General features: G+C 40.3%; 2 protein-coding genes across 6 annotated transcripts; both read right to left on the reverse strand.

The window, feature by feature from the left end:
* Positions 1-427: 427 nt before the first annotated feature.
* LOC102225538 (uncharacterized protein DDB_G0271670-like) lies at positions 428-32,601 on the reverse strand. Of its 5 annotated transcripts, XM_023349316.1 has the most exons (14): positions 32,425-32,523; positions 14,671-14,728; positions 13,873-13,938; positions 12,147-12,200; positions 11,951-12,031; positions 11,739-11,844; positions 10,211-10,234; positions 10,011-10,052; positions 6,954-7,305; positions 6,163-6,572; positions 3,987-4,010; positions 3,440-3,472; positions 3,239-3,351; positions 428-1,310 (listed from the first exon to the last, which is right to left on the reverse strand). In XM_023349316.1, exons 2-14 carry the CDS (start codon positions 14,719-14,721, stop codon positions 1,218-1,220), a joined length of 1,449 nt encoding a protein of 482 aa, XP_023205084.1. In that variant the 5' UTR covers positions 14,722-14,728; positions 32,425-32,523; the 3' UTR covers positions 428-1,217. The 5 variants fall into 5 exon arrangements, with proteins under 5 accessions (XP_023205084.1, XP_023205083.1, XP_023205085.1 ...); XM_023349315.1 differs by lacking the exon at positions 32,425-32,523 and adding an exon at positions 32,530-32,601 and having other exon boundaries at positions 6,163-7,305; XM_023349317.1 differs by lacking the exon at positions 6,163-6,572 and having other exon boundaries at positions 7,063-7,305.
* Positions 32,602-70,330: 37,729 nt separating this feature from the next.
* On the reverse strand, positions 70,331-71,315 carry LOC111611665 (SUN domain-containing protein 3-like). The gene is made up of 5 exons (XM_023349251.1): positions 71,234-71,315; positions 71,035-71,150; positions 70,726-70,899; positions 70,545-70,634; positions 70,331-70,348 (listed from the first exon to the last, which is right to left on the reverse strand). The coding sequence occupies exons 1-5, from the start codon at positions 71,289-71,291 to the stop codon at positions 70,331-70,333; spliced, it is 456 nt and encodes a 151-aa protein (XP_023205019.1). The 5' UTR covers positions 71,292-71,315.
* Between the last annotated feature and the right edge of the window lie 774 nt (positions 71,316-72,089).

Below are 72,089 nucleotides of genomic sequence, written 5' to 3' on the forward strand. Positions count from 1 at the left end.
CACACACTACACAATGATCGGTTACAAAATCATGCTGTAGCATGACAATCTTACAGTCTAACAATCTTAGAAAGACCAACGTTTTAAGATTGTTGTAAGGGGAAAATCTGGGCAAAAAATCATGTAGTGTGAATTATTGCATCAGGTAGTCGATGTTCCCATCTTCTCTATTTAAATTTAATTATTACTGAAGGGCAACATAGTATACAGACTTAATAATCTGCACTCTTTTGGTTGAATGCAGTATTTATTTCCACTTTGGCTTTATGTTGTTTAGTCTTATTCTAGTACATGTTTTGTTAATGGAGACTGAGAATCCATTTTATTTTTGTTTTTGGTTGTTTTGTTTATTTTGTTTATCAGCTCCAGTGTTAAATATTCTTTTGAAAATAAAGTGTATCTATCTTTGGCAGGAAATCACATGCATTATTACATCATTTCCATTAAATCAGTGTAAAAAGGTCTTCAAACAATATTATCGTTTATCGCAATAATTTTTGAAACAATGAATCGCTCAGCAACATTTGTTATCGTGACAGGCCTAGAGGCTGGAGCTCATTACATGCAATCAGTCCTGACAACTTTTGGGAGGTTGTAAAAGACTTGAGACGACAACGAAGGTTTACTTTCCAGTCGAGAATATTTCTCAGCACTGATCAGTCTTAACGGCTTTCCGTGTAAAACAAGTGAATTCTTCTCTGTGCTGGTGTGAAAGATAAATTCCCGTTAGATAAAATAGTTCACGGTTTGTGGCAGTCACACAACAACAACGCCGGGAAAACGTTCCAACAGGTCTGAATACTTTCACCATTCACTGCACGGTGAATGCAACGCTGTGCAATGCACCTGAGGTTTCCACTCAAACATTACTTTCAGTTATTGGTTCTTCTCCCTGTAACCATTTCAGGTCACATAACAGAGAATCATGGGTGGAACACAAACACACACATGCCTCAGGCCGGCTCCAGAGGAGCAGCATTCAGTCGAATGGAGTGATGTGACCTGTGCTGCGGGAGGTCAGCCTCCGACTGATGACTCCGTGACCAACGCAGCTTCCTGCAACGTCTTCTCTCATGTCTTGGATTTTCTTTTTGCTTGTTTGTTTTTGGTGGACAAAATGATTTAGAAGCTCATATATTCATTCTGTTAGAAACAGTTCATGCAGGGAAAGAGTTGCCCGTGAAGAGTTTGACGAAACGAGGTCTTGAGTTTGGTCCTCAATTCACAGTTTCGTTCGAGTAACTTAAGCTTTTCTCTGGGCTGTTTTCGGCTGCCGCTGCGTCTGGGTTCAGGGAGATGTATTCGGCGGGCTGCACGAGAAGAGAAGAGGAAAGACAGGAAGTGTCAGTGTGTTAAAAAGCGACAGGCTTATGCACTTTTTCTATAGTCTGACATGTAAAAACTTCAATAAGATGCAGCGAGGTTTGTTGATGAAACGCGTAAAAGTTCCAATGAGATAAGCCACTGCAGATATGTAACACCAAACAGTCCAAAGGAGAAAAAGTCTTTGTAAAACTATGTTTTGAGTCATTTTAATTGAAATTTGTTTTAATAACATTGTTTTTGTATATTAAACATAATCACAGATACGACAACGCGCTAAACTCCAACCTTGTTTAGACATGCCTGTTTGTTAGTTTAAGGTTTTGGAAATGTATTCCTCTCATTTATATAATTTCGCACGCCAAAAAAATGTGCAGTTTGAAAGAAAAACAAATAACCGGTAGGAGCCGCAGCAGCCAGCCTCATGAAGTCTCAGCTCTCCATCCTATACAATCTTTTATTGGATTATTTTGGTTTCAAATATGGCCTTAGATGGTTCCCTCCTTGAAAGAAACTCCTTGTGGCTCTGCAAGCTCAGCATGTTAATGTGGCTCTGCACATAAACAAGCTCAGTCTGCTACATAAAGCAGCAGTGTTAGAGGTTGGAATAGGAATCAGTTTCCTTAGCTCTAGTATGTATTGCCTTACATGCCAAATGACTGGCCAAGCAGGTAGCTCCGCCAGCTGAGTGAAGCTGACACCTCACACATGTCAAAAAATCCAGCAGGCAGTCTGAGCGATTAGTGCTCCGTTTGTGCCGTTAAATTTTCATTTGTGCAGATTTGGTTTCTGAGATATTAAAAAATATTTTTTAGGTCATCCAGAGTTCCCCCGCCCATCTTGCTCCAAAACAAACCAAAGTGGGCTACTTCGTCAGTGCAGGTTTGTGGCGTTAAAACTACCGCAGCGAAGTTGTTTTCAAGTTGGATATTCCAATATCCAACTTGAGCGGCGCCGAGCTCGAGGTTGATCCGATTTATGAACGCTCATTTCGGCCCGCCGTTCTCTACCGCTCCCTCCTCAAGCGCTCGGAGGTTCACTTAGGGACTGTCAACAAATTTCCGAACCAAGCACTCCTAAGAAACGAATGTAAAAATAGATTTCTTGGCTTGTGACCAACTGAAACAAAATTCATGCTGTTACACGAGACGCACTGTTCTCTAGTGAATTTTGAAGTCATACTCAATATTTTTAATAGTTGTAATATTAAAAAGTATATATATATTTTTCAATAGCTTCCAAGCCATGTGCCCTATTGACTCAAAATCGAGTCTTCTTCTAGACTCGAGGGATGAGGTACACTCATTTTTATTGCATTTGAACCTTTTTGATATTATTTTGGCATTTTGTTTGCCGACTCTGTGGGCCTGCAAGCAGGTTTTAACCGAGCCGAGCGATTCCTTCTTCTTGTCCTGAAGGATCGAAATGGGGCTTCAGTTGGAGTTTGTGGAGAAAACCTTTATCAATAGGGTAAAAACAGCAGAACGAATAAAACAAATTAAATAGGGTAATCATAAAAAAACAAAACCAACCATGCTGTATAAATGCAGAGGCTCCCAAAGTTAGGGCGGGACTCCCACACAAAGGGGCGGGGCTTTATGACATGACCCCTGAGGTGTATGCAGAGCTAAAACCAAATAAACTATGAAATAAATAAATGTACAATTAAATGTCTCTTTAAATTCTGTACAGTAATATGTCTTTTAACCCTTAAAAAAAAGAAATATCTAATCATTTGACTATAAATTGATATTTAAATGAAAATACGGAAATAATTCTAAGTATTTTTAGGGATTGCTAGGCTGCCAGCAGGGGGCGACCTGTCTCACTGTTCATTTTTGGGTCTCAGGCTGAAGCGTTTGGGAACTCCTGCATGAATGTGTGATTTTTGTTAGTGATCAGCGCTCAGGCTCACCATCTGCTTCTGCTTCTTCTTGAGTCTCCGCTTCTGCAGGAAAGAGTTGAGCCACTGCATGATGTTAGCGGTGATGGACAGAATCAACAACACCAGGATGGAGGTGCTATGCCCTGGTTTCATGAAAAGATCGGAGAGGGGTTGTCACGCAAATCGACTCCGTTCTGTACGTGCAGACGCAACAGCGACTAAAACACTTACCTCTGAGTGGTGCTGGTGTTTCTGTTGACGAGTCTGTGGAGACAGATTTTGCATGATGAGCACATCCAGGCTACGAAAGAGTTCATAGAATATTTGACTTTCCCTGGAAACAAATCATGCAACATGTTTCGAAATAAAATTCAGCAAATTGTAAGAAAAAAAAAGGCTCCCTCGCAGTTTTATTGACGTTGCTTAATTTAGTGTTTTTCTTGTTTTTATTTTCTTCCCAAAAATACTTTTTTCACAAGCTATTAGAAAGGAAGAATTAGCAGTGAGAAAATATTCTGTTCTATTAGACTTTTGAACTAAAACTGGCTTAATTTTCACAACAATTGTGCAAGGCGTAACCACTAACTACATATAAATTCACAGAACATAAACAGCTATTCGACTTTCCCCGGACAGAAAACATACAATATGTTGTTTGTTTTGTTTTTTTAAATGAAAGTTACTAGAAAGGAAAGAAAAAAAATCCACAGCAGTTCTACTGATGTTTAAATTCGTGCTTTTATTTTTTATTTTCTTTGCAAAAACATTGAGAGCTGACCTTTTCTCGGACCCACGTCAGACGCTGGAAATGACAAAAACAGAAAACAATAATGTTAGAATTTTAAGCAAGCTTATTAGTGACATTATTAAACTATTTATGCATAACATGTAATAAAGTGGAAAAATAAGAAATGAAAAAGTGCATAATCATCTCTCCTATTTGGCATTTTCAGTAAAATTAGGGTACGGTTCAGAACAAATGTGCAAGGTGGAACTCATGCGGCGTGAATATGGACATAGATTTTCCACTATTGGAAAACCATATATTCATCTGCTGTGTGCACACAGAGAGGGTTGGCAAGTGTCGACTTAAAAAGCAATTATGGTAATTATGGTAACAAAGTAATATACAAAACTGAACACATTTTAAGAACTTCAGCTTTAAGTGAGAACTATTAATTTAATGATGTTTGTATGGCAGAAGTGTATGGCAATTTCTTATTTAATGGAAGAACCTCAGCTGAATAATATGGCAAAGTATTTTTGCACAATTGTTATAAAATTGCACAAACGACAAAATGACAATGACAAAAATACATTTGCTGATTGGGGACACGACAATTTTTTCAATAAAACGTTTTTTTTTTTTGCGCTAGGAATACATCTATCGAAATCACTGTAAAATTGCACTTTTTTATTTCTTTTTTTTTTGCATCGCTCTAGTCAAGTGATCAACAACAATTTTTTTTTCTTTAATGACCTCAGTAGAATATCAATTCATTTTTGTGTAGATATGTTAAGTGGGGTTAAGTGCCACACAAATACCACATTATGATTGCACATATATATATATATATATATATATATGGCTCTAGTGGCCTCCACCTAAAAGTGCCGGGACAGGAAAGTAGGCAACGAGAGAAAAGGAAGGCAAAGGTCATGTCGGCCAAGCTGAGGACCAAGGCCTCCCCATGTGGGTTGTGCTCAACCCCTGCGCCACCACAGAGTCCCAATGTGGGATATTTTGTGAGTGTTTTGCAAATGTATTAAAAAATAGAAACTGCTAATGTGATTTCTTGCTTAAGCCTCTACTAGCTAAAATTGAGCTGTTTCCACCTTGAGTTGTTTCTAAACTGAAATGGAGTCCAACTGTGGTAACTGCAATTGACTGGACTTAACCTGAAAAGGCAGACACTCGTCTGTATGTCAGAACAATCAAAAACTTTCCTCTGGAATAACATTTCCACATAACAACATGTGGAAAAAGTGGAGTTCTCTGAATACTTTCTGGATGCACAGTGTACTTTGTTGTCATTTACAATTTACATTAAGTTATCGTTCTGTAAAGTCAAAGTCTTGTAAATATGGGCAAAATCACATCATACTTTGATGCATGACAGAAGATAAAGTGTTTAATAACACCTTAAATAAATAAATGAAAATATTAGTTTGATGTTGAGAGTCTAAATTTAATATTTTCAGTTTAGGTGTTCTGGGGAAGTTAATCCATGGAGTAATATTGTACTCCTTAGTTGTAATAATACTTGTCAAATGTACTAGAAACATAAAAGAGACAAACATTTACATAAAAAAGAAGAAACCTGTTGTTGTTCTTGTAGCTGTACGAGTATAGTTTTTTTTTGTGACAAATCTGATGATTGTTTTGAGTAGATTTACAGATAACTATCAGAAAATAAAATTTGATGAAATGGGTGATTAGGCATAACATTATGACCACTTGTAAATAAGGCGAATAACACTCATCAGGTCTCGGTACTTCACATTGGGTGGGACACATTCTTTTAGGCAAAGGGTGAACATTTTTTTTCCTCAAAGTTGACGTGCTAGCAGCAGGGAAAGCGTGAGCAAGGTGACAGGGGGTGGGAACATCTCCAAAACCTCCGCTCTCCTGAGGGGATCCTGCCATGAAGAGGTCACTATCTATCGAAACTGTTCCAAGGAAAGAACAGTGGTGAGTTGGTGACAGGCTGGGGTCACATTGACACATACGTTTTGCTGCCATAATTGCTGAAGGAGTTAATTCTGGTCCAGATAGAAAGGTGTCAGAATATGCAGTGTCTGTAGTGTACGTGGCTGCATAGCCATAAACCAGTTGGACTGCCGGTGCTGGTCACAAGGTAAAGGCAGAGTTTGCATGCAGAGCTGCAGTTATTAAAAATCATCAAAGAATCTTTTCCAGCAATGAAATGACTAAATAAAGTGGATAATCTTACCACTTCTGGAATGGCATGCCAAACCAGGCTTAACGTCCATTGGTGACTGCAGTGTTGCTGTATTTGACAATTGTGTTTGTCCTTTAACTGTTGACTGTGTTGTTAAAGATGATCTTGACGTAGTTGTCGGAGATCTTGTTGACGTAGATGTCCTACGTGACTTTAACGTAGTTCTTGTCGACATAGTTGTCCTATGTGACACTGACGAAGTTGGGCTGGATGTAGTTGTCCTAGGTGGCGTTAACGTGGTTGTTGAAGATGTTGTCAATGAAGATGTGTTACGTGATGTTGATATAGTCGGGGTAGAAATTGTCGATGTAGTGGTCGGAGTTAATGCGGACATGGTTGGTGAAGATGTTAACGTAGTTGTCCTAACTGACGTTGACGTAGTTGTTGGAGATGCTGTCGATGTAATTGTCTTAGGTGATGTTGACGTGGTTGTTGAATTTGTTGTCAATGAAGCTTTGTTAGGTGACATTGATATAGTCGGGGTAGATATTGCTGATGTAGTGGTCGGAGTTAATGCGTGCAAGGTTGTTGAAGATGTTGTCAACGTAGTAGTCCTACCTGACGTTGACGTAGTTGTTGGAGATGCTGTCGATGTAATTGTCTTAGGTGACGTTGACGTGGTTGTTGAATTTGTTATCAATGAAGTTGTGTTAGGTGACATTGATATAGTCGGGGTAGATATTGCTGATGTAGTGGTCGGAGTTAATGCGGACATGGTTGATGAAGATGTTAACGTAGTTGTCCTAGCTGACGTTGACGTAGTTGTTGGAGATGCTGTCGATGTAGTTGTGCCAAGTGACATTGACATAGTCGGGGTAGATATTGCTGATGTAGTGATCGGAGTTAATGCGTGCATGGTTGTTGAAGATGTTGTCAACGTAGTAGTCCTACCTGACGTTGACGTAGTTGGAGATGCTGTCGATGTAGTTGTGCCAAGTGACATGGACATAGTTGTGGGAGATGCTGTCGATGTAATTGTCTTAGGTGACGTTGACGTCGTTGTTGAATTTGTTGTCAATGAAGCTTTGTTAGGTGACGTTGATATGTTCGGGGTAGATATTGTCGATGTAGTGATCGGAGTTAATGTGGACATGGTTGGTGGAGATGTTGATGTGGCTCCTGCAGATGTTCCATCTAAAATTACAAACATTTCAGTAAGTTCTAAGATATGAGCGGAGAGTAAATGATAAAGATTCAAATACAAAATTTGTCTAAAAAGTAAAGGTACACTGAACCACATAAAAGTCAGGATTAGCTTTAACAAACATCATAGCTGTAACAAACTTTTAACAGTAGGTTTTCACACACTGACAGCCTGGTACTACACTGTTTTTACTGATGATGATGATAATGATTATGATGATGATGAAACTAACCCAGACAACCTCACATCATGACCCTGTCAATCCCAAACATCACAGTTTGGTGTTTGGGTTCGAAAGCTTCTTCCTTTGTCCTCCAAATGTAAAGGTGGCTGGCAAAAGAGTGACCTCCTGGGATTCTCTGTGGGTTCAGTGACCACAGTCCACAGGACGTCTCTGGAGTTCAGTGAACAGGACTCCAGAGATCCTCTGTGGCTTTCTAAATCCTTTTTCTCCAGTTAATCTACAGACAAGACTCTCTGTGAGTTATCCCAGCCTCCTGGTTGTTCTCCAGATGAGGCTTTCCGTTAGCTCCTGCAGTCTTGTGCCAGCCTCCAGCGCTCCTACACTGCCACTGGTCTTCTGGACCTCTCCACCACTAGTGTACTGGTCGCCTCCCACACTTCATCCACTGAAAATCCTTGGAATTTCAGCATCGGAGTCTTAGTCTCCTTTGCTCTATCCAGCTTGATCTGAGGCATGGTTCTAGGAATGACCTCTGAGTTTCCTGCCTAAACTCAGTTTTTTTCTGGGGTATTTTTGGTTTCAGGCCCTCCTGCCAAGACCCTTCCCGCCTTTCCATATTAGTTATTCTCTGATATGATTGTTAGTCTTCAGCTCCCTCTGTGTTCTGTGTGTAATTAGTGTCCTTCCCCCAGTCTGCCAACTTGCACTTCTCCACAGCTGTTCAACATTCGATTGTCACCTGATTCCTTGGTGACTAAACTCTCTGGTTTCTGTAGTTCATTGCTGATTCCTTCTCTTACATCGAGTCTGATCCTGCTCTCCTTGTGTCCTCCTGTCAGTTTGTTTAGGTCCGTCTGCACTTTGGTTCTGCTTCAGCCACACAATGCATCACAACCAGTTGACCTTTCAGAAGCTAACAAGGTTTTGAAATCATCACCTGGACTTGGGCAAATAGCTTAAAGGCATCATAATTTCACAGTGCATTCACATCAGCCATGTTTAGTTTCATGGAACTATTTGATTCCCTTTAAAGTCTGGGACGAAAGGGACAAAAACCTAAATCAGATAACAAGCCAGGTGTTACGTCAAAGGATATAAAATAGTGACCAGAAATTGGAGACCCAGAGTCAGAGCTCATTTCAACAGACAGTTAGCAGTGGTGCCTGCCATGTCCCTTTTACTGTCTTCCATCTGGCAACCATATCCAGTTAACGGATTGCTGCAGAGCTGGTTACCATTACGTAAGTGAGCATGTGGTTTTTGGATACCTCTCTGGGAAAGACCCTCCTCCTACGATCATTCAGATCCAGGAAATTTCCTGGTGGTTCCAAATTGCCTCCATTTACCAAAGAAGGAAAGCAGCAGAAATCAATATCTTGTGTCTGAGTTATGCCTTGACTCAACGCTGCCTCTGCAGTCCTTTGGCTTAGCAGTTTGTCCCAGCCGTGGGTTTTTTCAAGCTGGACTCCGAATAAGCAGTGGAAAAATCTCAACTCAGTGGAAACAGGGAACAACTGAGTTTTTGAGCCTCAAGGAAAGAATGCCAATACTCGACTTCCTACTTTATTTTTATTTCTATAAACATTTGCTGAAAAAGAAAAAGAAGCTATTGTTTATGTTGTTATTGTGGGATCTAGCTAGGAGAGTTTTCAGAGACTCAAAACAAAAGCTGGATTTTCACAATGTTCACATTTCCTTTGGTGAACAAGTTCAAAATTATTTTTAAAAACCTTTTAGGGGCTCTGATAGAGTTATCAAACTGACTTTTATGTCAATTTTTAAATAGAGATTTCCCTGGCATAGCATTTTGTCAGGAGAGACGCAGAGTAATTCCTAATTACCAACAATGATGATACTGTTATGCCTGATCGGTGTTTCAGTGACTATTGAAGGCCTGTGAACAAATTTAATGCTTAAAAAAAAACCAGGAAAAAATATCAACAAATGAGGAAAAATGAAGCAGTCAGTGGAGAAATAGTGAACAAATTAGTTAATGGAATAAAAAATGAGTAAAATGGGGTTTTTTCCGAAGAGTTTTTGCGGCACTAGTGGCTCTTTTTTTTTTTTTGCGACAGTATTTAGACAGGAAAGAGGGTGGAAGGACATGCGGCAAAGGTCGCCAGGACCGGGAGTCGAACCCGCAATGTCCGTATCAAGGACTGAGGCATCCAAACGTGGGGCATGCTAACCCCCTGCGCCACCACAGCACGCCCCGTAGTTTTGTTTTTTTTGCATGAAATGAGCCACGATTAAATAAATTCAATTTTTAAAATCAGCGAGATAGAGTTTGTAAAGTAGTCATGAATAAAAAAGCGTCATTGCTGACTTTCTAAAATTGCAATTACAATTTAGATTTTGTTGTGCTTGAATGAATGAATGAATTTATTTACTGCACCAGGTTAGAGCCTAAAAGCTCATTCCCACTTGTAGTTCCCAAAACATGCAGTAATATTAAAATCCAAACATAGAAGGTAAAACACTGAACTAAATCAAGATGCTAAAACTTAATACCTGAAATTCTCCACAGCCATTCCATAGTTTCGACCACAGAACCTGAAACATACAGCATGGTTAGTTTATTTAGAAAAGCTGCACAATAAAAATATATGTGCAATTGTCAAAGAACAGAAGACACTACATTCCACATTAGGAAAAACAATAAAAGCTTAAGTGTGCACTGTGGTGCACTAATGCCAAAATGAAATACTCACTGAAGTTCTGACAATCTCCAAAGGCTGAAAATGAGAAATATGAATATTAATGATTGATATTACAATTAAAAATCATTTATTTACAATGAAAGCAATGATTGTCTTTAAATAATTGCTGTAATGCACTATGACCAACAGACTACACTCTGCATGTACCTCACTTGCATACAAAGTCAAATTTAACACATTGTTGTGTTAAAAAAAAAAGTAAAGGCCGACTGTCAGCAGTTTTCTCATGACAGTGAAATAGTAAAAGACAAAGGCTCCCAAACTGCCACAAGACCAAACCTTCCCATATTGTGTTACAACCACAAACATCAGTGTGTTTTATTGGAGTTTTATGTGTCAAACTGGCACAAGGTTCTTCCTATGAAATAAATTAATAAAAACCACAAAGGAAATGCTATAATGCGGTTCTAAACGTAGGACCCAAACGCAGAGACGGAGGAGGAAACTGAATATTGATTGAATCGTGATTCAAAGAAAAATAAAGGTGAGGTAGAGAAACTTACAAGAAAAATACAAACAAAAAACACAGGAGCAAAAGAAAAAAGCAAATAATGAATCCAAAGAACATTAAGGCAAGAGAACACACGAAGAACATGAGGTGGAACCAGGAAGTGATGGAAGTAGACAAAAGGAGCAGGCGAGAAGCGACTGAGAATGAAGTGCTTGAATGCTGAACAAAAGATCTAGGATGATTAGCTACATGATTACAGGTGTGAGTGGAGAGCAGAAGGCTGACTGAGAGGCACTGAGAGGATGGCACAGGGGGCGAGGGAGAGTACACAGAGGAACAGGAAATAGATCTAACACTGAAGAAACATCATAAAACTAGAGTAGCAAAGAATAACTATAATGAGAAATAAACATAACTAGAAAGAACTGAACTAAAGGGAAACAGGAACAAGGCAGATCTAACCAAGATAAAAACACAAAATAATAATGAAGCTAGAATCAAATCAAACTACGAAAACAACTCAACAACCTGGGATCCTGACACTTTCAAAGGTTTTCTTTCAGAATTTCTCTGTATTTACTTCCATCCATCTTCAGTTCTTTATCTAAAATCCGTTCTGATCCAGCCTGATCGGTGCACCTTTTCCCACTTAACTACTATTTCCCCTATATAACACAATAACTGGTTTTCCTATCAGAGCTGCTGATCTCTGCATCTCCACAAACAGTCCAATAAAAGCATCCAATCAAATCATTTGTTCTCAATAAATAATAATATTTATTGGAAGGTCTACTTCTTCTCTCCCCCATTCACAGATTCTCTTGGAGATCTGCAAGGAAACTTTGGCTTCACTATTCTAAACCATGAATTTCACTTCTATTCTGGAGAAATAGATGTAAACTGAAAAGAACAGAGGTATGAATAATTCTGGGCTTAATGGTTGTGGACTGGATCGGTTCACATGAACACATTTGCTGTGTTAACGCCACAACCTGAGCTCTCTCTGAGTTGATCTCACTGTGTGGCTCAAATGATAAGGCAGAATTGTTAGGCGTCATTGTTTCTTACTTGTGTGTCCAGTGCAATTTACGTTTTCTAGTTTGGCAAACAAACACCTGAAGTGGAACATATACATTGTGTGGTATGTTGCCTTATTGCACGTTTCCTCCAGGTCCTATAAACAAAGAAAAACATGATCAAAAACATCAACAGGTGGAAAAAACAAGACAAGAAAAAGACACTGCCATTGAAATTCTGAGATGTCTAAGAAATGCACTCACTTCTTTCTCATAGCATTCATCTCTTATCTTCTGAAATAATTTTCGCTCTTTGTTTTTCCATAATGTGCATTTTAGGGTTCCCTGCAAAAATGAACAGATAAATGCACACTCTTTCAAATGTAGGTAAATGTGCAACTCATTGAAACGTACAGAATGACTCAGATTCTCAAAGGTAATTATTGCATCATTACGTTACCTGGAGGCTGGTGGTATTTATTACGGGGATCAGATCAGTCACGTCTGCGCCGTTCTAAAATAAGCACAAAACAAGATAGAGAGACAATATTTACAATTAATCCTTTCAATTGCATCATATGCAGATCATTATAACCAAAGCTGTGAGCAATGGACTATTATATTTTAAAAAATCTTTGTTTTTATCAGTATTACTATTTTTCCACTAAGAGGTTAGAAGAAACAGGGCCGTGCAGAGACCTTTGGAGGGGAGGGGGCTCAAAGTTAAAAAAGGGCACATTGAACAAGATGTTAAAACTCCATACAACAACATAACAACAACCCATATTAGTCAAGAATTTAATTGGATCCTACTATATCACTGCCATCATGCGGGGAAATGCAAAGCAAATCTAGTCTATATTTTCCCCATCAGGTATAAAGTTTCTGTTTCTGCTGCTGACAGTCCTGGAGATCTGAGCTGATCTGAGACTGTAGCTGTTAAACAGACCAGAGGAGAGAAGGTCAAAGGTTATAAAGTTATGAAATAAGCAAATTTGCTGCCATTTTACTAATTAAGCCCTAATAAAAAAATCTGTCTAAGGCCCCATATTACCTTGGGCCGGCCCTGCATGAACAGCCGCTGCGATGCTCATCTCTGGAATCTACCTGGAATCTACCTGGAATCTACCTGGAATCCCCTGGTGGCCCCTATCAGTCCCCCTGATGCTTTGGGGACATTTTGATTCATTTCATTGTGGCATGTTTGGCTTTTTGCTGCGGTTCTAATTACTGCTACAATATTTTCTCTGATGTTTATGTGATATTTTGTGGATATCACATTATTTTGTGATATTTTATGAACTCCAGATGCTATGAGCTGAATCTTTCTTCAACAGTTGAGGTTCTGCAGCAACTTCTATCCACAGCCGTGAACCTCCAGCCCAGATCCCGCCAGTGGTGCAAACCGCCTGGTACTAACGTTAAGGAGAAGCAGAGCGCCAACTGTGAGCATGTGGCACCGTTTCTTTATATCAGGATATCTGGTTCTGACCCACGGCAGTGGAACCGACTCAGGCTGCATTTACTCCAGCACTGGAACAGCCTGATAAAGTTAAAGTCTGATGTTTTCTCTGCAGCCGAAGCATTTCTGTGTTTAGGGCCGAGGAGGGTTTTCCTGTTATTACAAGGACAATTACAAAAAATAGAGACAGTTTTCTTCAACATCAGATCTATGTTTTTAGCCAGACTCATTTATTTTTGCTAAATTATTAGATTTGGCTAAATATTATTGTTGAGGGGCACAAGCAGGCCTCCTGACACACAGCTTAAAATAAAATAATAATAATAATTCATAAAGGGCACTCGGGACATCAGGAATAAAAGGGGCGGGGCTCCTGCACATGTCTGACAAGAAAGTTAAACGTTGATGAAATTTAATAAGATGCAAACACTTGATTGATACATTTGACTGACTAAACATTCAACTTTAACTTATGGAGAATTAATTTTTTGTATTTGATGAACTGGAAGCCAAAACAACTGAGATAAACAATTAAAACAAAACCTAAAATTGACCAAAATGCTTGTGATCACTCAGTGCTATTGATCCATTCTGAGTACAAATGAACATTCGTCTGTTGTGAGTTTCACATACATATTACAGATAGAAAGGATTTTCAGTACATTATACAAATGACAGCATTTGCCTAAAAAATAAATAAATAAATAAACGGAGATTGACATACCCATTTATCTCTGGAGAAATAATCATAACACCCCTCCTCTGACAGGCTGATGAGTTTTAAAAAGACCTACAAAAATGTAAAGCAAAGTTATTATTTTGACTATAAAATTTTTGTTTCTTGCATTCTATAACAATGGTGAAAAAATGAGTAGCTGTTTTTATGTGCATGTGTATTAAACTGAAGCACAAAATGTGACATGTTGATACATTGAGGTCCTTTTCAAACCCGCCCAACTTGACAATCAAAGATGGCTTCCATTTTTCAAGATGGCCATCAAAATGACCTCAAAGTTGAATTTTTCTATTCGTATTAAGAATTCTGGTCTAGTTTATCGCTTAGTTACGTTTTGTTCTTCAGTTATTTTTGCGTTTTATGTTCACTCTTCTTAGCATACATTCCCCCGTCCACTTTATTAGGTACAGCTGTCCAATAATTTGCCAACACAAATTGTGAATAAGCCAACGGCCAACTGGGTTGACTTAGTCGACAGCATCACATTCTACCAAACTGGCTCTAGCTTGTTTTACTACGTATCAGTAAAAATGATGGCGATAGAATAAAACATACATATTTGTTGCAGGCTGTCATCATTTCTGGACGATTACCAGCTTGGAGCAGTCTTGGTTTCAGAACTTTATTTAACTTCTCAACTCAAAATACCAACATGCATCCGATGAAGTTAAAGGAAAAGGAGGAAAGTAAAACAATCTGACATCATCAGAGATGACGTGGCACATCTACATCACAGGTCATCTTTGAAGACAGCCAGGGTCGTGCGACTAAACAAGTAATACTTACAAAGAACAAGAGAAGGCAGCAGGACGCCATTCTGTTACCGTGACAATCCATGTTTACTCTGTGATGAGAGAAGACACAAATGAAGAAAACTTTAGTAACCAATCCCAAGGTGGAACCATGTAATGCGGTTGTATTAGGGTGAAATGAGAAGTTCTTTTCTGGTATTTAATGTCACAAACAACATCTGTGCTCAACAGTCCTTCCTCACATCTTTAATAAAACCCACAAATATTTGTACACGTTTGATGCTAAAATAGAGACGGCCAGTTTGTCACTGAGCTTCGCCAAAGGTTGATGAAAAACAAAAGCGGCGATAACAAAGCTTCATCCAGACGCCGGACACACACTTGACAGAAAGGTTTTCAGAACGATCACACAGGAATGTCGTGATCGTTCACTGAAGTGCACGCTTCAGTGAACGTACATTTAATGTACGATGCATTTAAATGCATCATACAGTAGCCAGATCTTACAGTGCCGCTGTATGATCTTGCTACCTACCCTGTGTGTGTCTGAGGGTAATTGTGTGTGCTATACTGTGACTGTTAGTGATTGTGTGTGTTTTTAACCATCAAAGAGAAGAGCACTTAAATCCAAGAGGATTATAAACCATAAGCAAATGTGACGTTTGCGATAATGGTTAGACCAGATCCTTTTCATGGTTCCACCAAAAATACGTTTGATTCGGTTTCAGTTCAGATTTCACTGGAGTCAATCCCTTAAAGTTGCTATTTTGTACAGGCTGCATGATATGAAGACTTTGCAGGCCTCACAGAGCACCAGTAGAAAGATTACAAGTGTCATAGAGGGTCGTAAAATAGAAAACCGTTTATTTTGCTGACAGTTTAATTTCCAGTCAACCGTAAATGTCAGGGTCTTGGATCGTTTTTGCCTTTGATGGGTTTTTGTTCTAGCATTCTGTCATGCTGAAGCTTCATCTCCATGACAGCTGTGCACAAAGTTTAGTCAGCATTCCCTTACAAAAAAAAACAAAGGCAAAAACACAATTTCAAAATTGCCCGTTTGTTTTAAATGACAATTAAAATCACACGCCTTAATCCTCCAACTACTTCCTGGTTTGTTCGTAGTTTGTTGATCACATGACTCCTGTGATGTGGAGAAAGGGTTTCCACTGCAGTTTTGCAAAATAAATCAATTTCATTACGGCAAAAAAAAAACACAAACAAAAAAAAAAACACCTCATACCAGCGACAAACTTTTGATTAAAAAAAATAGGTTTATTCAAAATTGCTGTGTTTCCATTAAGCAGATTTATTTCCGAAGGGTCAAATTGAGCAACTCTATCTGTGGAAAAGCAGCTGCTATTTATACATCTCTTCTCCTCTGCTGTCTTTGCAGACGACTCCTGTGTCTTTGTTCACTCGGTCTACTTAACAACCTGTACCTGCAGCATGTGGCTCCACTCATCACTCCATCAATAACCCGTCTCCCGCTGAATACCTCATGGTTCATGTCTTGCTGAGATTAAAGGAGCTTCTCTTTTGGACAAAAAAAATAAAAAAAATGTCAACGGTGAAACATAGCAGAGGACTGTTTCACAAAACCCAGAGTGAGAGATAAAGCCAGGCTTGGCATGGCGCCATCGGTTCATCCTGGCTTTCTGCGTTTCACAAAGACCAAACCAGAGTCAGGAGGTGTGACTGAAGGAATTCCACCGTTTTCCTCAAGAGACCTTCAGCTCGATCACAGATTCCTCGGCAGATAAATTGCGTACTCCACACCTCGCACCAAACAAACATCTTTTGACGGAGGATAATAACTCCACAGAACCAAGAATTAAAGCTCCCAAACAACCCTTGGAATGTTTTCTTGCCTATTGAATTGGGAATAAAGCTCGAGGGCATCTGCTGTTGAGCCGCATAATGTTTCAGGTATTTTGCAGTTGTTGCGATTCCCACGTTATCCGACAGCACCTCAACAATTCAACTGTCAGACTTGAGGACGTTATTATGTAACTATCGCAGCTCGCCCGTGAACCAGACCCAAAGTTGATCGGAGGACATCCCGTCTCCGCCTGCGGCTGGAGCGCCTCGATGGCTTTCTGTAATCTAAGCAAGACGATTCCCATGAAGACGCATCAGAACGAGTGTTTAAGCAAGACAGCCCGTGGTGAGTCCAGGTGAAAGTTGAACATGCTTTACACCGTTCAAGATTTGCAGAGCGTACGGGAAGCATTCAGACCCCTTTACATTTTTCCTCTGCAGCCATTTGCGAAAATCAAAAGAGTTTATATTATTTCACAGAAAATGGACACTCAGCATCCCATCTGGATAGAGAAACAGAAATGTAGAAATTTTTGCACACTTACTAAAAAAGAAAAACTGAAACATCACACGGTCATAAGGAGTCCGACCCTTTGCTGAGTGTTGAGTAGAAGCACCTTTAGAGCTGGTACCTGTTGGGAATGATGCAACAAGTTTTCCACACCTGGATTTGGGAATCCTCTGCCTCTTCCTTCAGATCCTCTCCAGTTCCATCAGGTTGGATGGTAAACATTGGCCAGTCAAGGATGGTCTCAGAGTTCTTCTGAAGCCACTCCTTTGTTATTGTAGTTGTGTGTTTCGGGTCACCATCTTATTGGAAGGAGAACTTTCGGTCCAATCTGACATCCTGGGCACTTTGGAAGAGCTTTTCTTCCAGGATCTTTCTGTACTTGCAACCAGTCATTCTGTCCCTGCAGAAAAACAGTGCCTGGTTCTCTCCACACATGCCGCATAGAATAATTGCCAAAAAGTTCTGTCATGTTTGGTTCCAGTTTACGAACCCACATGCACGAACACAATCAGGAGACGTGTGTGCAAAACAATAATGAAGTTTATTGACAAGAGGGTAGAGGGTTGGGGAGAAAACACGGAGCAGGAGTCTGGAAGGGGCAACAATTCAGCCACTGTCAACGACGAGAAGCTGTTAGAATATACGAATCCAGGAAGGTGGATGAATATATATGTTGACGAAGGGAAAGGCTTACTAGGAGCGGATGGATGTCTCCTTTGGAGCAACAACGGACCCAGGGGCGGCGTGGAGAGGCAACGAACTGTTGGAGGGCGGACAGGTAAGTCAGGCTGAGTGGAGGAGCGAACTGACGGCTGGTCGTAGTCCGGGACAAACGACCCACAGAACTCTCCTCTCGGAAAACTCCGGAGGAATCCAGGTAAACCAAGGTAAACAAACACTCAGGCAAGGAAGTGTCAGTTCGCCGCTTCTTAAATACTCCCAGCCTCAGTCAGACAATGCGCCGCAGGTGTGTCCCCGGGTTCGACCCCACGCCTCTCCAGGGGCTCTGCTCCTAGGCGGCATCTGGTGGAGGAAGTGGGAAGCAGCAGGCTTCCACAAAAAACAAACAAAAAAAAAAAACACCGATCCTGACAAGTTCAATCTTGGTTTCATCAGACCAGATAATTTTATCTCTCAGTCTGGGAGTTTTTCATGTGTTATTTATCCAACTATGCAGGTTTTCATCCGTCTGGCACTGAGGAGACGCTTCCATCAGGCCTCTCTGCCATAAAGCCCCGTCTGGTGGCGGCTGCAGTGATAGTTGAGGAACTTTCTCCCTGTTGTGACTTTTTTTACACTTATGTTGTTCGGTATATTTGCATGATAAGTGACTGATTTACAATTATATGTTAAGCATAATTTACATGATGATTATTATTAATTGTATTGAACATGATTGTATATAATTACAAAGGTGAAGTGAAGTGAAATATATTTATTGCAAGACATGATTTATTTGAATAGAGGAAGTCTTTTATTTTGAAGAATGCTTAAGGATCTGTTACTGTTTGTCACTATCTTGCTTTGTTGACTTTGATTGCCTTGGTAACGAAAAGCTGTTGCTCGTTATCAGCCGACGCCGTTCTTTTTCTCTTCAATAAATACTGAACAGAAAGGTTCAGTAAAAGAAATACGAGCCTCCGTCTTGTTTGAGAAGAAGCTTTACTCCGTAACACTCCCATCTCTCTGCTGCGTCTCTGGAGCTCAGCCACAGTGACCTTTGGCTTCTTCTCCCACGATTGCTCAGTTAAGTGGAAGACCGGGTCTAGAAAGAGTTCTGCTCGTAACAAACTGCTTCCATGTAAGGACCATGGAGGTCACTGTGTTCCTAGGAACCTGGAGTTCTGCAGAAATTCTTTTGGAGCCTTGTCCAGATCTTTTGTAATCCTTGCCACAGTTCTGTCTCTGAGTCCTTGGGCAGTTCCTTCCACCAATGATTCTCATTTGCTCTCATTTGTGAGCTGTGAGGTCTTGTATAGACATGTGTGTGTTTCATAATCAAGTCCAATCAGATGAATTAAAGTAGAACCATCTCAGTGAGGATCAAAAGAAATGGGAAGCAATATGAGCGTCACAGCAAAGAGTGTCAATACTTGTGACCGTGTGACATTTCAGTTTTTCCTTTTTTTTAGTAAATGTGCAAAGATTTCTACATTTCTGTTCTTTCGGGATGCTGAGGGTACATCCATGAGAAATGATATGAACTTTTTTTGACTTTAGCAAATGGCTGAAATGAAATGAAGAGTGAAAAGTGTAAAGAGGGTCTGAATACCTTCTGTATTGTAACCATCCTGCTAGCGCTTTCCAGACGACATTCTCCTGGACTCAAACATGATCTGCTCTAATTACAATGTGTGACCTGGATTCAGGGTCAAAGGAGGAAAACAAACCAGAATGACAGAGTGTCCACACTCTCCTCCCAGGGCTAAAGTAAACTAAACTAAACCAAAGTAAACAACTCCAGAGGATGTCCAGAGCTAGGGCTCCGATCGCTTGCGGTGATAACACAGTTGGAACCAGATATTATTTACAGTGAATACAATAAAAAAAAAAAATAAAAAAAAATTGGACATTTTTCTTCTCACTGTTCAAAGTTAAATGAGACCAAAACTTTCTTGTTTTAAGTTAAGTAGAATTAACCAAATCATTTGTTCAGTTCCTGGAAAGCTATTTATTTAACATATTAAATGTGTTTTCGCTGTCAGGGATGCCTCACTTTTAAAATGTTTGATTGGCGTTTATATTTTTAATTTTGAAAATTTTTCAATTACTTACTTTCAGATATTATCTCACTACTAAATTGTTTTTAAGGCCACAGATAAGAAGTCAGCAGCTTCACCACAACAAGTCCTTCCACAAATGCTAGCACTAGTTAGCGTAGCCACCGACGACGGCAGATAAACAGATTTCCTGTAACGATTAGGCCGTTTTCCCGCACATCTAGAAGCATTGATTGTCGTCGCTCAGACCCGCCTCCTGGCTCTGATTGGCTGCTTTTGACTGAGCAGCGGAGTGACAAGTTTATAACAAATTTTGAAATAAATAAATAAAAATACATACTTTTGTAAAAGTTGCCTACCGAAGCTTTGACTGACATGTAACTGGCTTCAACTGTACTAGGAAAACTGTGCGAGTCCACAGTATTAATAAATGATCTTTTGAAAGTCTCCCTTCTTTTTGTTGGCCCACTGAGTGAAAGAGAAAATATGACAAATGCTCATTGACCATAAAAGCACCATATGTGAGGTCAGACCTGTCCAGCTTGAAAGGGACCAGCAGCTATGTGTAATAAGCAGCACCTTTATTCCTCATTATCCCCAGTAATGGTTATGTAAGTGGAAAACTGAGGAGATGACATATTCATCTTTTTATTTTTCCATCAATGTTCAATGACGCCCTGCATGGAGCTGCTGAGGCCCCTTGTTAGTTCGGTTCTGCGTAATGATTTCAATTTGACGTTCTACTGTCCTCCAGTAGCTAAAAGCTCACAGAGGTCAGACAAGGAGACCAACAAAACTCCAATCCGGTAAATTACCTTCAGGAACTCCAGTAAAATCATAACACAGCTCGCACTATAAATCGGGCTCACAAAATAATATGCAGAGCCCAGTGATGTCAGTAAAGAAAAAAATAATTCCAGTAAAAAGTGTTCATAAGACTATTTTCAGGAGTTTGCCTCAAACTCAGAGGTCACGTTAATGGAATATTTTCTGTATTTGACCTTTTTATTTATTTATTTTTTTTAAATGACGGAAAAATTTGAAGCTTGCCCGTCATTTTGACAAGTTATAATTCACACCCTAGACTGGTGCACATGGGCAGACATTATAGACTTTACAGAAAGAATTCATCACAGAGGCAACTAAAACCAATCAATAAAAAATCCTTTCTGAATATCATCTCATGGAAACTGAACTAAATGCGTCTTGCTGACCGGGAGCTGAAGAGTTATGGACAGGACGCTTTGGAGCGTCTGGTTCAGAAATGTAACATTAATTAGACTGTAACATGTGCAGTGAGTCAGTTCATTTATGCAGTTCATAAATGAACTGACTTCTGAACTGCATAAGTCAGTTCATTTTGACTGACTTATGCGGTCGGTCAAAATGAAGTACAACAAAAAAGGTCTAGTGCGACCTCTGCTCAAACTGCTAATAATGTTCAATCAGGTTTGATAGTAGAGCTCATTTCAGCAACATTGGAATTCAAAGTGCTTTACAATGTGAAAACATAAAAAAACATAAACAATTCATACGGTCAACAGCTGTGAAAACCAATAACAGACACGGTGTCATTGTTAAAGTCATCAGTACACGTCATCTGTGTTTGACAATCTTCCAATTATTACTTCAGTTTTCTAAATCGTTGCATTGCTAAGATGGAACAAAAAACATTGCTAACAAGTAGCTAAGTGAATTCCTCACACTGCCGACGAGCGGGTCAAAGGTTGAAAAATTACAACAAAACCCCTCAGAAGTCTTTACTATCATGAGGGATCGATCCATCAAAATCTGGAGAAACGTCCCCAAACGTTCAACAAGCTTCGGTAGTTCATGTGATTTTAGTTTCTCTAGAAAAAGAGGCGCCGATGTTGTGGCCGCTGTGTGCGAACCTCCATGCAAAATACGCAACGTTTAGCAGAGTTAATTCAGGTTCAATCCAACAAAGACCGGGTGGCTGGAACACGGTTTCCCTGATAACGTGGGAAGGTTTCGTTACATAACGTCGAACATCACAAAGTTGCCGTGGCAGAATCATTATGGCATCGCATGAGCGGTGCAGTACACCTCCTGCATCTGCTGCACTTTATGGAGAGTCAATAAGTTCAGTCCCGAATGTTGATGTTCATTAGTTTGTAATTGTTTGCTCTCAGCAAATTTCAAACAGCTTGAAATGCAACAAAGGCATAGTCCAATTTCCAAAAGTATTCATGGCCCTAAAACGTTTTGGTATTTAGTCAGATTGCAGTTATATTTTCACTTTTTGATGAAAAAATCAGTGGAGCAAAGTGTCGGACAAAAAACCCAACTAAAATTAAAAATACAAGACTTTTTTCAAATCAATATCATGAAAAAGCTGAGTGGAATTAGTCAATTTTACTCCAATAATCCAAAAGGTAATCAACTCTGAGATTTACTGAGATTAAACTACTGTGTCGCAAGTCTGACTTACTAACAGGAGCTTTCGCTTACAGCAAATAACATGACCTCTGACCCTGTTAATCGTCCCTGTGGTGTGCCTCAGGGACACCACAGGGACACCTGTGTTTAAACTTCACTGTGTAAACTTCATCTGATCTTTTTTATCAGGTGTGTTTATCTCTGCAGCTGAGAAATGTTGAATTTCTTAAGAATCCTCTGACTGTTTTTTTAAAAACTGGTCTAAAATCATTTCTGATTCACTTTCTTAGATATTTGTTTTATTTTCTGGTTTTTATTCCTTTTTTTTTAAAACAATTTTTTTATCCACTGTAATTGTTTGTCTTGTTGTTATCTCTCCTCTCTGAACTCCTGACTTCTATTCATTCCAGACAACCCGAGTTCAGGAAGCCAAACTTTTCTTTTAAGGGTTTCAACTGCAACATTTGTTTTCGTTTCCAGCTGGTGCTAAACAAAACCAAAACCGTTTCCCTCCTCGCCTGTGGTGGCGCTGCACTGAGAAACACAGGAGGAAACGGCACGAAAACCTCTGAAGAGGACACCGAGCACAACTGCCTTCTTCACAAAATGGAGAGAAAAATGGAGAGACATCAGATCGTGGAGGTTGTTAAGACTTCCCTTTTGTCTCCGGCTGGAGACCACGACTCATTTCTCGAATATCAATTATAACGTTCCAAGCTCATCTTCTCAAAAACAAATGAAGTCCGTTAAATAAACAGCTCAAAAACTAGATTTGTGTCCGTCAGTAAAAGCTTCCACAGACTCAATTAAAAGCTTGAAAAAAAAGAAGTAACTCAAGTAGGGTAATTAAACATTTACTGTTCTGTTTTTCCCCCCAAAAATATTTTTACCAAACACATGTTTGTTCCCTTATAAGAGAAAGCAAAAAAAAAAAAGAAAAAAAAATCCACCAAAAACTCTGTTACTTATTAATAGAGCAGTCCTGTGACCTCATGGTTCTATTCAAGTCTGTCTGCAGAAATGTTTCTCGAAAATAGTAAGTAAATGAAAAAAGGAAAAGTTGAAAAAAAAAAATTCCTTTAACACGGTGCCAGAAACACACTGCAGTTTGTTCACATCATCATGTTTTCCATTCGGGCCACATGGTGGGATGAATGGAATATCTGCTTAATGAGCTAAACCAAATCAGATCAGGCTTTGATCCCCATGCCTCCTATAGGGCTCCACACATTAATGCTGTCGGGTGCAGATTAAGTTAGCTAAATGATGACTAGCTATAATGCATCATGTTACGCTTGCCAGCAAGTACAGGCTACCAGTATTGTTGTTATTCATGTTCAAACCGGTTACATTCACTTGAGTAACTTTTTTGGGAAAAGGTATTTATACGAGTCATTTTACTGCAAAGGACATTTTTCTTTTACTTCAGTAATATTATTATCGCTTCTCTTACTTGAGTGAATTGATTTTGCATTTAAAGAAACAGACTCCAGAGATCGGAAACACCAGATTCTCAGATTCCTGCAGCATTGAGCGAGTACTCATTGCAAATTTGAGCACAATTACTCAACATTTCATACGTGTCACCATTTACATCCTTGTAGTTTACTTTGTATTAATAAACATGGTTATTTTATCCAAAATAACATTTCTACATAAAGGTTTGTTTATGAATTTTTGTTAACGTAAAAGCTCGTCCAGTCGGCTCCTCTCCCGTTAATCTCCTCTGGAATCCTCATTTTGCCGCTCTCACAGTAGAGTTTCGGGCTTTTGCTTCAAAAACGCTTTTCATCCGTTAAAAGTGCTTCTGTTTTTTGTTTTGTTTTGGTCTGATACTAATGTTTGTTTGCTGATCTGAAACGATTAAGCGCGGCAAACAGAGTGAAATCCAAAAACTACAAGAGTCAGCATTTCAGCAAATTTGCCTGATTTGATTTCGGCTTTGTGGGCTCGGGGGGCCGCACACGTCGACGTTCCAACGCGTCGACATACCGGCGCAGAAGGTGCAGCTGCGGGGGGAACTGCCTCCTATCTGTAGATCGAGATCGGAACATGAGAACGCTGAGGTGGATGTGTTTGGCAGTAGAGTGTAGAGATCAAAGTACCACAGTCACAGTGAACATGCTGGTAATATTGAAGATTGATTTCGCCAGATAACATATTGTTTATGTCTGTTAGACTGAAAAAAAGAAGAAGAAGAAGAAAAAAAAAACTACCACTGCTCCCAACATGATTAATAAGGGTTGATTTCCATTAAGCAGTCATTTCCTCTGTTTTCACTCATTTCTGAATAACATTTCTCCTGTAGTTGGACTTCAGTTTTTCTGCACTGAGCTGATGTACTTCACTGTAAACGTCTTTTTAATGTTCACACGCATATAATAAACATTGTTTTTTTTAAATTACATTATAATCTTGTACAGTATATTACTATTATCATTATAGTTTGTCTACTGCGACAGACTGGCGACCTGTTCAAGGTGACCCCGCCTCTCGCCCGGTACGTTAGCTGGAGACAGACACCAGCACCTCCTGATCCCTCTAAGGGACAAAGGTGTTAGAAAATGGATGGATGAATGGTTTGTCCAGTTTTAAAAAAAAATACATTTTCAACACTTTTGGAACTTTTTTGCGAACCTCCATATCCTGATGCTTGCTGCTGCTCTGACACAACAAAGCCTGCTTCTATTGTACTCTTAAATGCAGTTTGTTTCTTTAAATCAGTTTGAAATGTAAGTTTCAAACAGAAAGAAAAAACACAAAACAACGTTAGTCTCAATCGGTTATTTTCCGTGATTTAAGTCGTTTATGTTTTTAGGAAGACACTGAACAGGAAACACGTTATCTCTGAACGGAAAGCCAAAGTACTTCAAGGTACTTTTTTTTACATATTTGTTTAAATTACTACTACTAGCACTGCCCCTTACAGCTGGTTCCTAACAACATAGCCTGCCAGGAATGCTAAGGCTAGTTAGCATGTACGTCGATGACGGCAGATAAGCTTTTTTTTCTGGAGCGTTAAGCTTTTTCTCTGCCATTAACACATTTAGCAGCACGTACACCAAGTGATTGACAGCGCCAAGACCCTCCTCCCAGCTAGATTTTCTTTCACAGATAATCTGTCTCATGTTATATTGTCACAGCAGGTTTTCCATGGTATTAACAAATATGGGGGAAAAAAGCCAACAGTGTTTTTGTAAAAGTTACATTCTGCAGCTTTTAAAGACCGCGGGGGACGGAAATGGCTTTTGTGACCTCCGCCCGCATGACTTGGAAAGTTCTGATTTCTCGTCATGTGATCTAACAAAGGAATGTTCTGGACAAAGATCTACTCTAGGGGAAAAAAAAAACCAGATCAGTTTCTCACACAACCCGTGCTTTCTAGAAACAAAACAGCAGAGAAAGCATCTGCGTCTGAGCCGCGCAGCAGAAAGACGAGACTTGCTGATCGTGGGAATGTACGCGTGGTGTCTCACCGACCTGCGTGTGTCAGCATCACAAGAAAAGGTTTGTAATAAAGCTTATTGGTCCGTCTATGATCTTATTGGTCAGCACCGAAGTTTGGCTTCATGAATGCACAGTTAGCCGACTTGCCTGACACATTCGTCTCCAAGCGACAAAGACCGCTGCTCACTTGTGCGCAGCACGAATCTATACCCAGATTTATCTGTGATTTCTACAGTGAAGCCACAACAATTCCAGCTCTCAGCTGGAAACAGATGGTGTTGTTGACAGAAACGCTGAGGCAATGCTCATATAAATGCTAAACCCGCTTCACTGCCAACGGTTTCTGAGTAGGTTACTTGTTATGGCTACCATTAAGCGGTGCACAAAGACAGTACTGATTGCAGAGAAAAGAAGAAGGAAAAGAGCTACGATGGAAGAAATGGATGCCTGATGCCGCTGTACTGCTGAGTGAGTTAAGAATAAACGTTCTTTGTCTTCTCGTGCTTCTACCTCATGATGGCTTCCAAACATAACATTGTTTTTATGGCTTCCAGAAAATGCTGAACGTTTCCTGGAAACATGACCTGTAAAACCAGCACTCATGCAAAATGCCGAGATGTTCATAGAGAGTTATGTTCGGTCGGAACACATTACTGAAAATTATGTGCTGCCTGGATTTCTGTATTCACCATTAACGCCATCGTTTTGCACCCAAACGTCCTCACCACCACAGAACTCCACTTCACGACCGAAGGGATTCGCCTGCAGAAATTGAAATGGCGTCGCGCCGTACGTTCAACGTTCGAGACAAGGATCATTTTCAGAAGGAGGAAAGGCAGATGGAAGGACCAAGTTACCACACCAATGGAACACACACACACACACACACACACATATTTTGACTCAAGTAAAAGAAAAAGTATTCGGTAAAACGGCGACCCTTTACTGAGTAAACGTCAAAACAAAAACCATCTCGTATTTAAAAACTGCATCATCGAACTCACCAAAATATAAAGTTATGTGGAAATTTGGAAATTTTAAGAAAAATATAGAAAATAATTCATAATCACAAAATAGCAGAATCAAGCATATCTGGCTGAAGCTATGTTAACCTTTGACCTGCCTCAGTGGTTTGGACTAAAATCCCACTCTGAGCTACAGAGCTATAATTATACTTTTCAGACAGCACAACCTCACACTCAGTCACAGCTTCCCATCACATCACCACTACTTTGTTGCCGTCAGTCTCTATAAACCATTTAACTTCTATTTGCTCTGTATGTTTGACATATGGATAAACATCCTGCACAAGTGGCTACAAGTGCCATAAACATGCTTTATTTTTACATATTTTTCCCTTGTCCTGATGAGAAATGATGCAGACTTCTAACAAACCTTTATTCCAGCCAATCCCTTTTGCTCCTTGTGGCACCAACAGCCTCTAAGCTAGGAGTAGCTTGTTGCAAAATAGCAACGGTTTTGAAACCGCAGCTAAAGTCTGGCTGTGTTTTCATCTTAGAAAGCAGTGCAGGCCTAGATTAATGTGAGTTTAATTGCACTTTATATTTAAAATGTTGTTCATAAAAGAACTTTTAACAGCTTTTGTTTATACAGGCACTGCTAGCTAGCGCGTATCATTTAGCGTAGCTGGTGGGTTGAGGGGACACTTTAGTGACCAGACTCCAGAGCTGTCCGTTATAAAATGAAGAGGATGTTTATGTTGAACTACATGGAGCCTTACTAAAAAAAAAAACTAAACTGAGCTGGATTATTACCATCGCTGTATCTGATCTAGATTTTTTTTTTCTACATATTGTGGCTGAGTTTTGACTGTTTTGAGAAACAAGCGAAGCTGGAAGAGGAGAACCTCTTGCAGCACAAGGTCGTTTTATGGAGCAACAACTGAATCCAAAAAGTCCAGTGGTGCCCAAAGTGGGCCCTGGAGGGCCGGCATCCTGCATGCTTTAGTTCTCTCCCTGGTTTAACGCATCTGGATCAAATGATGGCTCGTTAGAAGGCCTAAGAAAAACACTGACATGCTGAAAAGGTTGTTACTACAACCAGGAAGAGAACTGAAACGTGCAGGATGCCGGCCCTCCAGGACCCACTTTGGGCACCCCAGAAATAGTCCATGGCCCAAAGTTTCACATTTTACTTTGTGCTGGTTTATGACTGCAGATGTTGAAACTGCGTTACCCTCATTCAATCTTATCCATTTCATTTTTTTATTTTATTTTCAGACAACATACCTATACCAACATACCTATAAAAACACAGCAGAGCAAAGAACAAGTGAACCACATCCAAAACGTTTAACGCACTGTTCAGACAACAACTCAAACATTGTGGCACCAAAAGACTTAGACTCGTCACCGAAAGAAGCTGAGATCGGCACAAATTGGGGCAGAAAACACACTTTCGAATTCTAGGCCAGAATTATTATGTGGCAAATGTCTCCCATAAGCTGACAGTATGGCTATATTATATACTTTCTGAATCCTTAGAGCTCGTTGAGTATTGCAGTTGTTAACCGTTGTGTCCATGATGTCCCTTGATACAACAAAGCTAAAAGAAAGGAAAAACAGTAAAAAAAAAAAACATGTATGATTTTTTTGCCTTGAAGAGCTCCAATGACTTCCGTGTTGGTCAGAGAAACTCAAAACATGGCTTAAGTGAAAACCAAGAGTGTCCCCATTAAGATGGTACCAAACGTTGTGTTAGTTAGGCCATGTGACAAATGCCTGTAGCATGAGATGAGCCTAACCCAGACAAACCCCAGTCTCAAAAAACAATCTATCCAAAGAGGTTGTTCACTTCATGAGCTGATAACTATGACTCAGCTGCCATTTTGGAAGGGCTATCATACAAAAATATTAACTAGAGACATGCAGCCAAAAAAACAAAAAAAAATGGTCTGGCCCACAGACTAAAATGCATCATGTTTTCATATTTTTATTTAGAAAAGAATCTAATCGCCATGAAGTTCTTTCCTTCTCTCCCTCAACAATTGTTTGACTGTAAAACTTAAAATACATCGAAGCATTTTGACAAAAAATGTTCAAAGTTCAAAGAGGTGTGAAAGCATTTGCAAGGCATGGCGCACGAAATTTATTTTCTTACATAAGACTGTGACTGTGTGTGGGCATGGGGGTGTGTCAGCTACCAAAGAGGAAATTCCTACCATAGACCTCAATTACCCGTGGTATTGAAGTCTGTGTACAGACCTGAATACAGTGCAGGTACTATTCCTAATATGGGAATTACATAAATATGACTCCAGTTACCCGATTTACAGTACACGTTTGCCGATTTGAAGCTGTAACTCACAGCCAATCAGGGCAGTTGAGTTTTTGCCATTTGCAATTAAATGTGGTGTAGGGTGGTGAGGATGACGAGTTGGACCCGGGTTGTTTGAGCAAACGATGATGGTTTTAGTGGAGAATTTACAAAATACAAAGTTTATGCAGCACAGGTGAGCAATAAGGCAAAGAGCTCAGACACTGGCAGACAAACTAGACTGAACCAGGGCAGGGTGGATGACGTACGACTTTAGAGCAGGACGACAGGGAGACACAGACACACGTGGGATTAAATACACAGGGAGCTAATCAGAGGAAACAAAGGACAGCTGTAAACTATCAAGGGGGTAGAAGAGAACACAGGGACTAATTAACACGGAGAAAACCAAATCCTCACACTATCTGAGTTTGCACAAAATTAATCTGTGATGAGTTCTTCTGTCAGTCCCAGTGACCTATTTAGTTCAGCATTCAGTAAAGTGCATAGTCCACTTTATTATCTTGCTCCAGCTCCCCTCATTTTTTTTAGGAGTTTCTATATCAACATATCTGCAGGCCATTTCCCTTGGACTTCCCATAAAGCAAAAGCTCAGCAAGTCCCGTTGCCGTGAGCCTACAGCTGGCAGCTGGATTAAAGCAGAAGAACCCAGAACAATGGAAAACTGGGCTCTGTGTTTCTGAATCCTGGCCTGAACATGAGAGCTGGTCCTGAAGTCCAGCTTGTCTCATATCAGGAGTAACGTCACACTTTGTCTCCGACTGCTTTCGCCTCATGCTTCCTGAGCCTGGCTCAGTCGACACCCTGTTCCACTCCCTTCATGTTCCCCTCCCTTCATGTTCCCCTCCCTTCATGTTCCCCTCCATTCATGTTCCCCTCCCTTCATGCGAGGGTTTCAAAGTGGAGATTAGATGTAAGCTGTTGCCGTTTAAACCAGAAATTTGGGGCTTGGGGGTTTTCATCTTCCATTTTATTAATCCCTTAACTGCCACCCTGGAAATGCTTATGTGTTATCCAATGAACACCGGTGACCTCATGACAGCTAAGGGGGCCAAACTGATTTTTATTATCATTTGACTGAACTCAACTGAATTAAATAAATTTGCTAAATGGAAACACGGCAATTTACAAAGAAGAAGAAGAAAAAAAGTAGGATGATGTGGTTTTTCAAATATGTGGGAATAGATGTATTTTTGCACTAATCAATCCAATGGGAACTGAACCAGGACTCAAAGATCACATGAGGCGAAGGGTTGGCAATGAACTAAGAGAAGTAAACTCAAACATAAGAAACAGAACATACAGGGGAAATTCAGGAGCTAAACACTAAGGAGCGAAGTCACAAGGTGAGCTGTGACGGAGTATTGGGGCCGTTGTAGATAGAAAAAAAAAGAGGAGCAAAAAAAACTCTGAAATGTTGAGATTTGATCTCAAAACGTTTCTAGAAAACAATACTTGGAAATTCCAGAGTTTTAAAGCAAAGTACAAATTTCTGAAATTAATCTTGAAATTTCTGAGTTTTTTTCAAGCAAGTTTTCAACTTTTCCAACTCCTAAATTTCAACGTTTTTTTTTTCCCCATTCAAATTTCTGTTTTTTTTTGGCTTAAACTGACTCCTCCACTTTGTTTTCTGTCTACAACGGCACCAAACACGGCGAGGGCGACATCCTTGTCACCCTCGGTAACAACAGTGAGAACAAAGGAGGCGGTTACGTCAGGAACAAACAAAATGAATGAGCTTTGGTTTTCTTTCAAAACACAAAAGAAAACCAAAACTCACAGATTGGGTCAAAAACGGCCTCTTTCTGTTTCCCTCCACCAGCAAGGAGGTCATAGTGGACTATAGTGGATTCCAGTTCATTTGCCCAGGAATTTGATGACATCAGACTGACCTGACTGCTGAACACCTCGTTTCTGAGGAAGACCTCAGGAAAGTATGAAAGCAATCTGTCCAGCCTCCATCCTCTCTGGCCCCCTGCAGACACACCACACCCTTATGCTGCACCCTAAGATGGTAAACGGTAAATGGACTGAACTTATATAGCGCTTTTCCAGTCATTTTGACCACTCAAAGCGCTTTACACTAGAGTCGCACTCACAAACACACACACATTTATACACCGATATGCACATCAGTAGACAATTTGGGGTTAAGTGCCTTGCCTTGTGCCCAGAGGCACATCGACATGTGGCAGGAGGAAGCTGGAATTGAACCTGCAACCTTCCGATCGCAAGACGACTACTCTACCAAAGACCCACAGTCTCAATCAGTGGACTGATTGAGACTTCATTTATTTGTTTATTTATCGCTGAGGGTGCCGCTCCAACTTCATCATATTGTGGAAACGTAATGACAAAATAAAGATCATACGTCTCATGTCTCTGGAATCAGCTTTGAAATCTCATCACCAGCCTGGAGTCATGCACAGGTTGCATATTTAATGCTGATGATTCGGTCAGTCTAAGTGCTCAAACACATCGACCTGTTTGATGGTCAAACAGATTTTTTTTTTCTGCCTGATTTTATCTTAAAATGATTTATTTGTAAGGATTTATTTTTTCACGTTTTCTCCTTTAAAGCACCAGAATTTGAGAATGAAATGACATTTTTCTGTTACTTTCGGAGTACTTGAGTCGCCTTTTCATCAGATACTTTTACTTGATTACATCTTTTGTACTTTTCCTTTGAACTTCTGGTGTACTCTACCCACCTTCTCCCCATGCCCTAATGTTAACGAAGCATGCCTCCACACCCATGTCTGTGTGGACATAGGTGTGTCCACACAGACATGGGTCTGTCTGTGTGGACAGACCCATGTCTGTCCACACAGACAGTGTGGACAGACATGTCCACACAGACAGTGTCTGTCCACACAGACAGTGTGGACAGACACTTCTGCTCTCTATCTGCCGATAGAGAGCAGAAGCATTCTATCGGCTCATTTTGATATTATAAAAAATATATTAAGAAACCAGGATTTAAAGCTGAGACCAGCAGCACAGACAAGCGCTGGTTAAATGTATTTAATTACATTTTAGATTTTTTTTTAATATCAGAGTTTTTTTTTTCTGTTCCATTAACTAAAAAACAGCATCAAAGTCAAGAAAGAAATTACACTAAGTAGTTCTAAAGAGAGAGAGAGAGAGAGAGAGAGAGAAATAGCTGAATCAATGGTTTCCATTTTCAGCCACCAAAAGACGTCATGATCCCGTTTTATGCAACAGGAGAAAATGAAACATGGAAACAATCAACATGCTGAACAGAAGTGTGCAAACGCACATGTCATGATCATGCACCCCCCCGCTGCTCTCTGCAGAGCAGCAAAACGTCCCAAGTTTGGACGTCCAGAGCAGAAGGAGCAGGAATTCTGCTTACAGAGCAGAAGCACGTTTCTGAAGATTCATCCAAAAATATAAATAATAATAAAAAAAGTTCAATTTAACTCGCATCTACTATGCAGGCATCTCCTTGTTTTTCCAAACTACAATTATTATTATTATTATTATTATTATTATTATGGTTATGCAGTCAATCCTACGAACACGCGCATGCAGAAAGTATCCAGAATCTGTCCAGAACATGACCATCACTTACCACTAACAAAGAGGCGGATCGGTCTCGTAAAGTTTCTCTGCTTCCAGACTCTCTGACCAAACAGTCATGATTCATAGGAAACATTGAGAACCCAGTGGAGCCTACCTGCTGCAGCCCGCAGTCTGCGCCTCTGCTCCGCCTCACTGACACGCGAACGCCTTCTGCTTTTGTAAATCACATCTTTACTTTCACTTTCGATGTGAAACGTATCCTCCTCCAAGCATGATATCATCCTGGACTTTCCGGAACGGGGACTCCCGGACCCGGCGATATTTTTGCCTCATGTCTTCCCCCGTTTCCTTCCCCCGGTTCTGTCGGCCTGCTTTCATATTATTTCATATTATTATATCATAAGAGACACTAGAGCCCACAAAAGACAACCTGGAGGATAACTTCGGCGAGCCGCTACGTGACAACACGATAACGGTTGCTAACGTCTCTAAGCTAACCGAAATGAACAGCTGACATAAAAGACACTAGAAACTAGAAAAAGGAAGTTCCTGCGCTCGTCAAAGAAAATGTGGAGATGAAGGAAAGATTGTTGGAGCTAGAAAGCTACAAACGCCGTCGGAATTTAAAAATTCAGGGCTTGAAAGAAAAAATAAATAAATAACGAAGATACCCGCACAGAAGTACGGAAGAGGATTAGGGCCACCGGAAAAAAAAAAAAAGATTTGTGACTTTAAACTCAGAATTCTGGCTGATGGGGTTAGGGTTAGGGTAAATTTAAGCCAGCAAGCAACCAGCTTCAGAAGCACAGACAGCTGTTGTTCTGTCCGCCACAACTGGCATTTATCACACATCAGGAAGATGTCTGATAAATCAAGACATCAGAAAGATGTGTGATTTAAGTGACTTTTTTCGTGCCAGAGGAGTCCCCGAAGTTTCCATCACACTAATGGATGAACAAAAGGTGAGTAAATCAAATGAAATAGTTTCGTGTCTAAAGCCGAACGGTGATGGCTAATTGTTAGCATGTTTGTTAGCTTATGCAGTTATAGGAATGAGCTGATTCACAATGTTAAATCGCTCAGATGGATAAAGGATGTAACCGCTGTTGGTTGCTGGAATTGTCTCATAAGGATTTTTTTTATGCGTTTATTTTATTGTTCTTCTGTTTGAGTGTTTTACAATGAGGTAAGTTGTATATGTGAGCCACATTCTAAACAAGATGTCTGCTGTCAGCGGAGGACAGAAACGTTTATATATGTACAGGAAAATGTGTGACCTGCGTACACAGAAACCGATTCTGATCGTAGAATATCCCTTCATCATATTTACCAACACCAACTAATGTTATCTATGCTATGCTATGTTATCTATGTGTATCATAGTTTGTGTTATGGCGTTGGCAAAAGTTACATCATGAAAATGACGAAATCATTTTTTCTCAGGATTTCAGAGGATTGTACACTTACTCCTTTGCTCCCTCCTGCTATTACTTTAATTCTCCCCAAAACAGCAGATCCTTTAAGCAGTGACCTAAGGGTACAATGTAAAAGGTCACTTTAAAGTTGATTTGCAGTGTAAATAATTGTCCTTTCTCATCTGTTTGTGTGCAGATTGACTGTGATGTCGCAGCAACGCTGGAAAATTATCGAGACGGAATTGCTGTTTTCAACTTCTGCTAAAGCAAAAAAAAAAAACTGTCCAAATAAAGAAAACAGGCCTTCTGCTAAAGACTGATTCTTTTTCTACAGCCATGATTGTCAAGAACTTCAAGGTCAACAACAGAAAAATCCTTAACTGCCTCCCTCAAAACTTCACATTCTTGGCTGCTCACAAACTGTAGAAAATGTGCTTTAAGATCGCTGTAAACATTATTGAAAAGCACTTGTTCAAGAAACAGGATTGCAATTTTATTTGGAAAATACTGACAGTCTTGGTAACCTTTCAAAAGGATTCGTCCAACTGCCTCCCATTTCTCAGCTGGAAAGTCATGGCGGCTGAATGGCACTTTCACTGTTGTACCAAGGACACCATCGCTCATAGAGTTCATTCCAGAAGCAAGTGAGTACATCTCTCAGTATTCCTGAGCCAGTGCCTGCTTCTCCTGTGTTGTCTGGAAGTATGCGCTTTACATTCAGCGTTTTTCTCATAATCTCTTCATCAGAGAAAGCAGTAATAAGGTCATGTAAAGTGTCAGCATAGCGTACAGTGATCATTATTGCATCTTCTGGATTTGCTGCACTGGGGGATCAACAAAACCCTCATAGATTAATGTGTTGTCTGTGTCTTCCTTGGTATCAAGAATGGGGCCAAAGGTAATTTCTGAATCATCAAAAAGTTCTGAACTATGTTGGACTTCAACAGAATTACTCCTCACTTCCACCACCTGCAATGGATTATTTTCACTGCTACTGCTTTCCAAGACAAATGCGTCTTCAGATGTGTCACTGTTATCTTCTTCTGGATCTTTTGGTTTTGTTGCAGTGTAGAAGCTTAACATTGACCGTCTCGCTGCTTCATACATTTTGCCAATAGTCAGGCTGGTGTCTTCAGTAAGGAGGTTCTGTCTAAAGTCCCAAACCTCAAACTCAAAGTCTGTTTCAGGTCCCTTAGGAGATGTTCCATCCTTCTTGAAGAATGTCTTTTGATTCAGCATCAGAGGCCATTTGAATTTTTCTAGTGCCGCCTCCCTGTTTTGCTCTCACCTGTTTGGTAGTTTTTCCATCATTATGTATCCATCCAATCTCAACATTTCGTGTTCCTTTTGGCTTCTTTGTCTGTCTTGTACTGTCATGTGTCGTGGTCTCCTGTGGACTTTCCTTTCTGTTCTTCATTTTTTCACGAAGCTTTTGTAGGAAGTCCTTGTTTTCTTTTGGACAATGGCTGTTTGCTTTTGCAATAGTTGAAAACGGCAATTCTGTCTCCATATGATGGTAAGTAGTTTTCAAGTGCTGCATCGTCCATGTGACCTATGACATCACAGTCAATCTGCACACAAACAGATGAGAAAGGACAATTATTTACAACTTTAAAGTGAGTGAGTGTTTTGAAGTGTTTGCAGAAACTCTGGAAGCGGCCTGCTGAGGAGTGAAAAAGGAGGATACTATGAACGAGACATTCTGGCGTTGATTGCCCAGAGGAATTGCAAAACCTGTAGTCTTGTCTTATGAAATATGCTTTTGAAGATTGTATGAATGAGTTGTGTTCATGTGAGTGTGCAGCTGTTTTCTGTTCCCCCTCTCTTCAGGGCTGCATGCTGTCACGTAACTAGGGAGTTCCTAATTCTAATAAAAGCAGGGCAAGACTCAGTTGAAGCTTCAGAGCAGAGGCAGGAATCTGTAACTGGGTTTCAACTTACCCCAGAGGTAAAACTGAATTCTGACTCTTGTCTCTTCTTTGTGTCTGTGTTTAGGTCTTTTAGACCCAACACTGAAGATCCAGTGGTAGTGTCTAGTAATCACACACTATTGCACGAGAACACGAGGTGGTAGTTTATGATTCAAGAAAAGTTGTATTCTTTTATTTCTAAAATTCCTTTTGATTAAATAGACCAAATCAATAAAAAGGCTATTTAAAAAGGCATAGTTAATTATTCACAGGTTTGATCAATCTTTTTGATAAATACATTCTAATCTTGTTATTTGGTTAGAGGTCAGTCACTCTGTTCTGAATTCAGTTTAAGTTAGTTCGTGTTTCATTCTGACCTTTTCCTGAACTCTACAAGTTCAGCTTCCTTCTGGTTATTGTTTCTGCTGCTTCCCTTTTATGTCCGTGTCTATTTCTAACTTTAACTGCGTGTCTTTAAATGCTAGGGGTTTGAGAGATGGTATTAAAAGAAAATCAATATTTCTTTTTTGTAAAAATGCAAAAGCATATTTTTATATTTTTACAAGAAACACTCTATTGAGGCAGATGAGAGCTTCTGGTCTAATCAATGGGGGGGGGAATCATTTTGTCTCATGGTACTAACAAATCTGCTGGTGTTGCTTTACTATTTAAAAATTTTCTGAATAAACTAGAAACTCAGGAAAGACAAGCAGGGCCACTGGATTATTTGTGTGCTCAAAATGGAAACTAATTTTTCTGATTGTCTGTAACGCCGATGGTTACAACAGTGCTGCTCAGAATAAATGCTTATTGTCTGAATTAACTAGTCATCTAAAAGAACTAGCTCAGAAATATTCCACAAACAATTTCATATTGGGAGGAGATTTCAACATGGTGTATAATGAATGGCTTGATAGTTACTAGAAGTTTAACTCAACCCTGCTTAACAACGAAAAGTTTAATAACGAAATCCTGGAGCATCTCAGTTGAATTTGTAGTGATACAAATCGGAATTCTTACACAGAAAAATGGGAATTCTTTCAATTTAAAGTCCGCCAAATCTCAAACACAGTAAATTAATAGCTATCTGAAATAAGGAAAAGGAATTAGAAATCGTTCAAGAACTTAGTCACATCTGCTCTGAACCGTTTTTGAATGATGATGACCAACAGCGCAAAAAAACTTCTACAGTCCGAGTTGGATGATTTTTATACTAAAAAACCAAAGGAGCAAATCTGAGGTCCAGAGCTCAGTGGATTGAGGATGGTGAGAAAAGTACTGCATATTTCTATAGATTAGAAAAAATTAGACAAGAAAAAAAATATGATAAATTGCTTGCAAATTAATAATAAACCCATGCACTGACTCAAAATGAATATCCAAAGAAATGTTTACCTTTTCTATTCTTCCACATTTAACAACTCAATGGCAGAAACATTCTGCTCAACATTTGAGTCCTAAAATCGATGACAGTTTTAAGCGGACATGTGAGGCAGACATCACCACAGAGGAACTGGATGAAGCGCTGGGAGCTTTATCCAAGGACAAAACTCCAGGCTGCGACGGCTTAACAAGTAACTTTTAGAAACATTTTTTGGGTTCCCATCAGAACCTCTGTGTTTGGAATGATGACAGAACTATTAGAAAACGACTGTTTGACCCAAACAAGGCGTCATCACGCTCATCCCTGAACCCGGAAAAGATCCGACTCTTCCTGATCATTTAAGACCAATAACACTATTAAATAATGATTACAAGCTTCTGACACACATTTTTGCTAACAGGTTCAAATGAGGCATATCCCAAATGATTGCTGACACTCAGTCTGGATTTATAAAATGTATTTATTTATCTACACATAATAACATTCGCCTTATTTTGGACTTAATTGACTACAACCACTTAGTTGAAAATGAAGGCTTTGTATTATTTTTAGACGTTTATAAAGCCTTTGATATGATAGAGCATGAATTTATGTTCAAAGCTTTAGATTTATTTGGTTTTGGAAATAAGTTTATTAATGTAATTAAAACATTTTACAAAGATACAAACAGTTCAGTGTGTCTTCCACATGGAACCTCTCAAAGATTTAACTAAGAAAACCAGGTTGTCCAATCTCTCCTTTGCTGTTTATTGCTGCTGCAGAAATAAATGCTTAACATATCAATTAAAAATGCTCAATTTGGTAAATTATCGGTGGTAGTTTTCTATTAGTCAGCTAGCTGATGACACAACCATCTTCTTAAATAACCTGAATGAAATTCCCAACATTCTTAAATTGATTGAAACATTCTCAAAGGCTTCAGGAAAATATTTTATGCACAGCTAAATGTTTTTATGAGAACCGTGTTTACAGAAGCCCTGATTTACCTGGATTTCTGATTAATGGACACAATTTCACAGATAATAAACTAAAAAACTCAAAAATTAGGGAATGCTTTACTAGTACTTTGTTTCCTTTTGTATCAAATCCAAATTTTATATCGCATTTCTTTTCAAAGGTTCAAAGGGTAAAAATGAGAACAAATTATTTAAATCTTCCAGTTCCTCCACTTTAAAATCTGTTCAGGTGTTTTTCCCTCTAAGGAGTTCCTTAGACTTCGATTTGCTATTGATGATAACGCTTGTTTATTTTGTGATATCGAGTCGACTGAACATCTTTTCTATGAATGTGTTTATTGCAAAGTTTTGTGGGATGATGTGCACTACTGGCTTTTCCCTAAAATTCCAAATCCACATTCCCCACTCAAAGGACTCTCTGACACACCGTTTTATTATGTTTGTAATGAATTTTGTGCATTAATCTGATTGGAACAGAAACTGTTCCACCATCTTTCTACCCATCTGTTTTGAATTATAGTTTTTCCGCAAATCATTTTCAACATTTTCCTAACAGTGAGTGCATTTCTCAGAACGATTTGTTCAAGTGGCAAAACACGAACCAATAGATCTCCTGCAAAACCAGTTCAGTTCATCTCTCAAAACTAAATACGAGTCAGCGAACATGTCAGCGCCTCTAAATGACCAGTCCTTGTTTCATTGTGTTCGGATAAGTCGGTCAAGTTGATTAGTTGTGTTTTCGACATTACTGCGTCGTCTGGAGGGATGTTCTGTCATAAAGTTTTTATGACAAGGACTGTTAATTGGAGTTACAGGAGATCAGTGGCAAGAGACAGGACGAGATTCACATCTACGCTTCCACTATCATTTGCAAAACTCCAAGACAAACAAAAAAAGAAGGTAGAAATGGGAACATAACTCAGACAATCTGCTTGAGGAAAACTGGACATGCAGGGAGAGGAACTCCATCAGCAGCTAGTTGTGTGTTGTAAACCATTACGATGATGGACATCAACGTTTTATCCTCTGCCTCTTCCTGTTTCACCTCTCAACTCCTCTGCCACAGCCTCACTCCTCCTCTTCTTCTCTCTGGCCAAATCCTTGTCCTTCTGCTGTCAGTATCATGTAACATTGTTTTGTGGTCTGACTTCTTACGCCGCACGCCTCCCAATTTGATGGGACCTACCTTTGATCTTGCAGTGGTTCAGCAACGAGAATAAACAGCGTCATCTATTCGCCAACCCAATGACATTCGACCCGATTACAAACACCACTTCTGGCGGACAAACCCACGTGGAAAACTACAAATGTTCACCGCAAACTTGATTAACTGCAGAAAAATTACATGTAACCTAAGCCCAGGATCACAGTCCAGGCAGGATCAGGTTGCAGATATTTAAGATTAACAGCAACATGGATACATGGGTTCCTAACACAGTCCAAAAAAAACGTGACTGTCAGGTTAACTGGTCTCTCTAAATTCTCCCTAGGTGTAAGTGTGTGTGTGTGTGTGTGTGTGAGCATGGTTGTTTGTCCTGTCTGTCTCTGTGTTGCCCTGCGACAGACTGGCAACCTGTCCACGGTGACCCCGCCTCTCGCCCAGAACGTTAGCTGGAGCTAGACATCAGCACCTCCTGACCCCACTAGGGGACACACAACCGTCATTGTTTTTGCTTTGTGTCCATATCCAGTAAATCGTGCGATTCCCTCCTGGCTCTTAGCGGTCGTTATCAGTTTATCAGGGCTTGATTTTGTTTTTTTTACCAAATTGTCAACATCAGCAGCAACTTTATTCATCAAGTGCTTCCACAGCATCCACAGCTGAAATCAAGCGGCAACCATGAAGGCAAATAAGATCCAAGATAAGATGTCAAAGATAAACACACACCTGTGTCAAGGAATTAAAATGCAAACATGTTAAAACAGATCAAATCAGTGGCAATAAAAGTTCAGCTAAATCAAAGCTCAGTCTGGATGAAGGCCAGTCAGTAAAATATATACTTTTTAATGAGTTTTAAAAGTTACCAGTGAACCATAGAGGGATTATTCCCTCTATGGTTCCATTTAGAGCTGGGGAGGAACAGAAGCAGCTTTACAGGAAATAATTACTTTAGTCTGTTGTAACATAAATGAACGTTGCTACGGCACGATCCAGTTTCCTGTAATAAAATGTGCTTCCTGAGATGCTAAATGTAATGTTGTAGATAAAAAAATTATGGTTTCTGAACCGCAGAGGTAAAGGATAAAGCAAAGGTTTTGTTATATTTTTGTTTTCTTCTTTGGTGGTTTTTAATGAAAGTCCTCAACCTCTCACAGTTTTCTCTGACTGTTTTATTTTCTTTCTTTCTTTTTTTTCAGGTCAGTGGGGGAAAAATGCTTTCTGTACAGGTACAAGAAGGTTCCAACACCCAAATGTGTATAAAATTATTCTTTTTGTATTGCATGCAGTGAGATCAAACGACCAAAGTGCCCTCACCTTCATAAGGGCACAGAAGCAGTGGCAGTCGTAGCGGGCAGCAGGTTCCAGGTGTGAACATTTAATCATTATGATGTGTAAATGTTTGCACTTTATGACTTCATTTTTTTGTCAAGTTATTTATTTATTTCTTCTTGGAAAAACTGATGAGATGTGAAATCCACGCTGGTCTGCAGATTCCAGTTAAGGGAAACGTCAGCATCTGTGTCCTTCTTGGCATATTAAGATATGAACTGGATCCTTATTGAATTCATCACATTTCTTCTTTATGTCAGTTTAGATCAAAGTGACCAGCAGCACAAGCGGCAGCTGGTTTTTCCTTTAATGCAGAAAACATTAATGCATGTTAGCGGCGTACTCATGGCATGACGTGAATCTTGCCTCGAACGGACTCACTTCATGCCTTTACCTGAAACAGGAAGAGACGCCACTGTGCAAAACTCTTTAGCTTTAGAGCAAGTCTGCTTGTGTAAGCTGAAGTGTTTCGGAAACCTCTACACAAAAAATATTTACGCAGCCAGGATGAAATGAGAGAATCCTGGCGTTTACCGCAGCATCACAGCTGCGCATGACTAAAATCAGTTTGAGCTCGTGTGTAGAACTTTCACCTGTGAGAAATTATTCATGTAAACATTGTCTGAGTAAGTAAGCTAGCTTTGTGAATAGCGTTGGCTGTGAGCCCTGGCTAGGTGAGCTAGCCCCACAACGTAGCTCGACTTGAACAAGAAGAAGCCAGAGCTACCTTGGGGAAGCAATACCCAAGATGTGTTCGGGTGACCTAGTTACGAATGGTCAATACTTGGTTTTTTTTCCCCCTCAAAATACTTTTTTTTTTGTATGTGTTGATGGTTATGTGTAAACTACCCAAACGACCGTACAAGTAACTATTTACTGAGCAGGCACTGTCAGCCTGAGTTATTCCAAAACAGGAAACAGAACCACATGTGAACATCCAGCTGAAAGGTCTCGCTGGTTCTCGTTTGAACCTCCCTCACACACACACACAGTTCTATCTGAACAAAAACATCCGCAGTCATTATTTGCAACACAAGCACAATGCTGCCAGCAAAAGATAAGGAGACGACAATGTTTGGATGAAAGCAGTCAGAGCTGGAGGTGACCTCTGAAACGACCTCTGAAAGGTGGCGCTCAACACGCTCAGGTCTGTTTATTCAGAACAGAACCTACAGAAAATCCGTAAAGCTCCATATGATGTTTCTCAGTTTAGAACTAAGAAAATGATATTTATCAGAACGTTGCAGTCAGGATTTACTTACCAATGAATTGAGTCACATTGAACCTCGGATCTCTCCTCACCGTAACGGTAATCGAACACGACTTGAGATGTTTGAGGGAAATCCATCTTTTCCTTATACAATACTGACCACTGTATAAAAAAAGCCTGTGTTTTCTCTGCTTTTGTATCACCTTCTTTCTATTTGTAAATCATTCAGCGTCTCTTCTTCCTTCAGGACTACAGATACCACCATTTGTCACCTTTTGAGTCTGAAGGTGTTTGAATACCTTCAGACTTCAGACCTTCAGACAATAGATTCACAAGCTATTGTGAATCTATTGTGCGTTGATTCACAATAGATTATTTATGCTTTTTTAAATTGTTAGAAAAAAAACACACATTCGTTTCCTTCTCATTGCTGCCTACTGTCTTTAAATTGGCAAGTTCCTAAAATGCCAACAGTACACAAAAGTTTGTGGATGTAATATGATCAAATGAAGGGGTATGGATACTTTTTAAGTCCTTTCCTTCTCTCTGTTATTAACACTCTATCAATAGTCCAAACACAAATGTGCTGAAGCAGCGGCAGACTGGGCCAATAATCCCAGACTACAACCAGAGAATTGACGCAAATCACCAAGACTGAGTGACATTTAGTTTGGGACCAATAACCGTCTGTCTAGACTTCACCTTCAAACAAACAGAAATGTTTTGTATCATGCATTCAAGAAAGACGTCATATAGAAATGTCCTCATATAAAATTCAAAACAAGGTTTAAGGCAAGTTAAGAAGATCCATTGTGTCAAGTAAATAAAGAAAAAAATAAAAAATTACCAGAAAAGACAGCTAAGAAAAAATGAGAACATTGTTCCAGATGCAACAGGCGGCACCAGCAAGACCAGCAAGACCGCCATACAATTGTGCAATCTGAAAGCCAGTTCTGTCAAAAAAAGTTATGTTTTTCAGTCACGAGTCGCGTGATCAACAGCCGGATGTTGATTCGCCAAAAAGGACGACAGGAAGTGGAGTCAGGATGATGGTTTGTTTTTGTGTTTTTCAGACCGTGTGCCCAACGTGTTGAATTCATCACTCGTCTGTAAAATTGTGACGAGTTCAGCAAAACGCCGCCTGCTTTTCAGGGAAAAGCAGGCGGGGGCTCCAATGCCTGAATAAGAGGTGTACGGTGAAAACCCACCTGTTTAGGATTGTATTTGAAACATAATCAATTACAAATTTATTGATGGAATTTGACTTAATGTCGTGTTTTGATTGTTGATTCTATGTTGCATTGTGTTTCTGTGTTTGATATGATGTAAAGCTCTTTGAAATGCCTTGCTGCTGAAATGTGCTATACAAATAAAATTTGATTGATTGATTGATAAGTCGCCGACGTCTCCTCTGATTGGCTGGTAGAGGATGAGCGCCACGGCTGAATTATAAATATTTTTCATGTGACTGTTTACATCCGTCGCTGTCACGACTTATCGTGCGAACAAACTTGTTCAAACTTAATCCTTCAAAAAGGATTTGAAGGGTTAAGGGATTCATGGTCTGTCCCTGTGGGATAAGATAAGATCCCATAACAGAAGATCCCACAGTAATGAACCAGAGTTTGGTCAACATTCCTTTAATAAGAGGATTGAAGACGGATCATGTCTTCCAGCAGGACGATGGCCGGAAATACACAGCCAGGGCAGATGAGGACGCTCTCCTGAAAATTGTAGCTACAGGAAGAAAAATGACAGACCACCCCACTGTACAGTGATGGTGGCCTGTTGGGGGCGTCTCATGAAAACTTCCCAAATCATCAAGCAGAGTAAACTGCTGCCCACCACAGCATATTTTCAGACCCGTGCTCTTAAATTTTGCTCAAAATGGCCTTAAATGATTGGCCATGAAGTGTTTGGCCTCACACAAAGCAAAGGGCAGCATTTTTTTAAGGGAAAAAAAGATCAGATCTTTTTTCAACTTACTCTTGCACTACGTGTTTTAAATCAGCAGGGAATAAAGCGGGGAATACTGGCAGAAACCGGAGCTCTGTGCTGTTTGTCAGAAACATTTGTGTCTCTTGGATGCTGAACACTTCCTTCCTTCCTTACAAATGACTTTTGGCTCTTGTTCCAAAGTTAAATGTAATCAAGTTTTGCATTTGCTCCACATTAGTGTCGACTAAATTGGAAAACTATTGGTGGTTGTTTGGAAGCTCTGTGGTGCACTAACTGGATATCTGGATATCCTGGGAAAGCACTAACCCTTTCCCAGGATGTGACGCAACACATCCTGGGAATTGTCTGGGTACAGATGTTGGCAAGCTGCTTGTTTTTCTTCACCATCACCATTTGTTAGAGTATTAAGTGATAAAAGACAAAAATTGAAATGTGGAGTAAGTGGTAGGTGGTTTGTTAGCATGTTCTCATTCCCATTAATGCTGCCTGAACTTTATGGCAAAAAAAAAAGAAAAAAGGTTGCAGTCCTTCAGTAGAATCAGCTCCCTCTTCTTCATCACTCCATCTCGCTTCTTCCTCCAAAACTGCAGACAAGTCGCTCGGATCTGTGCTGAAATCACCGACACCTCGCTCCGCTCCGGTGTGCTCAGCGTTGGCCGTTTATGTTCCAACTTGCCCTCATTGCCTCACAAGATGCTGCTGGCGTTTGGTCCAAATATTACAGACAAAAACTGCAACACCCTGCCATGCCATGCTGTTTGTGGTAATCTTTATGACCACAGGATAAAAGCACAGCAGTTCATTTTTGCTAATGATGTCTCGGCTTTTTATCGTGTCACAGACTCTTAAGTCTGGCGACGGCCCGTAAAATGTTTTGTAATGTCAAAAAAAATCAAACTTAGGACAAAGTCTTGTGGAACTTCTTTTGCTTTCTGATAAGGTCAATTCAGGGGGAGGCTTTTCGCCATTTTCTTTGAATTTTGGAAATGTTCTTCAGGTGGCAGAAGGCCATCTTTGTAACTGTCTTTATGCGGCTCTGAAGGTTCAGGCCTGAGTCCGTCACTACGCCCAGATTCGTGGCCTGATCTCTAGTTTCCAGCTGTGATAACTGACTCCAGTTCATTCCTCTTTAGGTGCATGGATGACAATTTAGTTTCTGTTTGGCTGGAGAAAGTTTTTTCACATCCACACATGCAACTGATCTAAGCATCTGCTCAGTGGTTGGATGGGCTCAGAGTCACCTGGCGACATCGTAACGTAGAGCTGTGTGTCACAATGTCAGGATTGTTATCATTCTTACATTAGTAGTTTTACTAGTTTGTCTTTTATTCATAGGTTTAGTATTCAGACCCCACAGAGGAGGAATTTGTTAAACCGTGTGAAAGACAAAACTTGCTTTTTCTCTAACCCTTGAAGCTGCTTCTTCTCTTGGGATGGATATACCTTAGACTGCCTGTGTGTAAAATGTTAGTTTCTGTTTACTCTTCCTCTGTGTGTTCAGAATAGCCCTCCCTCCACATTTCATTCCTGCTCTGTTTTGTAATGAAAGACCAGTTCTGATGCAGAGCCAAAACTCATGGTAAACACCTTGGAGAAGTGGCTTGCTATGTTTTCTCCTTTTGCAAAAGACTTGATTGAAAACTAAAACGTTGTCTGTGGTTCTCTTTCTTTTACGAAGGTTTGAGAAATACCCATCATAACTTCTTATCAATGTGATTGTTGACTGAAAATGCAAACCATATTCCTCAGATTAGGGTGATGACCTACGGAGACCAAGAGCATCCACTAAACTGAAGATGGAATTATTTTTTCTGGGGTAGGTCATTCGGGTGTCAGCAGAATACAACAGTTTAGTTTATAGGCCCTGATGTTCATCTTTATCAGAAAGAAAAAATGTTATGTTTTGTTAAGGACGAACCGCAGGAGGAACATTTGCTAAACAAAGAGCTATGAACCAAACATTGGAGGAAACCCCGACACATAGAGAGGTTCTTTAAACCAGATGTTCCATATAACGTGTAAGCTATTTTCTTCTTTTCCAAAGAAGAAAATAGCCTTAGAATAGAACTTGGGGTTTTACAGTGCACCAGTTTTCGATGAATTAGTAGCACATTTCAGAGCAGGGAAAACATCATTTCCCTTTATTCCTGTGAATTAAAGGAAGCAATGTTCCTTTTATTCACAGGAATGCTACTTCCACATATTCCTGTGGAGGCAGCAGAATTCCACAGAGGTGAAATGCAGAAGTGAAAACAGAAATGGAACCAAAGTTGTTCAGCAAGTGTGCTTTTGTTTAAATACTTAGAAAATAGCTCCCCTAACTTTACACCAAACTTGCAGAATGGTCAGAGAAAGAAAACATATGCAAATTGCTTTGAATGCATTAAAGCTCTTTTTCAAAGCCTGCTCTGCCTCTGTGCTGTAACGGTTTATTTGAAAAGGTGAAAGTTAAAGGTGAGCAACCCTGAGGCCGGGTGACTTTATAAACTTTCACATGACACCAACAGGGATGTGCTTTAGACTTCTATCTATTGCACTTCTGATTATTCTTCTGGTTTCCTCCATCTCAGCATGTGTGAGCAACTCAGAGAAATACTACATGGTTGGTGTGGCAGGATCTTGTGGTATGAGGTCATAAGATATCACAAGTAATAATGACAATAAATGAAACATGGATGTGCATTGATGATTGTGTTGATGACACTCATCAAATGTTTGTTAATGTTTTCTTTTTTTTTTAATTGTTGACTGCATGGTGTCTTTTATGACTTCATATTGTTGTGTTTTTATGAAGTAAAGCACTTTGAGCTGCCTGAGGATTGTAGCTCTGATAAGCTACGATCTTAAATCTTAAAATCCCGTTTTAAACTCTTAACATTGGTTGTTTCTGGAGAGCACTGGGAAAAGACACAGGAGCTTGATGTTTTGTCACAAACATACGGTCATGACTTAGTGACCATTTTAACAAATATGTAAAAAAATATTATATATACACTGCCTGGCCAAAAAAAAATGTCGCCACCAAAAAATGGTCACACTCTCTAATATTTTGTTGGACCGCCTTTAGCTTTGATTACAGCCCGCATTCGCTGTGGCATTGTTTCAATAAGCTTCTGCAGTGTCACAAGATTTATTTCCATCCAGTGTTGCATTAATCTTTCACCAAGATCTTGTATTGATGATGGGAGAATCTGACCACTGCGCAAAGCCTTCTCCAGCACATCCCAAAGATTCTCAATGGGGTTAAGGTCTGGACTCTGTGGTGGCCAGTCCATGTGTGAAAAAGATGTCTCATGCTCCCTGAACCACTCTTTCACAATGTGAGCCCCATGAATCCTGGCATTGTCATCTTGGAATATGCCCGTTCCATTTGGGAAGACAAAATCCATTGATGGAATAACCTGGTCATTCAGTATATTCAGGTAGTCAGCTGACCTCATTCTTTGGGCCACAATGTTGCTGAACCTAGACCTGACCAACTGCAGCAACCCCAGATCATAGCACTGCCCCCACAGGCTTGTACAGTAGGCACTAGGCATGATGGGTGCATCACTTCACCTGCCTCTCTTCTTACCCTGATGCGCCCATCACTCTGGAACAGGGTAAATCTGGACTCATCAGACCACATGACCCTCTTCCATTCCTCCAGAGTCCAATCTTTATGCTCCCTAGCAAACTGAAGCCTTTTTTTCTGGTTAGCCTTACTGATTAGAGGTTTTCTTACGGCTACACAGCTGTTCAATCCCAACCCCTTGAGTTCCCTTCGCATTGTGCGTGTGGAAATGCTTTTGCGTTCACAATTAAACATACTCCTGAGTTCTGCTGTTGTTTTTCTTCGATTTGATTTGACCAAACGTTTAAGTAATCGCCGATCACGATCATTCAGGATTTGTTTCCGACCACATTTCTTCCAGGAAGACGATGGTTCCCCACCATCCTTCCAGTTTTTAATGATGCGTTGGACAGTTCTTAACCCAGTTCTAGTAGTTTCTGCAATCTCCTTAGATGTTTTCTCTGCTTGATGCATGCCAATGATTTGACCCGTCTTAAACAGACTAACGTCTTTTCCACGACCACAGGATGTGTCTTTTGCCATGGTTGTTTAAGAAATGAGGAGTTACTCATTGCATCAGCTGGGGTTAAATAACTTGTTGCCAGCTGAAAGATAATCGCCTATGCAGTACTTATCCAATAGGAGGCTTGTACCTATTTGCTTAGTTAAATCCAGGTGGCGACTTTTTTATTGGCCAGGCAGTGTATATAAAAACAGTCTGGTTCCTTTGTGGATGCAACGTTTCTCAACAATCAACAACAAGAGTGAGCAGTTATTTACAAGAATTCGCCTGAGTGTTTAGAGATACTATGTGATTAATGCTGTTCATCTTTTTAAGTAATAAGGAACTTAGAACTTACTAAAGCGTTTGTTTCTTGTTGGCAGAGCAAGAAGGAAGGTTTGTAAAAGATCAGAGGAGCTGATGGAGTCACTGAGCAGAAGATAAATACGGCAAAAATGAACTTGTGTGAGATTGTAATGCAGGAAGAAGCCACTGAGCGATAAGCATTAAACACAAGTACGTAAGTACATGAAGTTTATGCATAAAGCGCTTTTCACAGACATAAAATCGCAAAGAAATCAAGCAGAAAATCTTAAAAAGCATAAAACCAACATAAGAAACAGTAAAATTGAGAGATAAAAGCCTGGGGAAAGTTTTTAAGAGTGCTTGGAACAACCAAGAGATTCAAAAACTGAATCTCTTGGCAGCAGAGTATTTTATTAAAAGCTTACAAAAATAATCAGGAGCCTGGCCATGTAATGCTCTGTGGTCAGCATAAGTCATTTAAAACAAACTCTAAAATCAACTGGAAGCCAGAGCAGCGATTAAAGAAATTTTCACTCCACTTTGTTTCCAGTGGCTGAAAGACAGAGTCCGACTTCAAGATCGTGTTGAAAATGTTACATTTTGCTACATTTTCCTTGACTCATACCTTTCACTAATGAAGCTCAAACTGGTGAGTAATTGAGTGTGACTGCTGTGACATTATTGTTTGTTTGTTAACTAAAACGTAATTAAAACAGCCCCTATAAGAAACAGACTTCTTGATGACATAAAAATAAATTTTTATGGTATAGATCATTTTCAACTTAGCTGCATATTAAGACTTTATGTTTGTTAGAGAAACATGGCAGTGAAATGAAACAATCAGTTTCACGGAAACAGAACATTCCTACTGTGGAATGTCACCCAAGCTAAATAATGAACTCTTGTGTACAGATAAGGGATGGATTGTTCTGTTTCTATGATCTCATGCAGAGATATATTGAAGGACATGATGTGTTTTGTTTTCCCCCCCAAGAGTTTTTGCAGCGCTAGTGGCTCGTATTTTTGTGACAGTAGGCAGGCAGGAAGGAGGGGGAGGACAGGGGGAAAGACATGCAGCCAAGGTCGTCGTCGGGACCGGGAGTCGAACCCGCGGCGTCAAGGACTCAGAATAGAATAGAATAGAATAGAATTCCACTTTATTGTCATTGCACTGTCACAAGTACAAGCAACGAGATGTAGTTTGCATCTATCCAGAAGTGCTCTACGAGATATAAATATTTATTTACAGATGTACAAGACTATGTATGTATGGACTATAAGGGATTATAGCAAGAGATATAGATATTGTGTATAAATATAAATATGGGAGCTATATGCACAGATTATACAGATTATACAGAATATATAAGAATGTTAGGGAATGGATTATAGATAAATAATGGCAGATAAAATTTACAGGTTGTATGTGTGTGTGAAGAAAACAGTCCGTGATGTGTGTGTGTGTGAGGATAGTCCATGTGTTATTGTTGTATGAGAGGATAGGGGAGTACAGTCCTTATAGTTTAAATAAGGACTGTACTGACCGCCTCCTGTTTTATGTCAGGAGGCGTTCAAAAGCGTGACAGCTGTGGGAAAGAAGCTGTTCCGGTGCCTGGTGGTTTTGGTCCGTAGGCTTCTGTAACGCCTCCCAGAGGGCAGGAGGGAAAAGAGTGTGTGTGCTGGGTGAGTGGAGTCCTTTGTGATTTTCCAAAGGCCTCCAAACGTGGGGCGTGCTAACCCCCTGCGCCACTTCAGCACGCCCCATGATGTGTTTTTACAGCTAATTATCTACGCAGGCTGATGATGAACAAACAGTTTTGTTTTAAATTACCCTATTTGAAATATAAAGAGATGTAAATGAATGAAAAATATAATGTTGAATAGCTGAATGAATCAAAAAAAGGAACTTTTTTTTGTAATGAATAAGCTAACACTTGTTTATCCCTAAATAACTTATCTTATGCTGAGATAAGTTACATTCATTTTGTCCTACAATGAACCAAAGTCATTTAAAACTGTTTTTATTTGATGAGACATTAATTTGGTCATTTCCGGGCAGCTAAAGCTAACAAACAGAAAATGTTTTCATTTGCTAGCTCATAAAGCTAAAGGCTAGCTTTATGTGCTAGCCCCTAAACCATGCCACTTGTCACTGGATATTAATAAAGGACATCCTTTTACAGTAAAACTTGAAGCATAGCGAGTCTGTAGCTACTAGTCTGGGTAGCAGTTTAAAGCTAACAGAATATATTAGCTGTCATGTGCTAGCTCATAAACCTATGAACTGGGTTCATGAGTTAGCATCATTTATGGCATCATTCATCAAAAAAACTCTTGTCCAGGGTTGAAAGTCTTTCATACCTGCCATTTTACTACTTAAGACACACATGCATTTTCAGTGATCACTTTTCAGGATGTTTATGACATTTAATAAACCATGCAGCGAAATCGAAGCTCACATCTCAGCTCTATGACGTCTTGAAACAAACAAGAGATTTCACTTTAGCATAAATAGATCTGCCAGTGACAAAGATGTTCACAAGAAATTGAACATCTTGTGAACATGGGAAACCGGCTTCCTCCCACTGTTTACTGTAAACAGTGATTTACTGTTTCCTGTAAATCTACTGAAGCCACCCAGTATTCAGCCTGTGCCATGTTAGAGAGCGGTAACCCCTGTAGCTGCCCGTAAATTCGATCTTCAGGAATGCGTCTGGACCTGAACTCTGCTCAGCAGTTGTAAAAAAAATCAAATGGATGCACAAGCTTGGGTGACACCTAGGAATTTACAGATAAGAATGTAAGGTAGAGACAGAGAGAGCACAGGGAGAAGCTAAAGCATTGGTGATGTGAGCTAGTTTAAGGTATGAGCTTAAAGCTGCAGAATGTAACTTTTACTAGAAAATATATTCTTTATATATATATTTGTTGAAACTGTCACTTTATGTTATGACAGTATAGTAAGAGACAGATGATCTAGTTCCTCTGCCTTCTCCCAGGGCTAACGAGAAACAACCAATCAGGAGGACATCTGAAAGGTAAAACATTTGCACATTTTTTTTCTTGCTTTCTCAGTCTAATTTAATGACAACCAAAGTGTTTTTTTAAAATAACACAGTAGCAGTAGAGCGCCTTCTTCCACATGCCCCGTTCATGGCTTGAGGCAAACCTTAAAGGCATATCATATAAAATCAACCTTTTTGAGCTTCACATCATGTTATGATGTTATTCACTCATCAAAAACATAACTGGAGTGTTGCCCTGATTCTTTTATTCATGTTTGACAAATCATTTAAACTCCATGGCAACCATTCACCTGTCCTAAACGCCTGGACCTCGAGCCGCCCTACCCCATGGTTCCCCCGGTCAGCTCCTTCAGACTAGCCAGCAGCAATTAGCAAACACCTGGTGGAACTGCGCATCATCTGCTGAGCTCGTCATAGGAGCTACTTCTCAGTGCAACGTTGGTAAAAAAAAAAAAAAAAAAAGTTAAAGTGCTACTAGAGGAGCCACGTTGTCATGACTTCCTGAAGTTTCAGAAAGAGCAGGAGCTTTTAAAGAGACAGCGGCCCAGAGCCAAATCAGGATGGAAAACACGAGCATTAAAAGCCGCGAACCGTAACAAACAGCGAATTGCTATTGTAGGTTTATGGTGTCCAGGATTTTTAACTGTACTGATATGCTTCTTTTATGTTTTTATTTCCTTTTAAATGGATTTATTGTAGGACTGGTCTGATGTGTGAGGTTTATGATGGGCATGGCTTAGGATTATGCATCAGCCAGAGTCTCCTTCAGAACTATAAAATCCATCTGAATGCAGTAATAGCTCAACTCTGCGGTTACAATACCCCAAACATAGTCGCACCGCAATGTTCCGACAAACCACAGCTGAGACAAAAGGCCGCATCTGAGGCACAGCAACCACAGGCTGCGGTGTGTGTGTGTGCTGTGAGAAGTGGTCAGTGAAGACGGACTGAAGATATTTCAGCCAGCAGAAGCGTGAGACCGACTGGGTCCAGGAAACAGCGCAGCAGGAAGTGTTGATTGGATCTGCACTTGTTAATGTTTCACACACTCCCCGACACGAGCACTGCGAAGCTCAATGGAGCATTCAGAACAAATCCAACAAGCACTCAGACCTCAAAGGCAGCTCGGAGTTTCCCCGCAATCATTAAAAAGGGAATTTTCTTCAGTACCGTACTTTGCTGAAGTATTTTTGTCACTTTACAGCCACAGATTGTATTGGATATTATTGGAGCCTAATATGGAGAAAAGTGCAACTTTTTTTTGCGTTGCTTTGCAATTTAACATCGTTTTTCTCCACCTTTTGTCTTTGATAAACAGTTCAGGCCGGAGTCCGTGAACATCGGTTTTCACGTTTTGCCATGAGTTGCATGTTAGATTTCAATCAAGTTTATTTGTGTCGCACATTTCAGCAACAAGGCAGTTCAAAGTGATTTACAATCGTAAAAACACGAGAACAAGAAATCATAATGCAGTCAACAACTGAGAAACCAGTGACGATCATTACAGTTTAAGCCATCATCAAGGTCATCAGTACACGTCAAATATGTTGGTCAGTGTTCCATTTATTATGGTTCAGAACTATGATTTAGTTCTGAACTTTGACTGGGCCATTTCTAAACAATCTGAACCAGTCTATTGTAGCTCTGGCTTTAGGTTAAGGGTTTTATTATTATTTTTATTTATTTGAATTCTCCAACAGGCTTTCTTCCAGGATTTGACCTCTACTTAGGTCCATCCATCTCCTCATCATATTCTCTTGGCTGAAGAAAATCATGATGATGGTTCAACAGAATAATAATAGTAATAATAATAATAAATTAATGAAACAAGCCTGGACAAGAACTGATGGAACTTCTAGAAAAGAGAAAATAATTTGAGCATAGAGATAAGAATTCACATTACGTGTGTCTTCAAGCTTAAAATCCAATTTAAATAGTGACAAGTATTTATTGTGCTGTTTGGTGTAATGGTGTGGACCATATGGACCACATGGACCACAGGGAGTGAAGGAGAGTTGTCCCCAGAGGTTAAAGGTAAAGGCTACAGGATCATCTCCAACCAGCTTGATGGTGTCGCCAACATTAATTACAAGCTGAAGACATACTGTAGATCATATCAATGTGTCAAGAGAAGTGGAGTTTTGATGTTTATACTGAGCCCTTTGTGACAACTGAGGAGGAAGAATCTGCATCTTCACATCCCAGACGAACCTCTTCTCTTTCCAGGGGACGAGGACAAAGACCTGCAGGAGGGTGATGGACTCCCAGCATGTGAAAGGTCTGACCTCGAGGAGGGGGTGTCAGGAAAACCCGAGGTCATCCCACCTCCCCACGCTGGAGGTTTTAGTTTAACAGTAACAATAAATGAAGTTACCTTTAAAATTAATCGCACTAGTGACACCTAGGCCCAACAGTAGACTTAAACTTCAATAAAATCAATCTGGTTGTGTGTGTGTGTTGTTTTTGTCTCCTGCAGACTTTGCTTTAATTCTACTTCTTTTTTCTATCTAATCACAAGAAATCATAGTCAGAGAGAGAGAGTCATGAAACAGGAAGAGCAGGTTTCCTGGAAAAAGAGGAAGTAAGTTTTCAGCCTGCAGATCTATAAAAATAGTTGAGACTATTCCTTATTTCAAAGCATGAAAGTTTTAAAGAATGAAATCGAAGCATTTTGAGTCATTGGATAAAACCCAAAGTAAAATACTTCTATTAATATTGGTTTACTTATAGTAATACTTACACTTACTCTTGTGGGAACACTTACAAGTAAAACAAGTAACTGTAACTTTGGTATCAAATAATTACAAGAATGGATTATTCTTGGTTTCTTTCCAGAAAACATCTGTAATAACTCACATTAAGTTTATAATAAGAGTAACTAATAAGTTATGGAGAGGAAAAAGTAGAAAATCTTTTATAGTTTGCTTTTAGACCAAAACTACATGTAAAACAACATCCATGGGACTCTAAAGCCAACCTGGTTCAGTAACAAGGTGGTGGAGCAGTTTCCTCCACCACCGCTCCTTCTCTGTAATAAAGAGAAGGAGCGACCGTTAACAGATGAGTTCTGTGAAATTAGTTGGCATCAGGCTGGTCAGTCTGGCTGATTCACAGGGGGAAGAAGGTTGGGACACCCGGATGGAGGTGGTCAGGAACCAGTCGAGTCTTTTTCCACACCAGCTTTAAACAGAGTTTACGTCAGGCCTGGACAGGATACATCTCAGCAGATTTAGGAAACTCAATTCCACCGTTAGACGGAGAGCAGGCAGCACAAATCCCCTCTCAGAAGAGGAAGTAGAGAGTGAGAGAGTAGAGAGAGAGAAAGGGGACGGGGTGTGTGTGTGCAGCAACAGCGAATGGGAATCAAAAGTGCCCAGAACACACACACACACACACACACACACACACACCCTGTGAATTCACCCCTGCAATTGGACCAAAGTAAACAAGCAACCTCTGCAGTGAATATTTTGGATCCAGACTAGTAAATGCGTCTCAAAGGAAGTGGGTTGTTACGAAAGTCCAGCCTTCATGTGCAAGTGAGAACATTTAGGTGGGCTTTACTGAAAGGCTTCTCTATCCTGTCCCATGTATTTTGTAGCTTTAGATCCTGTAAGTGCTGAGCGGCAAGAAAAGACATTTCAATTTTACTAGAGAAACAATAAAAAATAAAAATAATTTTAAAAAAAACACGACCTCTGTGCAGAATCTTATTGTAGACCAAAGCCGTTGGTCTGACCGGACTACAGAGGCCGTGCCTTTGAGCTTATTGTTAATCTCTAGGCGTACAATTTGGCTTCTGAAGGTTTGCAGAGTTTGTGCACCTTTAATCAGAAGCGATGCTTTTACCCTGCCGACAGATTTAGAAACTCAACAGTACCGCAAGGCGCCAACCAGAACAGCATTAGTTCCAAACACTGGTAGCAAATCCCCTGAACGCAAACACTTTTACGGTATATAATCTGAATAAACTGCTCTGGTTCAAGAACAACAGAGCCGTCTGTATAAGTTGGCTGTTTGTGGAAACAGTCTGCCTAAGTATGCAGACTGTTTCTGTGAGGATTTGAGTTTTTCTGTGTGCTTATTTTGGTTTCTGTCAGTTGAGTCTCCATATTGTCCTCTCTAATCCTCGATTTGATCCCAGCTGTGTCTCGTTCCACAGGTGGCCCTCTGTGTATTTAATCACACCTGTATCTCTTGTTCCTCGTCGGGTTCTCGTCTCGTCTATCGTCACTTCTGCCTGTAGCCTTATTCATTTCCAGTTGCTACCAGTTCTGCGCTCCCAGCCTTCTGCTCACCTGTGCTGCCCGGATTTCTGTGCTTTATCCTTCATTAAATCATCGCTTCATTCTCCGACCTGGGTCCACTGCGTCTACCTCAACCGTTCCACCACCACCGCAAAACGTGACGGTTTCCTCCACCACAATAGCTTACAGTTCTTGCTTTTCATTAAAGTGAACTTTAATTCTACAACCGTGTGCACACCAAATATAAAGATGGCACCTTGCCCTTAGTCTAAGAGAACAACACAACCTCACCACCATGTGAGGCGGTTTCATCGAAGAGTAGCAGTTGTGGTAGTCATTAATCTGTTCACAGCTAAGCATGTAGTGCTGGACATAAGAGAGCGGCTCCACTGGCAAAAGCGCTTGCAGATGTTCAGCATGTGGGAAATGTTTTGACTCTGGGACACAACAGACAAATGCTCCCCACATGCCAGTCTATTTATTCTCTGTCTATTTAGACTACAAAACATCAAAAGCTCCAAGAGAGGTGAATACTTCAGAGTGTATGGCTTGGAAGGGACTAGTGTATTTTTTTTATCATATAGACCACAAGTTAGTGGAAAATTACACCGATTATTATTTTCCAACAATAGCCCTATCAAGTCTGTCTTCTCTGACCAGAACCTATAAAAGGGAGCCAAATCGTTTTATAGGGTTTGGCTTTTATAGGATTTTGGCTGTTATTCAGAACAGACTTCATGACAAAAGCTACGTCAATTCAAGGTGATATGCAAAGTTAGGTTTTCCTCTGTGAGTGCTGCATAACTAGCTTTGTAAGTTCATTGTGAGGGCTAGCTAATCCAGCAGGTTTGCTAAACATTGCAAGTAAAGCATCGATGTTTCAAATTTCCTTCAGCGCTATAATCCGTTAAAATCCTGTGACCTTGTTACGGATTTTTCACTTTAGGTAAACGCAACTGTGAGATCTGGCAAAACGGGAAAACTATCTGGGAATACAATCACCTAACTTAGATTAAAAACAACAACAACAAAAACATGCTAAATATTTGCAGGCATTTTTAAATATTCAGTCAAAAGGACGACTGAAAAACTTGCAATCAGTAATACATTATTTAACAGAAAGACTCTTAACAACCTAAATTATCACCGATTATATACTTTTTCACGGAAAATTGGCCCATTGTGATCGGTGGCCTGTCCACCGGCACACCACTAATTGCTCCCTCAGCATGGCGAAGTCTTCCCGTCCTTCACCAACTCTCTTGCTCATCATCCCCGTTGCCTCAAATGGAGGCTGGAATCCCAAACCATAATGATTCCAGCCTCCATTTGTAGCAGAGCGGATGATGGTCTTGGTTTCATGTTCAGGCGAGTGCTCAGCTTCACATTCTGGTCTCCCAAACCCCGACTCTCTCCAGTCTCCCGTGGCAAAACTCAAACAGGTCCGCACACGCGCCTTCACAAGCTTCTTCAAGGTCTCTAGCCGGAATGACGAAGTGGGTTATCTTGGTGACTGGGTGCTCAGTTTCTCTGAAATTCGGAACTAGATTCATCAGTCTGATCTCGCACCATTTCTTGTTAAACCCCAAGGAAATAGTGAAACCTACCCCACCTCTACGGCCTACAGTACATTCTTGCTGTTTTTTTATTTCAAATCTAAACTATTATGGTGAAATTCCGGCACCGACAAAGTAAGGTTGCACTTTATATCTGGACAACCCACCAAAAGAACAGAAATGTATGTAGGAAAAGCGATGTTTAACACAATCTATACGGGCTTGAGAGATAAATCCTTTCTTTTCATGTTGACGAGTGAAGCTGATCTGTGACATCATGTCTACCTGAGCTGTAAGACAGAACAGGACAACAATGTCCAGCTTATTGACTCACTCAGTTCAGGCGAAGTTGTGAAGAATCAGGTGGGAGACTTTGAACACTTCATATGTCGGTTAAAGTTTGACCCGTTCATGTTGAGGAGCTGATCCTTTTCATTTGTTTCTGGTTAATATTTAACGACTCCACGCAGAGATTTTGTTTCTGTGCTCATCTTTCACCACATCCTCACTGTCGCGGTTATTCAATCACGCTGCACCCTGGAGCAGTGAAACTTTATAACACGGCAAACTGACTTTTCCTCATCATTGTGTTTCCTTTGCTGATTACAGGGAAGTTGAGAGAGCCAAGTACGCTACACTAAAAGTGTGTGTTGTAGGTCTTTTAAATAATCCAATAATGCCTGTTGAGTGAAGAGTCAGTGTTATTTTAGACACGCTCTATTGCCTGCTATGAGCCTGAGTTATTTTAGTCACCTCCTTGAAGTGCTTTCTGCTTGGACTAACATAAAATTTGGTGGAATTTGTTTTTTCGAAGCACGTTGTCCACAGCCGTCTTCCTTACGCAGCTAAAAATGCTGTGCAACAGCATAACCTAGACACAAAATCATAAACGTTAGAGAAAACACTTCAAGTCCTCATTAAGTCCTTTACAGTTTACTGTCTGTAAGGAGTGGAAAAGGTTCCCTTTGTAGCAAAAGTTTGTCTCTGTTGCCTCCTCTTTCAGGAGCTTCTACTCGTTCTATGCCTAGAAATTTCAGGGAACAAACATCGTGGCCGACTGTCATGACAATTCTAGAAACAGAAGATCTCTACTCTTTAAAACAAATATTACTTTCATATTTGGAAATCCTTAGTTTTATTTCTCTTTTAGCGTCGCCTAAACCAGGCCGCCAGGGCATTTTAATCAAGTGTACAACATGCGCAGTCCGACGAGTGATTCTGTGTGAAGTAGAAAGTATTTTGTCCTTATTTTTTAAACACTGCCATATTATATCAATGTGCTGACAGCTAAAAACACAACTTGTCTTGTTGGCAAACAAACAATAACCAAAAAAAAAAAAACCGGTGAAGAAGTTTGAGATGTCTGGACTGTTGATACAACAACAGCACATCTTTAATGTTATTTATTTATTTTTTTTGCTAGGCTGTTCAGTGATTTATAAACTAACAGTGTTTTAAAGTCTGTAGAACTGGGCTTTGTGCTCCATCTTCCTGGTTTTAGTTAGAACACCAGCAGCAGCGTTCTGGACTCTGATTTTTTTTTTTAGGCAGACCAGTGAAGACACTATTGCAGTAACCAATGTGACTAAAGATAAACACATGGATACATTTCTCTACATCTTGCTGGAACATTAGTCTTTTCCTTAAAAGCCAACTCAAGACAGGAGTAGAGTGGCATCCAGGCCATAACCAACTACACAGGCAGGCCAATCACTGCCTCCCCTCACATCCTTCAGCAGCAGGCCAGCAGACCTGATGTGTGTCCGTCCCCAAACGCCTGCGGTCACTCTGGTTTCCTGGTTCCAGCTCTTTTCTCTCTCTGTACAGGGCACAATGTAGCAGGTCAGGTTCCCAGCTTATGTTTCTACTTAACGTCCTGCGTCTTCTGGGAGAAAACACACTGGACACGAAGCTGCTGCTGGCTTTTTAAATCACTCCTCTGTGGAAAATATGCTGACATACTGTCTATGCAGGCCCCAAAGCTGAAGAAAACAAGTCTGAGCAGAGTCTTTACCACTGCCTAAAAAGAATGTATAATTTAATTACTGCCCTACAGCAATCATTAACTGGAGCTCATTTCCAGTAAATGATTGCCTGGAGCTTGGTTTTTCTGCAGACTCAAAAAAAACCAAGGCCATATTTTGAGACCCCTCACAAACTGTTCACCCCACTGTGTGAAATATGATGTACACCACCAGTCTGATTTTTTTGTTATGCCTTTAGCATAACAAATGCTAAAGACCACGACCCACAGGGTCCATTTGACACCCACTGAATGGAAAATTGGGGTCGGATGATGTACACAACAATTACAACATATTAAAGGCAACGGAGCCGCCCAGATCACAGGGAACTTCCTGCAACTGGGACTCCGAGCGTCCGACCAAGCTGGACCTGGAGTCTACTGAGTTACGCAGCACTCTTGACTTCTTGTGAGTCACATTAGCAAAGTAAAACGCTCCCACTTTGAAGGACAATGCAAACTTGGCTTTTACTTGCAAACAGAGGCGCACTTACCCTTGGTAGGATTCACGTGAATCTGCAGCTGCAGCGATCCACAGACGGACCGCTGAGTTAGAGCATGTGTGTCGGGTAAAAGAAAACAGCCGTCAGGAGAGATATAGGAGTCTTATTCAGGCATTGGAGAAGCACATCTTTTATATTTGGGAGCAGGTTTTTATTGGAAATTATAGTTGGCGGTGTCGCACATTTTAATATGGATCCAACACTTTTGAATGACAAGTTCAACTTTTGATGAACTGTCGGGTCTCTTGCGAAGCCAGCTGTGCATTATCCCAGGAAACCATTACTTGCAAATAAGTTGTCATGAAACGGTGTGTGAGGAGGCGAGGCAAGACGCTGTAGGCCCAGGTAAAATGAATAGTGGTGGAGTTTTATGATGAAATAGTTCAAGGTAACAGACATACAGGTGATCCGCCACAATCCAAAAATCCCGGCAGCACTGCTGAGCAGAGGATAGAGCTCACGACAAGTAGCAACGGAGCACACGAATGGATAGCAACCAGACCAGACGGCAATGAACGAGGACCCGACAAGGAACAAAGAACACAGGTGGGATTAAATACACAGAGGGTAACCAAGGAGACGAGACACACCAGGGAGCAACCAAGGGGTAGACAGGACAACACGGAGACTCAGGAACACAGAAAAACTCAAAAGAAAAACCAAACATAAAGGATCGGGGCAGAGATGAGGTGTGGTTTAATGCTGAGGGGCAAACTGTAGACTGTAAACTGTAGGTTCCCTCTGATTGTGGTGAAGGTTAACTGTAAGTGACATTGGTGAAATGTGGGCGCCCTCAATAGGTCTGTGTTATTGTATGGACGTCCTCCTTCTTCTTACATAGTGCAACATTTTTGCAATGTTTTGCAAATTTTTTGCCCAGGTCCCTCTTGAAAATGAGATCTAGATCTCAACGGGGTTTACCTGATTAAATAAAGGAATTATATAATTATATATAAATCCCGGGGTGGTCAGGGGGGTCCGGACCCCTCCATTCTTGGAAAAGTCTAGAATATTCCCTCCTCAAAAAAATCATTGAGGAACATTTGCATTTAAATAATATCAATATGAAAAGCCAAAGGAAACAGAGAACGAAATAAATCTGCCATTTATCTCAGAAAAAAATACACATTTTTAGATCGTGTCTTCATAAAATAATTTTTTTTATACATGTAAACCTTTTATTTACATTCACTGCTCAATAGAGTGAAACACATCAACAATAAAAATCAGACTGCAGTTTGGCTGAATCATGATAAGCTGCCTCATTAGCAAAACTGCTACACTGCTTTCATAGATTTAAGCTACTTTGTAAAAGGTAGAAAACATCTTATTCATATTGAGATTCTTTAACTTTTAGTTAATTAGAAGAGTTTGAAACTGGAGGGACGGGCTGAGGGATGACCGACAGCTCTGTGTGAGGGAGCTGAGAACATATAGAAAAAACAGAAAGTTATTCCTTTATTTCTCACTGTCTTCAACATAGAGCCTTTAAAAGCACAAAATAACATCTGAATATTTTTCTATATAAACCCTGATGCTTTAAATGTTATGATACTCCACAGATATTCATTTCTATCTACTTGTTTGTTCTCCGTCGTCCAGGACATGACAAAACTAAAAAAGGTTTTAAAATAAAGCAACTGATCAAGTTATAATTTAAAAAGCCCATAACTTGCATTGGAAGCCATTTCAATAAATCAATATTAATGAGGAATTTTATTAAGAGCAGTTACTCATTAAAGCTTTTTTATTTAGAACCTTAATTTTTGTAAAGATGTAGCAGAGATTAGATCAGTCAGACTGAACAACATTTGAATTTTAGTTTTACTTCTCAATAGTTTGCTTACTGAGAAAAACACGTTTGATGTGCATTACTAGTCAATTTTTGCACATTGCACAGCAGCTCATGTTACCGGCGAAGCGTGCGGTACCTACCGTGGCCACCAGGGGCCCCCCAAGAACAATAAAAGTTTTTTCTTTTTAGCCATAAAATAATGGTTTCTACATAAATTATCAAGTATATATTATTGTAAAAACAAATCACTTCATAGTGAAATTGTGTATTTTTGGTATTATAATAACATAGAAATTATTACAAAAAAAAAAAAAAAAATCAGCTTCAGTGAGGGGGCCCCTTAGTGGCCCTGGGGCCCTAAGCGGCTGCTTAGTTTGCATATGCCCTGCACTTTGGTGCTTCATAATATGGAAACACCCAGCAGAAAAGGTCATAAAAAAAAGAAGTCAACAGCCCACGAGTATGACGGTGCATTAGGCCATTGGAAATATAAATATAAAAAAGGAGAAGTACATTTCTGTCAAAAACCTCAGAAATTTGAGATTCTTCTCAGAAACTTTCTAGAAAATTACTTGGAGATTTAAAAGCAGGAAATGTTCTCTTGCAAAACAGTAAGTCATTGAATATGGATGTCATTCAATTGAAACAAATCTTAGGATAAGTACCCCGGATCCCACATTAGACAGGATGTTAGGGTTTCCTTCCTTCACCTTGCCAACAATAGATGTGTCATGTCCAGGAGTGAAGCCCATGCATTTATTTATTACACCAGGGTTGGAGTATTTTAATTCTTTATTATCCTGAAGTCCATAAAATGCAGCTGAAAGCCTTCAGGTGAGCCAAAACTCCACAGGAAGAGTTCTGGTGAAAATTCTGCCTACTGTAAAAAAAATACGAGCCACTAGCGCCGCAAAAACTCTTCGGAGAAAAAAAAACAACAAAAGGAAGAAAGAAGATGAAGGCAAAAAGTGGAGATGGGGCAAAAGGGAAGAGTCCCACCTAGTTTTTCTTATGCTAATTACAAATGTTCAGGTTAAAGTAAGCATTTGCTATTTTTAAGCTGCTTAAGAAAATAGGTAGTCAGAAGTTGTCACACTTTATTAATTTATAATTTTTAGTCTGCCATCAATATTTAAAAAATCAACCCACGTTAATATTTAGAGACTTCAACGTCAGTTCCAGTGGGGCGACTTCACCGGCCTCCTCCAGCAAATACCCCACCCTAGGTGAACCTTCTCCGCCAGGCACTTGAAAATAGCTAGAATTGCCATGTTGTGAGTGGCACGTTCCCTGATATAATTAGATTACTTCAGCATCCCACCGGGACTCCCAGCTCTATGAGCCTCTTCCTGCCAGATATTGTCAACCAAATTACAGCCTTGTTTGCTTCCTGGAAGCCTTCAGCTGTTTAAGTCAGAAATGCCAAGCTTCTACCGCATCAAAGAAAAAGTGTGCAGAGAGACGGAGATGGTCAAACCGATTAGTGGGAAGTCATTGGTGGAAATCACATTGGGTTCTCACACTGGGTGGTAAAGATGAAAAGGGGCAGAATGCTTTCTAAATAATCACCACACATCTTTTAGTGTGTTGCATGAAGGGAGGCTGAATGTTTAATGGTTACATCCACAGGAGTGTGTGCAGGGTGGTGTGTGTGCATGTGTCTCTTCATCTTCTGATTGGAGGTGTGTCAGGTTTGACACCTATTAAAGACAAATTGAACAAACACAGAAAAGACAAGAGAGTTGGATTCTTTCGATCTCGCGAGGAGAACGGACAGAGACGTGTTTACAGTTACAAATCTCCAACCGCTCTGAAACACATTTGTCCGCTCCTCTCTTTTTATTACTTTCAGAGTCCCTATCACAGAGAGCACTGCAACTCTAAGGGGTGGGGACAAACACTTCATTACTTAGTTGCAGTGCTAATGACAATCACTAACTAAACACATGTTATCTTGCATTAAGTCACAGAGTAAAAACAGAACAAGTCGTACATCCTCAAGGCGACGGTTCTACAGCTATCTAACAGTTCAAAGAAAGAAACAGTCCTGCTGAGTAATAAACCCTGTGAGCACGGTTATCACTGCTTCTCTTCAGGGAGGCCCTCTTGTAGAAAGGAAATAAAGTAAATCAAACAATACAGAAACATTCTTTATGCTGAAGGAAAAGAAAACAATAAAGGCATACAAGACGGAACATCATATAAGTAACACTATTGTTATAAATGAAACAACAAATATATGATAATATATATACATTTCACCTAACAAGGTGAGAGCAGCAGGCAGGTTTCCTCACAGCCGGATGTCATCGACTCCTATTAGAAGCAAATTCCTCAGGGTTTTGCTCTTGTAAGTTGAAGTCGAAAAGGAACAAAAGGCAACCATTTCAGACGTCTAGTAATTAAGATTTTGGTTACTCTTTCGTTGTGGGTACATTTCCGGGTTCAAATTCAAAAGGTGAGACGACAGTAAGTGTGTTGTTCAAACGAACATTTTGCAGGCAGAACACATCCGGTCAGAATCCTCGCTCGTCATTTGTTTCCACATCCAAGTCGAGCCTAAAGTGTCACGATGGGGATACATTTTCCTAACCCTGATGCAGAATCTCACTCAGAAGACAAGCTAAAAGATAAAAGGATTCCTTCACAATGATATTTAGAGAGTGTGAGAAATGTGACAATTAGGATTGCCTCACGATCTCTGAGCAATTTGATCTGGAGAAGGATCAGTATGTCACTCACTGTTTGAGTCACTTGATTGATGTGAAGAATTTCAGTGAGAGGAAGCGAACTGCAACTTGAGCCTCAGAAGTGTGTGGGAGGAGCGGCTCAGGTTCTGGTGTGGAGCAAAGTTGGTTGCTTGGATTCCTGAGTGGGTCAGTAAACAGAGAGTCTGACAATCCGGAGAGGGTCTGACCTTGATGGTAGAGAGTTTGTGGCGGGAGATTGGGAGGACATCGGAGCTGCAGAGAACAATCAAGGATGTGTTTTCACTGGAGAATCTGGATACATGACCTCAACCTGGAGCACAGGAGACAGCAGGACTTGAACACAGGAGGTTAAAGAAACTTTCAATTAGAGAGCTTAACATGAAGGATAGAGGTAGAGACTACCTCAAACATATTGGTTGACAAGCCTCAAAATCTCTAATGAGACTGATGAACAAAGGGTAGCCTCAAGCTACCGCAAATGGTTTGAAGTTCCCCAATTTTTCTTTTAACACCATAATGGCTTAAAGCATTACAAAGCAGAAGCCCGTTATGTAGAACATTTTATATCATCCTTAACTGTATAGTCTATTAATGTTGGGAGGATGCATTTTAATTTCTGAGCCTGCCAATATTTGTATCCCCTGTCTATGGACCTTACCAAGCTCCGCCCACAACCGACCCCCGTGACCGCAAGTCTCACAAACAAAGCCTGCGGCGTGTTGTTTCTATGTAAACATGACTCGATTAGTGCATCATTTCTACCGCACTAGCATATATTTTTATTTCACCCGGTTGGACAAATTTTCCTGCAGTCAAAAATGACTGTGAAATATGAGTTCAGTTTTTTAAGAAATGTACCGTTTTAGAAAACCCCATCCCAATGCTCTGACTCACCATGGATATGATTTCTTATTTAGAAGAACTCGGCATCTCAGGATTTTGCTGTTAACAAAATTGCTTTAATATTCTAAGTATGTAATGTTCTGGGCTTTTTTATTTTTTCATTTATCATTTTCATGTAATGCGTATGGGTCATAAAGACGTGTCACTGATGTAGCATAACATACTTTATTACAGTTCATAAACAGTGATAAAATAGTGATAAACAGTTTTAACACGCTGACAGAATGTTAGCCAGTGAATGGCAGGTCACCATGGCAACCAGTGACAGTTTAAATCCAGGGAGGTGACGAAGAATGCTAGCTAATGCTAGGACAGCAATATAACGGCAGGTAACCAAGGCAACTGGGGACAATTTAAATGTATGCCACAGTGTTAATAAACAAATAATCCTTCTTATTTGAGCACATTCTACTTGGAAAAACAAGAAGATCAGGAAAATGTTCCACAAAAAAAACTCCAACTGTTGGTAAAAATGGTCATAATGGTTCTCTATAGGTCACATACCAGTTCACTCCCACACACACACACACACGCACACACCCACACACACACACACACACACACACACACACAAGAAGGCATCCTGTGTGTAACCCAAAGTGAAGTGTGGGTTAGGTTTGCACAGTGCACAATGTAAATCATTCTCCCACTACCACAAAAACTAATATTTACAGTTTTCCTTTTTTTTTTCCAGTCTTGAGGTTACAGCCAATCAGCATCATAGCAAAACTAAATGGCGCTCATGATGGATTGGCTACTTTAGGAATGCTAGCCCATAGCATGTCAAGTAGCATTGTGGCTAGGTATTTCAGCTTCCCTAACTGCATTTTCCTGCTGAATATTTTACATCGATTAGGAAAATATTGACAAATTTCTTGCAAATAATCTGAAGTTGTGTTCCACTGAAATATCTGCAGATAGGAGAATCCGACAACTGTAAATAAAGAGGTATCCACTGTATGTGTCGGGTTCTGGGGGTCTTGGTCCTTTTGTCCTTTTTGTGTTTCTTTTCCCCTCTTCCTGGGGTGAGCCTGTAGCATCACTGTGGCCCACTGGATGGAGCCAGAGGCTGTCCACCTGGGAGGCGAGCCCAGGGGTTTTACGCACCTGGCGGTCATCATCTCATCATCCTCTGGAGGTTAAAGAAGCTGACTGCCAGCACTTCGACGCCGGAGTGTTTTACCTGGTTGGTAAACTGAGCCCCTCGGAGCTAGTCCTCTGAGCTTTTTCCCTCTAAGTAACTCTTCGTTGTCCTCTGTGCTCTTCAGGAATCGTTTACTCCTCGAGACGATTTGGATTCTCCAGAGTGGCTATTCAGCTGTTAATGAACAAAAAGCCACAATGGTAACAGAAGTAACTAGAAACTGACAAAAGTAGTAAAAAAAATTGTTTACTGACAAACTGATGAAAGTCAGACACTGTTTTTAAATTGTGGCTCAATTAAAATGATCATATCTAAAATCAAACCAAATATTCCTATTGCCATGAAACCAGATTGTTCCTCATCAATAATATTATTTAGCTCTGCTTTCAATCTTTTAGCAAATATGAGTATAAAAATCTTAACATCATTGTTTAATAGACTAACGGGTCTATATTTTCTATATTAAGTATATCTATTATTAGTTTTGGAATTAATTTAATCAAGCCTTGGCGAATAGTAAGGAGAAGCTCTTCCTTTATTTTTGTTTCCTCAAACATTACTTTCATGAATGGGGACATGAATCAGTAAAATACTTATTGAATTCGCTTGTTAAGCCATCATTCCCAAGGGATTTATTTTGTTTCATACCACAAATAGCTTCTTTGATTTCTTTTAGGCTAATTTCTTGATCACAAAATGTCATAAAGGAATGGTCAATAACATGGGATCCTCATTTTGGCCCCTAAGGAATAAATTCAAGCTTGCATCATTTTCTGCTGAAAACTCCTTATTCATTTGGGAGGACAGAGTTTGAATCGTTCTTGGTTGACCCCACCCCTGAAGCCATCTTTGATATTAGAGACCATTAGGTCTCTAATTTTTGCCATTAGAGATCATAAGTTCTCTAACAGCAAAAATTCAAATACAATAGAAATAATAATAGACAGCCATCAGGTTCACTGGAGTACTCAAACCCCTCCACCACGTTAAGGTGACGATTCCCCGGAGGGGTCCTCGGCGAACCCCATCAAATTGATCATAAAACCAATTTGATGACATCCCCCATCCTGAGCAAGCATATAGCGACAGTGGAGAGGAAATCTCAGTTTGAGCTGAGAGAAACCTCCAGCAGAACCAGACTCAGGACGGGCAGCCGTCTGCCTCGACTGGCCGAAGAAAAAGATGATAGAAAAGAGACACAAACACAAAGACAGGGACCTGCAGAAACACAAAACACAAAGTTAGCAAGAATATTGATGCATGATGCGTGTGTAAGTCACAAGATACAAAATTAAAGAGAAAACTCAACTGTGCATGACAAGGATAGGTAGAAATCCAGCAGCAGAGCAGCACACAGTGGAGGGGTGAAGAGAGGAATGGCACAGAAAAAACAGCCAGCTCCAGATCCAAAGCATCATAATCTGTAAATAGTTAATGCAACACACACAAACACAGGACAACAAACATAACCCAGGCAACATCCTCCAGGACCCAGAACTATTAACAACCAGAGTAGACAAACAACCATGAGAAAAAACCAGGCCAAATACCCCAACTAAGACGACCAGCCACGAGAGCCCACACAACCATAGACAGTGCCCAATGGTTGCCAAGAGCATAACCCCCCCTAAACCCCCGGTCGCCCCCACCCCCAACCCCCCGACCCAACCCAATTATATAAAAAATATTAACATTCTGTGGAGAATGTTCAATTTAGTTGTATCCATCCATCCATCAATCCATTTTCTTTTGCTTATCTGGGTTTGCTTGCAGATAATGTCATCTTTACTGTAGACACTGCACCAATCTGCCTATTGATCGCCTGCTCCACTTTTCCCTCAGTTGTGAACAAAATCCCACGATATTTAAACTACTCTGACACCGGTCATACAGTGACCTAACGAGACACTGATCCCGATCCTAGCTGCTTCACACTCGGCTGCGAACTGCTCCAGCGAAGGCTGTAGGTCACGCCCTGATGAAGACAATAGGACCACATCGTCTGCAAAAAGCAGAGACACAATCCTAAGGCCACCAAAACGGATACCTCAACTCCACAGAAGGACCAAGAGATTCTGTCCATAAAAGTTAGAAACAGAATATGGGCAACCTTTGCGGAGGCCAACTTTCACCAGAAGCAAGCCCGACTTACTGCCGGCAATGAAGACCAAGCTCAGACACCGGTCATACAGTGATCTAACAGGTCACCGATCCTCATCCTGGCTGCTTCACACTCGGCTGTGAACTGCTCCAGCGAAGGCTGTAGGTCACGCCCTGATGAAGACAATAGGACCACATCGTCTGCAACTAGCAGAGACACAATCCTAAGGCCACCAGAACGGATACCTCAACTCCACAGAAGGACCTAGGGATTCTGTCCAGAATCCAGGATCTGGGCAACCTTTGCGGAGGCCAACTCTCACCAGAAACAAGCCCGATTTACTGCCGGCAATGCAGACCAAGCTCTGACACCCACTGGGAGAGCCTAGCAAACCTCCCACATGGTTCCCAGAGGAACACAGTCGAACGCCTTTTCCAAGTCCGCAAAGCAGATGTAGACTGGCTGAGCGAACTTCCATGCACCCTCTAAGAGCCTGCTGTAGGTGTAGAGCTGGTCCAGTATTCCACAACCAGGATGAAGACCTGAATCCAAAGTTTAACTATCCAACGGACCCTCCTCTCCAGAACCACTGAATAGACCTTACCAGGGAGGCATAAGAGTGTGATCCGACTGTATTTGGAATACACTCTGCAGTCCCCCTTTTTGAAAAGGGGAACCACCACCCCGGACTGCCAATCCAGGGGAAATGCCCCTGATGTCCAATGACCAAAATCCCCAGACTTTGAAGACATGCACTAAGGGGATTGATAAGACCGTCAAAGTATTCTGGTCACCTACCCACACTGTCCCAAGCTGAGGTCAGCAGCACAGCATCCCCACTGTAAGCAGTACTGCTGCTGTACCACTTCCTCCTCCTGAGATGCCAGGTGGTGGCCCAGAATCGCCTTGAAGCCATAGGGAAGTTGTTCTCCATGAAGTCTTCAAACTCCTCCATGCCAGCGTTTCTGCCCCGGCGACCACATGAGGTGCATGCCTACATATCTATAATTTAGTTGTAGTTATAATAAAATGCAGGCACATGTAGTCCAGATATGCAAAATATGTATGAATGAAATGGATGTCTACACCGTTGAAATTTTAAACCCCTGTTTTGTACCCTAATTCTTTCTTCTGCTTCTAATTTTTACCCATTAACAAATGATTGTTTTCTACTCACAAAGGTTTTTGTGGGTAGAAAAACTTGTCTGTCAATTAATTTAATTAATTGGCAGGCATTTTGAAAAATAACACTTTTCCAAAAGAAATGTAATAATTTGAGTCTCAAAACTTACCTCTGTCCATACTTACCCTCTATCCATCCTCTTTCTCCACCTCTTCAATAAGCGATCTCTCCGTGGACTCTGACGTTGTAGAGGCAGGTGTACTTTGTGTGGCCCCAGTTACTGTTTATCTGTAGCTTTATGGAGCTAAAGGCCATTTTTTCATGGCTCTGTAATGATAAAATGATGTATTAGTTTAATATAGTACAGTAGAGCTAAGAGGGAGTTTATTAAAGGCAAAATAGTTTGAGATTTCAAAGCATTGCAAGAGCACCACCAACATTGCTTCAATGTTTTCCCATTTTGTCATACGTCCACAAATGTTCATGTATTTAATTGGCATTTTATGTAATAGTCCAACACAAAGAAGCATATAATTGTGAAGTGGAAGGTGATGAGGGTGATCTTCATCAGCAGATGGAAATAGTTATAAATACAGATCAGTCCTGGAAGAAAACCTGCAGAAGACTTAAAGTGAAACTCATCCCCAAATCAACTTTTTTTTGCTGACAAACTGTCTAAATATGTTATTTGGCATTTTATCTAAATAGATAGCATGTTCTGTGCAAAAGGACATTTTTTGTGCAAATCTTTCAGCTGGGCATTAATTTGCCTAAAATCATCTCATTACTGGTCTCATCATCATCGGTCAATCGGCTCTTAGGGAATTAAATTTTTCTGTTGGTTGCAGCAGTGGGGCTTGGTACAATTTAGTCATTAAGGTAACCAAAGCACAGCGCCCCTAAAACCAGTGGCACTCAGGAGTTGTTGCCAGCGTTGCCATGGCGATTGGTAAGCATTGACCGATAGCATTATTCAGTTTTACAGATGTGTGATTTGTTTGCAATGTGGACACAGAATGGGATGGGTCTCCTCTGCTCTGAGTGTTGGTGAGGGTTTGGTGTTGAGGATGACTGTATGAGACCAGCTGAGGAAGCCGGAGAAGCTTCTGGCAGCTAATGGCCGCTCTCGTTGCTCGCTCAGGGCGGACAAGCTGTCTGCAGCCGAGCAACACAGAGTTATCGCCATTAAAGTCTCCAACAACAGAGAAAAAGACTCTCTAGATTTACCAGATTTAGAATACGATGACGTTTATATTTTTAACATGAAAACACTGAAAAGTTCAATGGGTATAAATATGTTGCCAGTGATTAAGCAAAGTAGCAATAAAAAAAGCAACTGGGATAAACATACCGGTAGCTCAAAGGTCTGAAGAGAATCTCCATCCTCCTCATAGATAAAAGTTCCCAGGTGAGTCCACTCCTGTTCAGGTTCCCTCATTCCCTGCAAAACAAAATTAGACAAATATTCTTATAAATATGTCTGAAAGTTAGACTGAGTGTTGCTGTTTAATATTCAGATACTTGTGGCTTACATAGACAGAAAACTCCTTGGGAGCACTCCAGCTGTTACCAGTCGGGGACAACATTTTAGGCAGGTGACCCAAGGTGACGTGACTGATAAGGACTCTGTGGGACAGGGCGATGGCTAAATGTCCCTGGGAACCTTCAAAAGCCCAGCACTCTCCTGGATTTAGGCGAGTCCTCCCCTGAAGAGAAAACCAGTTCAAAGTTTCAGTGGGATGTTAAAATGGTAAACAAACAACCTTCTAACTATTACATCACATACAAACACCATTCTGCTTCGTATTCATGTTGCATTATGATTGCAGTTCAGTTCATACCTGGATGACAATGTCTGGGTGGATAAATGGCTCTTCTAGTGCAAACCCAAACCAACCGCATCTTTGTAGTTGGCCAGGATGTGCGGCTAATGGCCTCCACTGTAAAACCTTTGCTCCTGTTTTCAAACACACACAGAAAGTGAATTAAAACCATCTAAGCTTAAAACATTCAGTCAGATTTATGATAGCAATGACTTACCTTGTGATTTCAGAGCAAAGTTGGGCAACAAATCTGCCGATGGAAGAAGGTAGTCCATCTTATTCTGCAGGACTATCAGAACATCCTTCACTTCCTGTATTTGTCTTCCTTTATCTTCACATCCTGGGACCGAAACCTAAACACAATTGAAGTTAGATGTTGGGTCATATCACTAAAGAGGACATTCATATATGGGTTTTGATTAACAGAAAGCTTACTGCGTTTATGGTGGGGGGTGAAGAAACCAGAGGGTCCATGGAAAGAGGAGCAATAATGCAGGCAAATCCTGACAAATGAGGAGAAATGAGAAGAAGGTGGCAGGATTAGTGACACTGTTTTCAGACATAAAACTCTCTACAAAACTTAGAAATATCGGTGCTTGGCTGTTTGTAGAAGAAAATCATTTACCATAAAACAAGGCGAGAAATATGACGCTGACAAAACAACGTTTCAGCGTGAACTTCAATAGGTCCTCATTGCTGCAGCTGCTGCTGCTGCTGCTGCTGCAGCTGATGTTTCCTGAAGACGTCTCTTTTGTTGCTGCGTGGTTATACCGACGGTATGTCCACTTCCTGTTCAGCCAAGGTAGAACAAATACAAATATGTAAACAGATTCATAGATCCTAAGATTATTGAGTAAAATATGCAAAGTCGTTTTGGCAAAAGTATTCACTTCCCTTGAACTTTTTCACATCTTGTTTTTAATGACCCTTTACTTAACCAGGAAGTCACCATTGAGAATAAGAATCTATTATTCAAGGGAGACTTGGGTTATAATTCAATGTTATCACATTACAAACACAAACTTTGTACATTTTTTATCAGTCATACTTAGTTCTACATCTCTTTTGATCTG

This window comes from Xiphophorus maculatus, chromosome 16 (assembly GCF_002775205.1).
Source record: "Xiphophorus maculatus strain JP 163 A chromosome 16, X_maculatus-5.0-male, whole genome shotgun sequence".
Classification (NCBI taxonomy): Eukaryota; Metazoa; Chordata; class Actinopteri; order Cyprinodontiformes; family Poeciliidae; genus Xiphophorus; species Xiphophorus maculatus.

Coding starts and splice junctions, on each gene's coding strand:
- LOC102225538 (XM_023349315.1), bottom strand. CDS start 14,721: ATGGATTGTCACGGTAACAGAATGGCGTCCTGCTGCCTTCTCTTGTTC. Junction 13,939..14,670: donor GCTGCCTTCTCTTGTTCTTT/GTAAGTATTACT, acceptor ACATTTTTGTAG/GTCTTTTTAAAACTCATCAG. Junction 3,352..3,439: donor AACACCAGCACCACTCAGAG/GTAAGTGTTTTA, acceptor TCATGAAACCAG/GGCATAGCACCTCCATCCTG.
- LOC111611665 (XM_023349251.1), bottom strand. CDS start 71,291: ATGGACTACCTTCTTCCATCGGCAGATTTGTTGCCCAACTTTGCTCTG. Junction 70,900..71,034: donor ACCCAGACATTGTCATCCAG/GTATGAACTGAA, acceptor TTTTCTCTTCAG/GGGAGGACTCGCCTAAATCC. Junction 70,635..70,725: donor CCAAGGAGTTTTCTGTCTAT/GTAAGCCACAAG, acceptor TTTGTTTTGCAG/GGAATGAGGGAACCTGAACA.